Raw genomic sequence first — 71,922 nt, 5'->3', positions numbered from 1 at the left:
GCACATCAGGAGCCCCCTCCAAGCTGAGCTCAGTGCGTGCATGATGGCAATTGATGGGGCTGCTGTTTTGGGGGCTCAGCGTGTCGTTTTTGAGTCTGATTGCCTAACAATGATTAATGCTCTAAATGGGCGGGAGTATGATGCTGCAGAGCTGGGCGTCCTCTTCAGAGAAGCTAGAAGTTTATGCCGGCTTTCCTTTGAGTCTTATGATTTCAGGTTTTGTCGTAGGGGCTGTAATTTAATTGCGCACAATCTGGCGCAGTTTGGCCTAGGGGCTGTTGTTTCCCTATCTGTGTGGGATGTAGAAGCCCCAGACTTTGTTTCGGCTCTGGTTGGCACCGAGATGGTGAACCAGGTTTAAGTGGAATGCAAGTTATTCCTTCTCAAAAAAAAAAAAAAAAAAAAAACCTTATCTCTTCCAGGCAACCCGCGCTCTATACTGCTCCTTGTTCGTCAAAGTTGAGACAGATAGAGGATGCGGTAGGGGAGGCCGGGAAGGGTGCTGCTGGCCGCACGGCTCGTCCATGTGGCTGCTCGGCGACGTCGAGCGTGTGGCGGGGCTGGAGGAGTTGGGTGCTGGGCCTACCCTGTGATGAGCTTGATTCCTCGCCCGCGACCCCGTGTTCATGCCGTCGGTCGGAGGTCGAGCAGACCGCTTGAACGGCGCTGCTGCTGCTCGTTTGGAGTGCACGGGCCGTGTTGGCTTCTTCGAGAGGCTCTGGGACGCCGGTGGCGCAGGCGCCACGGGTCTCGCCGCGATGTTCGGGCAGCGGGCCCGGCTTCGGATGTGCACCGACGGTCAATTCAGGGCCGCGGAGAGGAGCGGCGGCAAGGTCAGCGCCGCGTCTCTGTCCAATCTCCCTCTTCTCTCCGTCGACAGGAACCGGAGAAAGGCGCCGCCATTGGCGACCATGGAGCTCAGTGCCCCGCCTTCCTCCACCTCGCCTCTGACCCCCTCTGCACCGGATCCACCTAGCCAAGACCTCTGTGGCTCTGTCGCGTCGTCCCCGAGGGCGCTGCTTGCAGGTAGCCCGCCAACAAGCTCCGGCACCAGCCCTCCTCGGTCACCTCCACGGTTGCCCTCACCGTCGTGGTGAAACCACAAGCGTCGTCAAGTTCTTTTGGCAACCGAGCGCAAGCTTTGATTCATGATCTCTTTGCCACAGTGTTTGGAATCCCTACTCGCATATCCCAGGAGACTGAAAAAAGTACTCTATATAAACTGTGCTAATTGAATGCAAGCGGCCAAGGTGGGACTATATTTAGTAGGAGTTGATATAACCGGCATTTAATTCTTCCGTGGACCGTTTTTGTTGGTGGCTTAGTTGGGCTACAGCCGTGCCTTCGTGATGGACGAACGAAATCAAAACGAATAGTGAAAACGTATTACGACGGTTTTTGACTTACGTGCAGGATATACAAATAAATTAGTACCACCTCGGATATCCATTAAAAAAACGAAAGCGCAAATTCACGGGAAGAAGCGTATTGTGACGGTGAACCCACGGAGTCAATCCGTGCTTTATTATTAGGGAAAGATGTATATATATATAAATTGAATATAATAATTATTTTCTTCTAAATATAAAAGGTGCACTACTATTTCTTTATTTTGGAGTGGGCCGGGTTGGGCTCGGGCTTTGGGTCTACAGCCCGGGCTAGCCCAGGGGGCTGTTTGAGCTTGGATGGAAATGCTCCAGGGCCCGAAACATAGGAAACCCAAAAGAAAGGCAACAAGACGGGCGAGCAGCAGTGTACCAGCAATAACAGAGGCGGCAGCCATAGCAGCGAGCTCCACCACCACCACCACCACCCTCTTGTCTCTTCCACTTCCACTCTCTGTCCTCGCTTTAGCCCCTCTGATCTCTGCCCCTCTTCTTTTCTTGCCTTTTTTTGGCGGAGAGCGAGAACTGCAGGTCCCCCCAAAAGAGGTCTGGATCCTTTGGTGTTTTCTCAACCTTCTTTACCTGTCCTCAAATGGCCGCCTCCTCCCCCTCCCCCTCCCCCTGCTCATCACATCCCCGCTAGTCCCCCCATCTCACTGCCTCCCCTGCTACCTCTGCCGCTTCTTGGTTCTTTGCTCCACGAGAGGAGCACGTGAGCAGCACGCGATGGAGGCCAGGGCGCCGTCGGCGGCGAGCGCGAGGGCCGTGGCGGCGCTCCTCGTCGCCGCCCTCCTGCTCGGCGCCCCCGTCTCCGCCTCGGCCGCGTCCTCGTACCCCGCAAGTGAGCGAGCTCGGTTCTTGGTTTCTTAAAGTTTTGACTTTGGTTTATTGCGGCTGATTGATTGGTGCCCGTCGGCGGCAGAGGTCCTGGGCGGGCTCTTGACCAGCACGGCGACGGCGGTGGCGAAGAAGCTCTGGTCTCTCAAATCGACCGCCAGGACGGGTAATCGGTGCGTTTCTTTCCCGGGGTTTCCGCGTTTCAATTTCCTGAACGGAATCTTTGCGTCGGCAGCGACGGCGGCGGCCTCCGGGAGGTCCATGGTGAAGTACGAGGGCGGGTACGCGGTGGAGACGGTGTTCGACGGCAGCAATCTGGGGATCGAGCCGCACTCCGTCGAGCTCACCCCCGCCGGCGACCTGCTCCTGCTCGACTCCATGAACAGCAACCTCTACAGGGTCCAGCTGCCCTTGTCCCGATGTGAGCATGCCCCCATACTTCCAACTGCTTCTTCATGTCCTTTTCAGGTTTTGCTGCTATCTTGGTAGTGCTCAGTCATCATTGGTTTCTGCTAAATATGCCTGTTATGTTAACTAAATGATGTGGGCGTGTTTGGGTGGTTGGTCAGGGGTGATGTGTGATTGTTGCATGCTAAATTTTGAGGGCATTGGTCAGGCATGTTTCTTGATTGCGATGTGTTTGGTACTCCCTCCGTCCGGGTGTATAAGTCATTCGCGTAGTTCTAGGTCATCGATTTAAGAAATTAAATATGTGTTATATGTCATGAAAAGTATACCACTAGATTTCCACACGGATGTAGTTTTTAAATATATATTTTTTGTCACATATAATACATATTTAGATAGTTAAATTATCGACCTAGAACTACGCGAATGACTTATACACCGGGACGGAGGTAGTAGTTTATACTAGTTTGCAACTATGAGTTCCTGATGAGATAGTGATGTGTTACGAGCCTGGTCACTTTCACTTCCCTTGTTTAGAAGTTGAAGACACACGGCAAGTATTTGCCTGAAAGTTTTGTAGCGAAATATAGTATGAATTGTTGGCCACAGTTATTAACAAAATCTTCCATGTCTGATGTGAAGATCTGTCGTTCCAACTTTGGTATGCACAAACGTCCTATGTATATTCTGTTCTAAAGTGATGAAGTCGTGTCTTTTCTCTATAGTAGCTACTGTTCAGCTTATATAATATTTCCCCTTGCATCTCTTAAAATGGTTCAAACCGTGCAGATAGCAGGCCAAAGCTTGTCGCTGGTTCGCTTGAAGGATTATCTGGTCATGTTGATGGTAGGCTCCGGGAGGCCAAGCTGAACCACCCTAAGGGATTTACAGTCGACGACAGGGGCAACATTTATGTTGCAGACGCTATGAACATGGCAATAAGAAAGATCAGTGATACAGGTAAACTAAAATGTCTTACTGTAGGGTCTGTTCACATTATATTTGCTCTTTGTTTTCGATTGAGCTTCTGCAGTGCTTTTTCTTAGCACTTGTGTCCAAAAGTTGCATTTGGGATATGGTAAGCTGTAATAGTGGATGCGGAGATCAAACACACAGGTTTAAATGTTATAACAAGTCATGTATCTAGAGTCTAATTATGGGTAATTGAATTACATAGTTACAATGTAGATTATAGATTATCCCATTCTTAAAATTCCATGATACCGAAAAGCTCTGGGAGAAATCAGTAGCCATGACATCATAATTGCTCATTCAGATTGTATGTGTTCAATTAAACCAAGGAGTTTCATGGGCAAAGCATCTATATATTTTATGGTAAATACCATATGGTGGTGATATGATTGCTTCGAGTTTGCCCAGCCATTTTAACTTCACAATTTGTACTTTTCAAATTGTTTTCATGTACAGATCTTTGGGCTTTATTCAGTTTGGCTGCAGATAAAAAAAAATTGTGTGTGGATCTTGAAGAAACATCTAGAATAAATGTCCTTGTCTCCTTATGAATTTGTAACTGGTAATGAGGAGATTCATGACAGGATGAGCAATAATGTGTAGGGGTCACAACCATTGCTGGGGGGAAATCAATGAGAGGTGGACACATGGATGGACCAAGCGACGATGCAAAATTTTCAACCGATTTTGAAATCCGCTATATCAGCAGTAGCTGCTCCCTCTTGGTCATTGACAGAGGAAACCAAGCAATTCGGGAGATCCCACTCCAGCCTGATGACTGTGAATATCAGGATGAAGCTGGTTTCCCTCTAGGTACATTCCATTAAACTTTCCAATAGTACTATCTCACCAATGAATACTATTCTTGTCTGAAGCCATATTATCATGAATTCGCTGCTCACAAGGAAGTTCCACTAAAACCACAATCACTAATTACTTCAGTTTAAATGCTTATTACAGGTGTTGCCTTGCTTTTTGCTGCTGGTTTCTTTGGTTACATGCTTGCGTTGCTCCAGCGCCGTGTTTTAGGAATGGTCTCAGCAACAGAGGTAATTTTGCCAAACTGTTTCTGTTACTCTGAAGAGAACATCATGCACACTTGCTGGCAGCATGGATTGGTAACTAGGGCAGGGTCTATACTGGACCATGCTTCTACATCAGCAGGCCAGCTCATGAATATGTTACAGTCAGCCTTTGGTCACGTAGATGTGGTGTCCGTCGTCCTTTTGCCCACAGCCTGTTCACCCATTCATCAGTGGTGCTATGAGTTCACTTTATTATCCTTCAAGAGCGAGCCTAGCTAGATCATTACTAAAGTAAAAGACGGAGTCCATGCATATTCTTCAGAACTACTTTATTTATGCAGCAAATTTACAGTGACCTTGTTGGCAACTGAAATTTCAACCATGCAGGAACCTCAGACGCCTCCAAGACCCAGCAATGCAAGCATCCCTCCATATCAACCATACCAACCATACCAGCAGCCATTCAAGCCTTCGTTTCGCCCGCCGCTGATCCCAAATGAAGACGAAGCTGGGAAACATGAAGCTGAAGAGGGATTCTTCACCTCGATGGGCAAGCTCATGGGAGGAGCAAAATCATCCGTGGCAGACATGTTCTCCCGAAAGAAGCGCCCCGCAAGACAGCACCATCAGCAGCACCAGCAGAGAAGGGCCAACCCTTGGCCAGTGCAAGAAAGCTACGCCATCCCGCACGAGGAAACGCCTCCGCCGCTGGACTCGAGAGGGCCAACCCCTCAGAAGAACTACGCCTTTGTGACGACGGAGCCTGAGAAGGCTCACCACGTCCGGCATGGGCAGCCCTATCTTGGCGGTTGGGATGCACGCGGCCCTCAACCGCCGCCGGAGCAGCAGCAAGTGTATCCCCACCACCAGCAGCAGCAGCTGCAGCAGCACAGACAGCAGTTGGAGCAGCAGGTGTACCGGCAGCAGCACAGGCAGCCGCCGGAGCAGCAGGCGTACCAGCTGCAGCAGCAGCACCAGCAGAGGCGGCAGCCGGAGCAGCAGATGTACCAGCTGCAGCAGCACAGGCAGTACTCCTCCGGGCCGCAGACCTTCTACGAGCAGAGCTGCGAGACGACGAACGAGGTGGTGTTCGGCGCGGTCCAGGAGGTGGACAGCAAGCGGCGCATGGTGGAGATCAAGGCGGTGAACTACGGCGACACCTTCTACGAGCAGTATGGGATGCGCTACCGCAACAACTACATCGGCTACAACAGCAACAACTACTGACTGACTGACTGACGATCGATCCTTCCATGGCATCATCCTTTTTCGTTTCTCTTGCTCTTTTGCTTCTTCAGTAGATTTACCGCTCCTTCTTATATCCCCTGTACATCAAGGGCTGGGCTCTCAAGGAAGGCGACGGGAGAAAAATGGAAGAAGGCGTGGTAGGAATTACTAGTAGTCTCGTGTCTCCTTTAGATTGTGCAATGGAATCGCTGGGGTTTTGGTAGTGTACCCTGATGAATGATGATCACAGATTGCTGGCCTTGTTTATGCATGTATAGACCTCCAGTCTCAGCTGCTTTGGTGAGTAGTGAGTACTTACATAGCATGGCTGGGTGACTACCAAGTAGTACCAGCTCCAGGCCACTTGACTCCATTCTGACTTGAAGACATGACGTGAATCCTGCATTTGGTGAATATGCACCACGCAGGCCGGTGCTGCCATGGCCGACGTTAATTGCGCACGCAGTTGGACAGGGGCCAACAATTTCTCTCTGAGGCCGGTGTTGCCATGGATGGAGTGAGGAAAGAAGGGGAGCTCCTACTCGCCGCTCTTTGCGGCAAAGCGACGCAGTTTCGCACAGGCGCTCCAAAGAATAAATACGACATCGCCTCCAAAGAATAAATACGACATCGCTAGAAATCGAACTAGCGATCTCTTCGTACAGAGCTCGAGCCGCGACAAGCTGACCTAGCGAGTTTATCCGCTTAGGCAGCAGCGTCAAGCATTAAAGAAACAATAGGCATCGCAGATCAGAATTATTTTCAGAATTTTGAAAGCAATTTTTGTAAAAAAAAACTGAGTGTCTTCTGAAACGCATACACTGTTCAAATTTGCTAATTGTTTTACAAAACTGACACATTTTTCTAAATCAAATTTTTCGGAATCATGAACGCTTTTTCTGAAATTGGGAACATTTTTCCAAATTCCAAATGAAAATTAAGCAAACAGAACCTTTTTTAAACTCTCGACCAAAAGTTGAAAACGCAAACTTTTTTTTCTGAAAATTTTGAACAATTTTTCAAAAAGACGAACATAAGGTATTTATTAGAAATTGTGAACATATTTTCAAAACTATAACATTTTTACATATTACTAGCAATTTTCTGAAATTGTAAACAAGAACATTTCAAAATTCCAGAATTGAAACACGAACATTTTTTCAAATTTTGAACATGAGAACATTTTTTAAAATTGAGAACAAATATTTGAAAATCTCAAACAAAAGAAACACGAAAAATAACAACAAAAAAGGAAAGAAAAATAAAAACGAAAAAGAAACAGAGAACATATTTTGAAAACGCGAACATTTTTCGAAATTACGTACATTTTTTCAAAACGAGAAATTTTATCAAATTCCCCGAACAATTTTCTTATCTACAAACAATTTTTTAAAACATGAACATTTTTGCATTTTTGAAAAAAGGAAAACAAGAACATTTTGAACAAATTTTCAAAAAGCTATAACGTTTTCAAAAACAGGATCATTGTTTGGAAATCATGAATATTTCTTGAAATGGGAACATATTTCCAAATTCCAAAACAAAATTTGGAGAAGCAAACATATTTCGAAACTCCTGAACAAAATTTGCAAACACGAACATTTTTTGAAACTTGTGAATAATTTATGAAACTGGGACATTCTTTGAAACTCCGGAGAAAATGAAAACATGAACATGTTTTGCAATTTGTGAACAATTTTTGAAAACAGGAATATAGTTTTAACGACTGAACATTTTTTTTAAAGTTGTGAAATTTTTAAACAATAGCTTTCGCAATATTTTAAAAAAACAAGAACATTATGAAAAATCCCGAACATTTTTTCAATTTGTGAAATTTTTTCAAAAACCACAATTATTTGAAATTTTGAACGTTTTTAAAAAGCAGGAACACTTTTCGAAAATTGAGAACAAAATCTCAATATGCATTTAGTTTAAAAAAGATAAAGTAACCTTGAAAAAAAAGAACTATAAAATGAAAACGAAAAAAAGAAAAGAAAGAAGAAAGTAGAAAAGGAAACAGAATAAAAAGAAATAGAAAACCGGTAAAAGAAAAAAAACGGTTCAGGGAACCTTCGACTGGCGTTGTAGGTGCTCTGGGCCGGCCTATCACGTCGCAGCTTGGTCGCTCGCCTGTGCGAAGCGCCGGCAGTTTGGGCATTTCCTATACGGCGCCCTCAGCGCCACTTACAGCCTAAATTTCAAAGCGGCGCACATCCCCTTCGGTGCTGGGCCGGCCCATTGTTATTTTATTCTTTCTGTGTCGAGCAGCAAAAAAAGATGTGCGCACACCAGGAATATAAACTCGCCACCCTCACGAATGACCCTGTTTATAACAACGCAAAAAACCGCAACGCGTGGCTGAGATTCGAACTGGTGATCTCGCCAGTAAATGCGCGCTGCCATAACCACTCCACCATCTCAACAGTTCACATTTTCTTACAGCTTTTTCATCCTTTTCTTCTATATTGTTTATGTTTTCTTTTTTCATGGAAAGGGTTTTGCTCGTTTTTTTCCTTTCTTTTTTCATTCTTCCTTTCTGCTAAGTGCGTGAACTTTTTTCCCCAAAATTGTGCACGTTTTTTTAACTTCGTGAAGTTTCTTTCAAATCGATGATTTTTTTTCAAAATAGATGAACTTTTTTTCAATTCGATGAACTTTTTTTCGAAATCGATGAACTTTTTCCAAATCGGTGTACTTTTTTTCATATTCGATGAACTTTTTTACAATTCCATGAAATTTCTTAAATTCGGTGAACTTATTTTTCAAATCGCTGAACTTATTTTCAAAATCCATGAACGTTTTTTGAATTTTGATGAACTTTTATTCAAATTCGGTGAACTATTTTTCGAATTTGATGAATTTTTCTAACTTTGATGAACTTTTTTTCAATTTTGATGAACTTTTTTTCATTTTTTTGAAAACTTTTTTCAAAATCGATGAAGTTTTTTCAAACTCATGAACTATTTTTTTTCAAATCGATGAACCTTTTTTGAATTTTGATGAACTTTTTTCCAACCAGAGAACTTTTTTCTCAAGATTTGTGAACTGTTTTTCAAACGGATGAACTTTTTTAAAAATCGATAGTCATTTTTCTCAAATCGTGAACTTTTTTCCAAAATCATTAAATGTTTTCAAAACAAATGATTTTTGTTTAATTCAAGAACATTTTCCAAAATGTTTAAAAAATAAAAATCAAAGCGCTACAGTAAATGTTACACGTGTAATAAATTACGCGGCTAGGAATGTACTGAAAATGTTGGCCCTGAAATTGTTCAAAAGCGGCAAACTAGATCAGTTGGTTGGGCATACTCGTTCGCTAGTCTCACGGCACGAGTTCTACCCTCGCTGAGAACCTATTTCCCTGGTGTTTTGTTCGCTTTTTTCACGCTATCCCTGTACTGATGGAATTTTGCTGGGCCGGCCTAGTCGCACCACCTTCGGGCGCCAGAGGAGGAACCGGCGCTCCCCAATTTGTCTAAAAAAGACGAGCTCCCCATTTTTTGTGCCTATTGACCTATTTGTATACTTTTATTCGTTTAATCTCGCCGAAAGCCCTGGTTTCCCAATACGTTTTTATCCACCGCGGGAAAGTTTCAGTTCGCAGAAAACCCGGTTTTCTGGACCAGCTTTGTTTGTTTTTTCTTTTTTAATATGTTTAACCTTTTTAAAATTTGATGAACTTTTTTTTTCAAATTTGATGCTTTTTTGAAATTGATGAACTTTCTTTCAAATCTGTGATCAAAATCGATGAACTTTTTAAAAGTCAATCATTCCTTTTCAAATTCCATAAACTCCTTTTTTTGAATTGATGAACTTTTATCAAATTGGATGAGCTTTTTCAAATTCATTAAACATTTTTTTAATCTATGAACTTTTTCAAATTCATTAAACTTTTTTCCAAATCTATGAACTTTTTTCAAATTTGAGGAACTTTTTTCAAAACTGATTAACTTTTTCAGATCAATGAACTTTTTTGAAAATCGAGGAACTCTTTTTCAAAACCGATGAACTTTTTTTCAAACTTGATGAACTATTTTTAAAAATTGAAGAACTTTTTTTGGAAACAGATGAACTTTTTTCATTTATTTGTTTTCTTGAGTGGAGAACGAGGCGTACGTTTTCTAGCGAAAGAACGAAGCATAAATTTTTTTTTGAGCGAAAAACCGAAGCGTACATTTTTCTATTGGGAAAGAACGAAGCGTACGAAGCATAAGCAGGCGCGAGCTGGCGAGCGATTCGTTGGTTGCCTCGTGATGGGCTGGTCCATACCAGGTGCCGTGTGAGCGCCAGAAACTCTAACCGGCGCTGAAGGCGCCGCTTAGGAGCTCTCGGCAGTTTGACGCAGTGTGCGTCCAATAGGATTTTCCGAAAGAAGTGGATCCGAATAAGGTCCGGGGTATGGGTCAAATAAATGGATCCGGAAAAGAATAGGACTTGTACTACTCAAAATCAAGAAACACAATCAGCACGGCATCTGTCCTCTACATCTTCAGGACCGCACCATCATCGGATTGACAGAATTTTTCAGAAAATGAAAGCAAACGGGAGCTGCAAACTGAACTGGGGACATTTTCGGATTCAGATAAGGAAATCTGACGCGTCCTCCATCGCCAAGTCCACCCAGCGTCTTTAAATATCAGCACAGACCACCTGCGCGTCCCACAACGCCTTCCCGATCTCGCAGACAAACCTCTCCCAAATCCCAGTCGCCCGCCCGCCCTTTCGTAGCTTGAACCCTAGCGGCAGATCGGGCAGCAGCCGGCCGGGATGGAGGGGCTCGACGTCGACGACGTCTTCCACCACTACCGGCTGAGCCCTACGGAAGTGGAGGCCGTCACATACTACCTGCCACGCCTCCTCTCCGGCGAGACGCTGCATGCCGTCGACAAGCTCATCAACCGCGTTGAAATCTCCGGCTGCGAGTCCAAGGATCTGGCCCGCCAGTTCGCGCCCGTGCCGCAGGCCGTGAGCAGCGGCGACCGGTTCTTCTTCACCACCTGCAAGAGCAAGAACGGGAGCAAGCTCCAGAGCGTGCGCGGCGCCGGCGGCGGCACCTGGAGCATCCAGAAGACCACGGAGATCATCCACGCGGGATGCAAGGTCGGCGAGGTCAAGAACCTGTCCTTCAAGAAGAAGGGCAAGTCCACCGGCTGGGTCATGGAGGAGTACCGGTGCCTGCTGCCAGAGGCCACCGTCTCCGACGGGGTGAAGGTGTTCTGCAAAATGCACTTGGCTCAGCATGCTCCTGACGCGGCCCGCCAGGAATCGGCCGCGTACAAGCATCGAGAAGCACAAACAGAGGCCGTGACCCCGAGCACGCACGCGCAGAAGAGGCCACCGCCCGCTGCCGCCGCCGATCCTCATCCGCCGCGCCCCAAGAAGAGGATGCGCGGTGCCGTCCCCGTCCCGGTCCCGGCATATGCCACGCCGTCCTTCTTGATGTATGATGAGGCAGCCAACTTCCCTGTTCAGTGTGCACAAGCATCATGCGAGTCCACTACAACATCCAGCCGCTCCGACGTTGCTCAAGCTCCTGAGATTTCCTCCCAGTCAGATGTGCTTGAGTCCACCCAATCAGTTGTGCTGGAGTCTGTCAAGCATTACAGCCAACAACAGATTGTTCCTGAGGCTGGCTCAAGCATTGCAAGGAGCTCATCTGAAGAGGATGTCTTTGAGCCATTGGAGCCTATTTCCAAATTGCCGGATGGGGACGAAGATGGTTTTGATCTTGAAGAACTAATGAGAATGATGGAAGACGACCCAATTGAAGTTGAGCCGGTCACTGGAGCCAACACTGGCGTGGAGATGGGCCAACAGGAACCTCTGTGCCTGGATGCCTTGGACCAAGGCGTGCTGGAGGGTATGCTGCAGTTCGATTACCCTTGCCCAATGACGAGTTCAGAGGATCCGGCCATGCACAACCCTGCCTTCCATGATGCTGACAAGGAGAAGAGGTACAATGCCGCGTCGGATCTTGACGCTCCATCGCAGGACCACTTGTTCAAACCGCGGCCGTGCTCCTTCGATCCATTTGAAGCAGCGTGGAAGGCCGAAGAGGCGCTCGAGAAGCCGCGGCCAATCTTCACGCTGGAGGGACAGAGCAACTTCTTCTCGCCTGCAAGTGTCTATTAGATCCGATGTTGAAGTTCTTTTCAAAGTGTATACGAGGATACTCACTGGCTGATGTATTAGTTCGTCCATGTACGATCGCCACGGATGTACCTCTGAGCTATTTGCTCCACTTGTTCATGCAAACCACTAAAACTGTTGTTGTTCATATTGCTCTTGTGATGGATTTTCTGAACCTTGCATTTTCTCCTGCCCTAGTACTTCTTCTGCTCTGTTTCCTGTGATGGACCATGTTAAAACTGCTCTTATCTTTTTGTATTATTAGTCTCAGATAAGCAAGCATGATACAGTTATGATCTGGGCAACCACACATAAGTAGTAGGAGTAACTAACTATGTTTGTAAATCAAAACTGTTTCACTGCTCTTGATAATCTGCAGAACAACTACAAGTTCATAAATTGCAGAGCAGATTCAAGTTGTGGCAAAAAAAATGTTCTGTCTATTTACAGTGTGGAGTAAACAGTTATTACAGTGTCAGTGTGGAGTAGTCATACTTTTCCTTGAAATATAAGTGCAATCTATCTGTCTTGTTGCTAACTGAATTTACAGTATCTAAGTGGTCTCCAAATTCTGCAGTATTTATGCTCATGACTTACTGATCTAAAATAGTTGTATTTTAGCTCCATAGTTCTGCGTAATTTGTGCCTTGATTTTCTGGCATCTCTGAATTTTGTTGTTCCTGTGCCTGCTACTCCTTAATTCACACATGTACAGGAAGAACATGAGACTAAATTGAACCTAACCCTCCAATGTTATATGTTTTGAACTCCTTTCTGAATTCCCTTTTGTTATTTTTATCTCAAACAAGTACCCAGGTTTATAAAGATCTAGTGAGCATTGCCAATGTTGGAGAGGGAGTGATCTGAACAGGTTTATGTGACTCATCTTTATTAACTTTTCTCTCTAACCTTTTTTACAGTACAACTGATAATAGTTTACATTGCCAATGTAGTAGTTGTCTTTTTAGTGCAAACTCTGTACTTGTCGATCATTTAAGTCTGAACTTTTCTGACAGTTCCGGACTTCCTTTTGTAGTTTCATTGACTATGCATGAATCCCATGATTTAGTTGTATTTTTTACTGGTATACGTAAAGGCGATACGAAATGCTTGACTTTGATCCAAAAGCTATACGCGAAGATCTTAAATAACCGCAATGGCAATGCCGACTTATAATCTGAAAGGCCTATGTGTAAGTGTGTCACGCCTACTGAAGCAGTGTAGCTTTCTTCAGTTAACTGTTGAAGATTCAGACAAAACGCACGAGTCGTCCGATCCCTACTGTAACGTTACCGCGTGTAACTGTTCCCTTTCACTCCGTTGCCGGGGACAGCACACCTACTTAACAGCCGGGTTGTGGCTGGCTATTCATTCATGCTTATTCTCCAAGTTTGCCTATCTGGCTATGAACACACATACACTATAGTTCCTCTTTTATAGTAATACATCCAGATTCAGGCCTGATTCCCTCCTTTGGTCTCTTGATTTGATCGATTGCTAGCGCCTCAACCCACTCGGACCTGACAAAGTAGCAAGGGGAGCAAGGTTTTCAGACAGGGATTCAGAAGTACAATCATAAAAAAGTACGTTTGGACACAAACAAAACCTTATTGTGTTTTAACATAACCCACATATTCAAATTTGAACTTGGATGGGCAAATTACGCCCTGCAGTTCAAAAGAGTGAAGGAACGTTGATATTTTGCACCATAATTAGTCTTTAATTTTCATCATTGAAATACCCACAAAAGAAAAACTTTCATCATTAACCTACTGAAGGGACTGTTTTGTGGATTTAAACAAACTGCCTGCAGTACATAAAAGTTATATCAGCTTACATACAAAAAAGGTTAAATCTCTATTTCATGAATAAAATTAATATTTTCCTCAAGCAAAAACCTAAATAACCAGTTCTAAGTTTAGCTGAAACTTTAATTTAGTTACTGAGTCGCTTGTTATTCTGTTCATAGCTTTTAAACCGCTTAACCTATTTCAGCAAATAAACACTTCTCAGATATCTACAGAGAATTCCATACAAATTTATGTAAGGTGACTGGGACTAAAACTGTCTCTAACTTGGTTGAGCGCAGGTAAATAACCTTCAATCATGTTTACTTAATAGGGCCTCATACATGTAAGTTGGTGTTTGTGCAGTCTGCTAATTTGTTGTCCCATTGTCAAATACTAATACTAGCTGGGAACTTTAATAGTTAGGTACTTTGCAATGTTTACTCCAAGAAAATGGAATGTGCAAGCTTCTTTCTTGATTAGTTACTTGTTTTGCCTTAAAGATAGTCCCCATCTACGTCCCATGTTTTCTTTTTGCATGAATTTCATATTCCCTGGAATATGAGAATACACCGTCCTGAACACCTGATAGGCCAGTGGACCAACACATTACCATGGGATTTTGATAAAATATATGTGAATTTGCATACATTTTCTAAATTTCTATCTTTTCTTATCCATGCCCCCGCGTAGATAAATAGTAGGCTCAACAGAAATGAATGTTCACTTGTGTTCAAATTTCAAGTGTGCTTCACACTTCTGTTTCTGCAATATGTTTTAAGAGTATATGATTTAATTTTCCACTTTCCCAATTTGTTGCCTTGCTGTCATGTGCCATCATAATGTTTACTCCAGGAAAATGGAATGTGCAAGCTTCTTTCTTGATTAGTTACTTGCTTTGCCTTAAAGACAGTCCCCATCTATGTCCCATGTTTTCTTTTTGTATGAATTTCATATTCCCTGAAATATGAGAATACACCATCCTGATAGACCAGTGGACCAACACATTTCCATGGGATTTTAGAAAAATATATGTGATTTTTTTTGAAAAGGAGGATAGACCCCCGGCCTCTGCATCTGGACGATGCATGCGGCCATTTTATTAATTATTCACAGAGACCATACAAAGTAATGCATCAGTCAGCCTGAAGCCACCATCTAGGCAACACCTGTTGCTACTCCTATCCCATTGATGAAGGTGTGCCAAATATCCGGGCCTAATACCAAACGGACATCGCACCAAACCCTAACATCTAAAGCCGGATGCCCCAGCCCAGCCACACACCGGGATGGGTCCCATACCAGACCGACGCACTCTCATAGGCTTCCGCCGTCATCTTCCACCAGTCCATCTCCAGAGCAGAAACTGGCCCATCGACCTTGCCTGGCCTGCCGTCGACGCCACCACGACGCCAAACAACTCCACCATCTTGCACGTATTCGTCCACACGCGCCCGTCGCCGAACCTCCATAGCACCATGCCACCAGGATCCACCGTCGGCCTTGCAGTGGATGAGACACCGCTCTTCCGCTTGTCCTGTCCAACCAGCACTTGCTCCAAAATGATGCCCTCAGGAGGGACAACAGCATCAAAGGTACCATCATCGTCCGATCCGGTAGATCCAGATCTAGGGTTTCCCCCAGTGCATCACGAGTGTGGGGCCACGACCTGCAACAACGGTGCCTCGAGAAGGGAACGACGTCATAGACGCCGCCATCGTCCACCATGACCGAAGTCGGCACCATTTTCATCGGAAGTCGCGTCCCCCAACCTCGCAGCTGGCTGGAACCGAACGGAACCTCGTAGTGGAGACGAGGGCCGCCATCGGCACGCCGGCAGGGAGCCTCCAGCTGCCCCTCACCGGTCCACCTCGCGCCACCGGCCGGCCAAGGCCGTACCGAGACGGATTTGGACAGGATGCCAGATCCGCAACCATCGGAGCCACCCATGCGCCCGCGGCCGCCATACCGTCGGTCATGTAGGTTCCCATCGCCGCCGTGCAGCAGGGGCGCCGCCCTAACTGCCGCCCCCGGCGTCCCCGCGTGAGACGCTGCCTCCGCCTCACGGGATCTGCCGCCACGACCACCCGCCCTGGATCTGCGGTGCAGGGCCGCCGCCACCGCGGCCCTTGCCGGAGGCAGCGGCGGCTGGGGATGGAGGAGTGGGGAGGGGCTGGCGGCGCGGGATCGGGGGCCCCTGGCGCCGCCCGAGGGGAGGCGATGCGAGGGGGAGGGGAGGGGAGGACTGGATATCCCTAATATATGTGAATTTGCATACATTTTCTAAATTTCTGTCTTTTCTTATCCATGCTCCCCCTTAGATATATAGTAGGTTCAACGGAAATGAATGTTCACTTGTGTTCAAATTTCAAGGAAGGATGCTTCACGCTTCTCTTTCTGCAATATGTGTCAGAGTTCTTCCCCTCCCAGAATTCGCGCCGGCCATGCGCGTTTCACCGGCCGTCGTGGCGCTGCCGCTGCTCGTCGTGGGGACGGCAGGTATCGCCTCCCAGAAGTATTACTCAAATTGAATCAAGAATCACAATCAGCACGGCATCTCTCCTCTACGTCTTCAGAGCATCTCCAACAGCCGCGCCAAACTAGCGCCGCGCCGCAAAAGTGGGCGTTTTAGCGCGCGCGCAACCGGTATAGTTGCTCCAGCGGGCACGCAAAAACAGCGCGCGCGACATATGTAGTTCAGCGCGCTGGCCGAAACACAATCGCGCGCCGCTTATTTGCTGCGCCCGCTCCCGCGCGCTGGACTCTCGCGCACTCGCTCTCCAACTTCCACCCCCCATCCAGCCGCGCCGCTGCCGCCGCCGCCCGCGCCCCCCAGCGACCGTTCCGGCGCTTCCCCGGCCTATCCCCGCGCCGCCGCGCTTCCGCCCCCCCTTCTAGTCCCGCCGGCCCTCGCGCGGGTCCGTCAGGAACAGCGCCCGAGCGCTCGCTGCCGCCCCACGCCCGCAAGGTGTTCGACAAAACGCCTACAAGGTATGTATTGCTCAAACTTCATGAATTTGGTGCATGTTTTATTTGTAGTTTTTATAGTATAGTACTCCCTCCCTTCCTAAATATTTGTCTTTCTAGAGATTTTAACAACTGACTACATTCGGAGCAAACTGAGTGAATCTACACTCTAAAATATGTCTACATACATCCGTATGGTAGTCCATTTCAAATCTCTAAAAGAACAAATATTTAGGAATGGAGGGAGTATTGAACATTGTAGATGAGTTCGTAAGCACGGTGGTTCGGTTATGGGTCGGCAGAAAATTTGGAGAGATAGGATTGATGCCCATAACAGATTGATGAGGCACTATTTCGTGAAGAATCCCTGTTGGGGAACGTTGCAGAAAACAAAAAAATTTCTACTCGTTTCACCAAGATCATCTAGGAGTTCATCTAGCAACGAGTGATTAGATGCATCTACATACCTTTGTAGATCGCGAGCGGAAGCGTTCAAAAGAACGGTGATGATGTAGTCGTACTCGACGTGATCCAAATCACCGATGACCAGCGCCGAACGGACGGCACCTCCGCGTTCAACACACGTACGGAACAGCCACGTCTCCTCCTTCTTGATCCAGCAAGGGAGGGAGGAGAGGTTGAGGGAGATGGCACCAGCAGCAGCACGACGGCGTGGTGTTGATGGAGCTGCAGTACTCCGGCAGAGCTTCGCTAAGCACTATGGAGGTGGAGGAGGTGTTGGGGAGGGAGAAGGAGGCAACCAAAGGCCAAGGCGTTCAGCTATGAAGTCCCTCCTCTCCCCCACTATATATAGGAGGGCCAAGGGGGGGTGGCCGGCCCTAGGAGATCCAATCTCCTAGGGGGTGCAGCGGCCAAGGGGGGTTTCCCTCCCCCCCAAGGCACCTAGGAGGTGCCTTCCCCTCCTAGGACTCTTCCCCCTTCAAACCCTAGGCGCATGGGCCTATGTGGGGCTGGTGCCCTTGGCCCATTAGGCCAAGGCGCACCCCCTACAGCCCATGTGGCCCCCCCGGGACAGGTGGACCCACCCGGTGGACCCCCGGGACCCTTCCGGTGGTCCCGGTACAATACCGATAACCCCGAAACTTGTCCCGATGCCCGAAACAGGACTTCCCATATATAAATCTTTACCTCCGGACCATTCCGGAACTCCTCGTGACGTCCGGGATCTCATCCGGGACTCCGAACAACATTCGGGTTACTGCATATACATATCCCTACAACCCTAGCGTAACTGAACCTTAAGTGTGTAGACCCTACGGGTTCGGGAGACAAGCAGACATGACCGAGACGACTCTCCGGTCAATAACCAACAGCGGGATCTGGATACCCATGTTGGCTCCCACATGCTCCACGATGATCTCATCGGATGAACCACGATGTCGAGGATTCTATCAACCCCGTACGCTATTCCCTTTGTCTATCGATATGTTACTTGCCCGAGATTCGATCGTCGGTATCCCAATACCTCGTTCAATCTCGTTACCGGCAAGTCACTTTACTCGTACCGTAATGCATGATCCCGTGACCAGACACTTGGTCACTCTGAGCTCATTATGATGATGCATTACCGAGTGGGCCCAGTGATACCTCTCCGTCATACGGAGTGACAAATCCCAGTCTTGATCCATGTCACCCAACAGACACTTTCGGAGATACCCGTAGTCTGCCTTTATAGTCACCCAGTTACGTTGTGACGTTTGGCATACCCAAAGCACTCCTACGGTATCCGGGAGTTACACGATCTCATGGTCTAAGGAAAAGATACTTGACATTGGAAAACTCTAGCAAACGAACTATACGATCTTGTGCTATGTTTAGGATTGGGTCTTGTCCATCACATCATTCTCCTAATGATGTGATCTCGTTATCAATGACATCCAGTGTCCATAGTCAGGAAACCATGACTATCTGTTGATCAACGAGCTAGTCAACTAGAGGCTCACTAGGGACATGTTGATGTCTGTTATTCACACATGTATTACGATTTCCGGATAACACAATTATAGCATGAATAAAGACAATTATCATGAACAAGGAAATATAATAATAATGCTTTTATTATTGCCTCTAGGGCATATTTCCAACAGTCTCCCACTTGCACTAGAGTCAATAATCTAGTTACATTGTGATGAATCGAACACCCATGGAATTCTGGTGTTGATCATGTTTTGCTCTAGGGAGAGGTTTAGTCAACGGATCTGCTACATTCAGGTCCGTATGTACTTTACAAATCTCTATGTCTCCATCTTGAACATTTTCACGGAATGGAGTTGAAGCGACGCTTGATGTGCCTTGTCCTTCTTGTGAAACCTGGGCTCCTTGGCAAGTGCAATAGCTCCAGTGTTGTCACAGAAGAGCTTGATCGGCCCCGACGCATTGGGTATGACTCCTAGGTCGGTGATGAACTCCTTCACCCATATTGCTTCATGTGCTGCCTCCGAGGCTGCCATGTACTCCGCTTCACATGTAGATCCCGCCACGACGCTTTGCTTGCAACTGCACCAGCTTACTGCCCCACCATTCAAAATATACACGTATCCGGTTTGTGACTTAGAGTCATCCAGATCTGTGTCGAAGCTAGCGTCGACGTAACCCTTTACGACGAGCTCTTCGTCACCTCCATAAACGAGAAACATTTCCTTAGTCCTTTTCAGGTACTTCAGGATATTCTTGACCGCTGTCCAGTGTTCCTTGCCGGGATTACTTTGGTACCTTCCTACCAAACTTACGGCAAGGTTTACATCAGGTCTGGTACACAGCATGGCATACATAATAGAACCTATGGCTGAGGCATAGGGGATGACGCTCATCTCTTCTATATCTTCTGCCGTGGTCGGACATTGAGCTGAGCTCAATTTCATACCTTGCAACACAGGCAAGAACCCCTTCTTGGATTGATCCATATTGAACTTCTTCAATATCTTATCAAGGTATGTGCTTTGTGAAAGACCTATGAGGCGTCTCGATCTATCTCTATAGATTTTGATGCCTAATATATAAGCAGCTTCTCCAAGGTCCTTCATTGAAAAACTTTTATTCAAGTAGGCCTTGATGCTGTCCAAGAGTTCTATATCATTTCCCATCAAAAGTATGTCATCTACATATAATATGAGAAATGCTACAGAGCTCCCACTCACTTTCTTGTAAACGCAGGCTTCTCCATAAGTCTGTGTAAACCCAAACGCTTTGATCATCTCATCAAAGCGAATGTTCCAACTCCGAGATGCTTGCACCAGCCCATAAATCGAGCGTTGGAGCTTGCACACTTTGTCAGCATTCTTAGGATCGACAAAACCTTCCGGCTGCATCATATACAATTCTTCCTTAAGGAAACCATTAAGGAATGCCGTTTTGACGTCCATTTGCCATATTTCGTAATCATAGAATGCGGCAATTGCTAACATGATTCGGACGGACTTCAGCTTCGCTACCGGTGAGAAAGTCTCATCGTAGTCAACCCCTTGAACTTGTCGATAACCCTTAGCGACAAGCCGAGCTTTATAGATGGTCACATTACCATCCGCGTCTGTCTTCCTCTTAAAGATCCATTTATTTTCTATGGCTCGCCGCTCAACGGGCAAGTCAGTTAAAGTCCATACTTTGTTTTCATACATGGATCCTATCTCGGATTTCATGGCTTCCAGCCATTTGTCGGAATCCGGGCCCGCCATCGCTTCTTCATAGTTCAAAGGTTCACCATTGTCTAACAGCATGATTTCCAAGACAGGGTTGCCGTACCACTCTGGTGCGGAACGTGTCCTTGTGGACCTTCGATTTTCAGTAGGGGCTTGATCAGAAGTATCTTGATCATTTTCATTAACTTCCTCTCTAGTCGGTGCAGGCACCTCAGGAACATTTTCTTGAGTTGCGCCATTTTCCGGTTCAAGAGGTAATACTTCATCAAGCTCTACTTTCCTCCCACTTACTTCTTTCGAGAGAAACTCTTTCTCCAGAAAGGACCCATTCTTGGCAACAAAGATCTTGCCTTCGGATCTGAGGTAGAAGGTGTACCCAATAGTTTTTTTTGGGTATCCTATGAAGACGCATTTTTCCGACTTGGGTTCGAGCTTTTCAGGTTGAAGTTTCTTGACATAAGCATCGCATCCCCAAACTTTTAGAAACGACAGCTTAGGTTTCTTCCCAAACCATAATTCATACGGTGTCGTCTCAACGGATTTCGACGGAGCCCTATTTAAAGTGAATGCGGCAGTCTCTAAAGCATAGCCCCAAAAAGAAAGCGGTAAATCGGTAAGAGACATCATAGATCGCACCATATCTAACAGAGTGCGATTACGACGTTCGGACACACCATTACGCTGAGGTGTTCCAGGCGGCGTGAGTTGTGAAACTATTCCACATTTTCTTAAGTGTGCCCCAAACTCGTGACTCAAGTATTCTCCTCCACGATCTGATCGTAGAAACTTGATTTTCCTGTCACGTTGATTTTCAACCTCACTCTAAAATTCCTTGAACTTTTCAAAGGTTTCAGACTTGTGTTTCATTAAGTAGATATACCCATACCTACTTAAATCATCAGTGAGAGTGAGAACATAACGATAGCCACCGCGAGCCTCTACACTCATCGGACAGCACACATCAGTATGTATGATTTCCAATAAGTCGGTTGCTCGCTCCATTGTTCCTGAGAACGGAGTCTTGGTCATTTTACCCATAAGGCATGGTTCGCACGTGTCAAATGATTCATAATCAAGAGACTCTAAAAGTCCATCAGCATGGAGCTTCTTCATGCGTTGGACACCTATGTGACCAAGGCGGCAGTGCCACAAGTATGTGGGACTATCATTATCAACCTTACTTCTTTTGGTACTCACATTATGAACATGTGTAGCATCACGTTCGAGATTCATAAAGAATAAACCATTCACCATAGGAGCATGACCATAAAACATATCTCTCATAAAAATGGAACAACCGTTATTCTCAAATTTAAAAGAGTAGCCATCTCGAATTAAACGAGATCCCGATACAATGTTCATGCTCAAAGCTGGCACTAAATAACAATTATTAAGGTTTAAAACTAATCCCGAAGGGAGATGCAGAGGTAGCGTGCCGACGGCGATCACATTGACCTTGGAACCATTCCCGACGCGCATCGTCACCTCGTCCTTTGCCAGTTTCCTTATTCCGCAGCCCCTGCTTTGAGTTACAAATGTGAGCAACTGCACCGGTATCAAATACCCAGGAGCCACTATGGGCACTAGTAAGGTACACATCAATTACATGTATATCACATATACCTTTTGTTTTGCCGGCCTTCTTATCCGCTAAGTACTTAGGGCAGTTCCGCTTCCAGTGACCGCTTCCCTTGCAATAAAAGCACTCAGTCTCGGGCTTGGGTCCATTCTTTGGCTTCTTCCCGGCAGCTTGCTTGCCGGGCGCGGCAACCTCCTTGCCGTCCTTCTTGAAGTTCTTTTTACCCTTGCCTTTCTTGAACTTAGTGGTTTTATTGACCATCAACACTTGATGTTCCTTCCTGACTTCTACCTCTGCTGATTTCAGCATAGCAAATACTTCAGGAATGGTCTTTTCCATCCCCTGCATATTGAAGTTCATCACAAAGCTCTTGTAGCTTGGTGGAAGTGACTGGAGGATTCTGTCAATGACCGCATCATCTGGGAGATTAACTCCCAGCTGAGTCAAGCGGTTATGCAACCCAGACATAGTGAGTATGTGCTCATTGACAGAACTGTTTTCCTCCATCTTACAGCTGAAGAATTTTTCGGAGACTTCATATCTCTCGATCCGGGCATGAGCTTGGAAAAACCATTTTCAGCTCTTCGAACATCTCATATGCTCCATGTCTCTCAAAACGCTTTTGGAGCCCCGGCTCTAGGCTGTAAAGCATGCCGCACTGAACGAGGGAGTAGTCATCGAAACGTGCCTGCCAAGCGTTCATAACATCTTGTTCTGCAGGGAGAACGGGTGCGTCACCAAGCGGTGCTTGTAGGACATAATCTTTCTTGGCAGCTATGAGGATGATCCTCAGGTTCCGGACCCAGTCCGTATAGTTGCTGCCATCGTCTTTCAGCTTAGTTTTCTCTAGGAACGCGTTGAAGTTGAGGACTACGTTGGCCATTTGATCTACAAGACATATTGCAAAGATTTTAGACTAAGTTCATGATAATTAAGTTCAACTAATCAAATTATTAGTGAACTCCCACTTAGATTAGACATCCCTCTAGTCATCTAAGTATTACATGATCCGAGTTAAACTAGACCGTGTCCGATCATCACGTGAGACGGACTAGTCAACATCGGTGAACATCTTCATGTTGATCGTATCTTCTATACGACTCATGCTCGACCTTTCGGTCTTCTGTGTTCCGAGGCCATGTCTGTACATGCTAGGCTCGTCAAGTCAACCTAAGTGTTTGCATGTGTAAATCTGTCTTACACCCGTTGTATGTGAACGTCTGAATAAAACACCCGATCATCACGTGGTGTTTTGAAACAGCGAACTGTCGCAACAGTGCACAGTTAGGGGGAACACTTCTTGAATTTATTGTAAGGGATCATCTTATTTACTACCGTCGTTCTAAGTAAACAAGATGCAAAACATGATAAACATCACATGCAATCAAATAATAAACATGACATGATATGGCCAATATCACATAGCTCCTTTGATCTCCATCTTGGGGCTCCATGATCATCTTGTCACCGGCTTGACACCATGATCTCCATCATCGTGTCTCCATGAAGTTGCTTGCCAACTATTACTTCTACTACTATGGCTAACGCGTTTAGCAATAAAGTAAAGTAATTTACATGGCGTTTCTCGATGACACGCAGGTCATTAAAAGAATAAAGACAACTCCTATGGCTCCTGCCGGTTGTCATACTCATCGACATGCAAGTCGTGAATCCTATTACAATAGCATGAACATCTCATACATCACATATAGATCATTCATCATTCATCACAACTTTGGCCATATCATATCACAAACCACTTGCTGCAAAAACAAGTTAGACGTCCTCTAATTGTTGTTGCAAGTTTTACGTGGCTGAATTAGGGTTCTAGCAAGAACGTCTTCTTACCTACGTTAAAGCCACAACGTGATTTGTCAACTTCTATTTACCCTTCATAAGGACCCTGTTCATCGATTCCGCTCCAACTAAAGTAGGAGAGACAGACACCCGCCAGCCACCTTATGCAACTAGTGCATGTTAGTCGGTGGAACCGGTCTCACGTAAGCGTACGTGTAAGGTTGGTCCGGGCCGCTTCATCCCACAATACCGCTGAAGCAAGAAAGGACTAGTAACGGCAAGAAAGTTGACAAATCTACGCCCACAACAAATTGTGTTCTACTCGCGCAAGAAGAACTACGCATAGACCTAGCTCATGATGCCACTGTTGGGGAACGTTGCAGAAAACAAAAAATTTCCTACTCGTTTCACCAAGATCATCTAGGAGTTCATCTAGCAACGAGTGATTAGATGCATCTACATACCTTCGTAGATCGCGAGCGGAAGCGTTCAAAATAACGGTGATGATGTAGTCGTACTCGACGTGATCCAAATCACCGATGACCAGCGCCGAACGGACGGCACCTCCGCGTTCAACACACGTACGGAACAGCCACGTCTCCTCCTTCTTGATCCAGCAAGGGAGGGAGGAGAGGTTGAGGGAGATGGCACCAGCAGCAGCACGACGGCGTGGTGTTGATGGAGCTGCAGTACTCCGGCAGAGCTTCGCTAAGCACTATGGAGGTGGAGAGGTGTTGGGGAGGGAGAAGGAGGCAACCAAAGGCCAAGGCGTTCAGCTATGAAGTCCCTCCTCTCCCCCACTATATATAGGAGGGCCAAGGGGGGGTGGCCGGCCCTAGGAGATCCAATCTCCTAGGGGGTGCGGCGGCCAAGGGGGGTTTCCCTCCCCCCAAGGCACCTAGGAGGTGCCTTCCCCTCCTAGGACTCTTCCCCCTTCAAACCCTAGGCGCATGGGCCTATGTGGGGCTGGTGCCCTTGGCCCATTAGGCCAAGGCGCACCCCCTACAGCCCATGTGGCCCCCCCGGGACAGGTGGACCCACCCGGTGGACCCCCGGGACCCTTCCGGTGGTCCCGGTACAATACCGATAACCCCGAAACTTGTCCCGATGCCCGAAACAGGACTTCCCATATATAAATCTTTACCTCCGGACCATTCCGGAACTCCTCGTGACGTCCGGGATCTCATCCGGGACTCCGAACAACATTCGGGTTACTGCATATACATATCCCTACAACCCTAGCGTAACTGAACCTTAAGTGTGTAGACCCTACGGGTTCGGGAGACAAGCAGACATGACCGAGACGACTCTCCGGTCAATAACCAACAGCGGGATCTGGATACCCATGTTGGCTCCCACATGCTCCACGATGATCTCATCGGATGAACCACGATGTCGAGGATTCTATCAACCCCGTACGCTATTCCCTTTGTCTATCGATATGTTACTTGCCCGAGATTCGATCGTCGGTATCCCAATACCTCGTTCAATCTCGTTACCGGCAAGTCACTTTACTCGTACCGTAATGCATGATCCCGTGACCAGACACTTGGTCACTCTGAGCTCATTATGATGATGCATTACCGAGTGGGCCCAGTGATACCTCTCCGTCATACGGAGTGACAAATCCCAGTCTTGATCCATGTCACCCAACAGACACTTTCGGAGATACCCGTAGTCTGCCTTTATAGTCACCCAGTTACGTTGTGACGTTTGGCATACCCAAAGCACTCCTACGGTATCCGGGAGTTACACGATCTCATGGTCTAAGGAAAAGATACTTGACATTGGAAAACTCTAGCAAACGAACTATACGATCTTGTGCTATGTTTAGGATTGGGTCTTGTCCATCACATCATTCTCCTAATGATGTGATCTCGTTATCAATGACATCCAGTGTCCATAGTCAGGAAACCATGACTATCTGTTGATCAACGAGCTAGTCAACTAGAGGCTCACTAGGGACATGTTGATGTCTATTATTCACACATGTATTATGATTTCCGGATAACACAATTATAGCATGAATAAAGACAATTATCATGAACAAGGAAATATAATAATAATGCTTTTATTATTGCCTCTAGGGCATATTTCCAACAATCCCACATACCCGGAGTCGTATTTTCGACGCCGGTTTAGGATGAGCACCGACTTGTTCAGGCGCATTGCAGAGAAACTAGCGAGCCATGACTGGTTTTTTCAGCAAAGGAGGAATACCGCCGGAGAGCTCGGGCATAGCACCTTTCAGAAGGTGACAACCGCTTTGCGTATGTTGGCATACGGTATCCCGGCTGATCTAGTTGATGATCACTTGGCTATGGGTGAGAGCCAAGCCATCATGTGTGTCAAGCGCTTTGCAGTGGGAATTGTGCAAGTGTTTGGCGAGGAGTATTTGAGATCTCCCAATGCTGAAGACGTCGCAAGGCTATTGGCGATGAACAAAGCTTGCGGCTTTCCTAGCTCAATAGATTGCATGCATTGGAGTTGGAAGAATTGTCCAAAGGCATGGCATGGGCAATTCCACGGCTAAAAATAGGGTTCCACTATAATCCTTGAAGCGGTGGCCGATCAGGAGACTTGGATTTGGCATGCATTCTTTGGAATGCCTGGATCTTTGAATGACATCAATGTTGTCAACCGGTCACCACTGATGAATAAGATTGCAAATGGTGAGTTGCCACCGGTGCAGCTTGTAGCAAATGGCCGTACGTACAACCATGGCCATTATCTAGCGGATGACATCTATCCAAAGTGGCAAACCTTCGTGAAGCCGTTGAAAAAGCCGGAAGGTAAGAAAAATCTTGATTTCCACAATGCTCAGGCGGCGGTTAGAAAAGATGTGGAGAGAGCTTTTGGGATTTTGCAAGCCCAATTTGCTATTGTGAGAGGAACGGCTAGATTTTGGGATCAAAAAATGCTTTGGTACATCATGCACGCTTGTGTGATCATGCACAACATGATCATCGAGAATGAGCGTGGCCAAGATTTAGACTACTCACAGTATGAGCTCTTGGGACATCCCGTACGAGTGCGACGGAGGGCTGAAAGGGTAGCCCGTTTTGTTGCCTCCTACCATGCCATTCGGCGTCCCGCAACGCACAATGATCTTCAGAAGGATCTGATTGAAGAGTGGTGGGCATGGCATGGACGACAAAGAGCATGATTTCCGCGTTCGACATTGTATTGTTCATGAACTATTTGTTGTGTTATTGCAGTATTTGTTGTACTGAACGATAAACTATTTGTTTGGGTTGTAACGATAACGAAATTAAATTATTTATTGTTGATTTATTTTGTTTAGTTTGATCATTTTTGCTTTTATTTGAAATGTATATGTGTTTTGTGCGTGCCCCGCGCGCGCTGTATTTTTGCGCGCTGCTGGAACGGCGCGCGCGCTGCATTTTGGCGCGGCTGCTGGAGCCCGCGCTGGTGGCCGCGCTAAACCAGCCGAAGCGCGCACGGCATACTAGTTTTTAGTGCGCGGCGCGAAGCGCGGCTGTTGGAGATGCTCTCAGGACTGTATCATGACCGGATTGAAATTTTCAGAAAATGAACTGGGGACATAGCCCAGTTCTTTTGGCCGATTCTTCCAGAATCTTGAGAATCGGGCATCCCCGAGCTTCTCCCAGAATCTTGAACACATATTTTTTTTACAATCCTAGCTAGTTATGATGTAAACAACTAGGATTGTCAAAAAAATACGGGTTCAAGATTCCGGGAGAAGCTGGGTGGAAGGTCGATTCTCAAGATTCTGAGAGAATCGACCAAAAAAACTGGGCCATAGTCGGATTCAGAAAAAGGAAATCTGACGCGTTCTCCCTCGCCTGTCCAGCGTCTTTAAATATCAGCACAGAGCACCTTCGCGTCCCGCAACACCTTCCGATCCCCCAGACAAACCTCGCCAAAATCCCAATCGCCCGCCCTTTCCTAGCTGCAGTAGAACCCTAGCAGCAGATCGGGCAGCCGCCGGCGGGGATGGAGGGGCTCGACGTCGACGACATCTTCCACCACTACCGGCTGAACCCTACGGAAGTGGAGGCCGTCACCTACTACCTGCCACGCCTCCTCTCCGGCGAGACGCTGCACGGCGCCGACAAGCTCATCCACAGCGTCGAAATCTCCGGCTGCGAGCCCAAGGATCTGGCCGCCCGATACGCGCCCGCGCCGCAGGCCGTGAGCAGCGGCGACCGGTTCTTCTTCACCACGTGCAAGAGCAAGAACGGGAGCAAGCTCCAGAGCGTGCGCGGCGCCGGCGGCGGCACCTGGAGCATCCAGAAGACCACCGAGATTTGCCACGCGGGATGCAAGGTCGGGGAGGTCAAGAACCTGTCCTTCAAGAAGCAGGGCAAGTCGACAGGCTGGGTCATGGAGGAATACCGGTGCCTGCTGCCGGAGGCCATCGTCTCCGACGGGGTGAAGGTGTTCTGCAAGATGCACTTGGCTCAGCATGCCCCTGACGCGGCCCGCCAGGAATCGCAGGCGTACAAGCTTCAGCAACAGCAACCAGAGGCCGTGACCCCGAGCGCACACGCGCAGAAGAGGCCAGCGCCCGCTGCCGCCGCCGATCCTCATCCGCCGCGCCCCAAGAAGAGGATGCGCGGTGCCGTCCCGGTCCCGGCGGCACTTGCCACATCGTCGTTCACCGCTGCAGCACCGGTTTTCTTGCCGGACGAGTCCGTACCTGAAGCTGACGACGACATGGTCCGGTTCTGTTGCACAATCGATGAGCTTATTGGGTCACAAGTGGAGGAAAATCTCCCGGTCGGAGCTACTAACAACATCGAACAGAATTTCTACTTGGAACCAGAGGGGCCGCAAAAGCTTTTCGCTGACGCTGGAGAAGAAATCGTCCCGCTCGAAGCTGACGAGCTGGAGTTCCTTAGGGCTATACTCGATGAAGAAGCAGAAGAGCAGGAGCGGGAGGCTGTCTCGACGAACGACAAGTCATCCATTGTCCAAGACGTGGCGACTTACAAGCCGCCGCCGATCATCTTCCGTGGTCCATCTGAAGCAGAGTGGCAGGATGACGAGGGGCTGGAGAAGGAGAAGAGGAACAATGCCGCGCCGGATCTTGACGCTCCATCGCTTCAGGGACAGGACCACTTGTCCAAACCGCAGCCGTGCTCCTTTGATCCATTTGAAGAAGCGTGGAAGGCCGAAGAGGCGCTCGAGAATGAGAAGAGGTGCAATGCCGCGGCCAATCTTCATGCTGGAGGGCACAGCAACTTCTTCTCGCCTGCAAGTGTCTATTAAATCCGATGTTGAAATTCTGTTCAAAGTGTATAAGAGGATACTCACTGGCTGATGTATTAGTTCGTCCATGTACGATCGCCACGGATGTACCTCTGAGCAATTTGCTCCACTTGTTCATGCAAGCTACTCCAGTAAAACTGTTGTTGTTCTTCTTGCTCCTGTGATGGATTTCTGAACCTTGCATTCGTTCCTGCACTAGTACTTCTTCTCATCTTCTGCTCTGTTTCCTGTGTGGACCATGTTAAAACTGCTCTTACCTTTTTGTAGTAGGCTCAGATAAGCAAGCATGATGCAGTTATGATCTGGGAAACCGCAGATAAGAAGTAGGAGTAACTATGTTTATAAATCAAAACTGTTTCACCTGCTCTTGATAATCTGCAGAACAACTGCAAGTTCATAAGTTGCAGAGCAGATTCATGTAGTGGCAAAAAATAAAATGTTCTTTATATTTACAGTGTGGAGTAAACAGTTATTACAGTGTCAATTTTCATGATTTACGGGTGTGAAGTAGTCATATTTTTCCTTGAAATCTAAGTGCAATCTGTCTGTCTTGTTGCTAACTGAATTTACAGTATCTAAGTGGTCTCCAAATTCTGCAGTATTTATGTTCATGACTTACTGAACTATGTTGTCTTTTTTAACAATGCCTTGATCTAAATAGTTGTATTTTAGGTCCATAATTCTGTGTAATTTGTTCCTTAATTTTCTGTCATCTCTGAATGTTGTTGTTCCTGTGCTTGCTACTCCTTAATTCACACATGTACAGGAGGTACAAGAGGTTAAACTGAATCTAACCCTCCAATGTTATATGTTTTGATCTCCTTTCTGAAATCCCTTTTGTTATTTTTATCTCAAACAAGTACCCAGGTTTACAAAGATGTAGTGAGCATTAATTCGTCCTTTCTGAAATCCCTTTTTAAATCCGATGCTGAAGTTCTTTTCATAGTGTATAAGAGGATACTCACTGGCTGATGTATTAGTTCGTCCATGTACGATCGCCACAAATGTACCTCTGAGCAATGTGCTCCACTTGTTCATGCAAGCTAGTAAAACTGTTGTTGTTGTTGTTCCTGCTCTGTTATCGATGTTCTGAACCTTGCATTTGCTCCTGCACTAGTACTTCTGCTTTGTTTCCTGTGATGGACCATGTTAAAACTGCTCTTATCTTTTTTTCATGTACGATCGCCACGGATGTACCTCTGAGAAATTTGCTCCACTTGTTCATGCAAGCTACTAAAACTGGTGTTGTTATTCTTGCTCCTGTGATGGATTTTCTGAACCTTGTGTTGACAATTATGCATCCTGCAGCTCATATATATTTTGCTTATTTTCTCTCAGCCCCAAACGTCTTAGTTAGTAGAACTTCTCATGATTCTGGTCAATTTAAATTGATGGTCAACTACTAAGCTTTGGTTCAGTTGTTTCTCTCACATTTGGTTCTTTATGAATCAACTCTGAAGTCTCGTTTTTAGCGAGGTTTTCTCTGTTCTATCGTTTGAGCAAACTTAAGCAAGTACTCTCACTGCAGCATGCTCTATCAGTTCAAAACACAAGATCTTTTCATGCAACCTTAAACCTTTACTACCAGCAACAACTGGTCAACCCATCTCAGACCTTGTGTTGAGAGGATGCGGCCTGAAGTAAAAGAGAACCAGGTAAATACAGGTAGCTTGTCTCCTGCCTAAACCTCCGTCAGCTAAGCTTAAGGGTTTACAGAACCAGTTCTTGTGCTGCTTCCCGAAGCAAGTCCCGGGATATCATGATGCAGAGCACCAAAAAGCTCGGGGTCAGTGCGAAAGAGAACCAGTTCTGCCAAGCAAAGATGTTGTCTTCCGCTATGGAGTTGCTTCTTCATACCTTGCGGCCATGGTTCCACTCCGGAGTCCTTTTTTTTTTCAAACTGAAACTTGCCACTGCGGGGTCAGTGCGGCTCAGACTAAGTTTTACAAGTCTGACTGAACTGTACTAAGAATTTTTCCATTGAAATTCAGTACTGTGAAATCTAAAGAAAATTTCAATGACAAGTACGTAGCTTGTTGTCTCTTAATAAGAAATCTGAAGAAAATTGTACTGTGAAAGCATGGAAATATTGTTTGATGCTTCTCTGCAATGACAAGTAGAGTAGCTTTTGAATTGTACTGATGGAAATTGACATGCACAGGGTGTTTTTTTTTTTGAAAAGGAGATATACCCCCGGCCTCTGCATCTGGGCGATGCATGCAGCTATTTTATTAGTTATTCACAATAACCTTACAAAGTAATACATCTGGTCAACTACTAAGCTTTGGTTCAGTTCTTTCGCTCACATTTAGTTCTATATGAATCAACTCTGAAGACTCGTTTTTAGTGAGGTTCTCTCTCTACCATCGTTTGAGCAAACTTAAGCAAGTACTCTAACTGCAGTATGCTCTAGCAGTTCAGAACACAAGACCTTTTCACTTAAGACTTGAAAAAATAATGGTAGCTAGCCATGCGACCTTAAACCTTTACTACCAGCAACGACTGGTCAACCCATCTCAGACCTTCAGTTGAGAGGATAGGTTCTGAAGTAAAAGAGAACCAGGTAAATACAGGCAGTAAAGGTTCTGAAGTCTCAACTATCACTGCAGTATGCTCTAGCAGTTTTTTTTTTAACTGAAACTTTCCACTCCGTAGTCAGGACGTACAACTAGTGCAGCTTAGATTAAGTTTTACAAGTCTGATTAACTTCTGGATGTGCTTTTGAGAACAGATGTACAATCCGCGGTTCATGAGTTGTCAAGTCTGAATTTGTAAATCTTGTTTAACAGTCACACATAACCATGAGGAACTCTCTCTGAACATTTCACACTTATTTGGTTGGAGAAAGCTTATTTCAGATTAGTTTGACTAGACACCTCGACAGATTTTTCACACGGAACAAGTAGAAATGGGATGTTATTGAGGAATTGCTTGTCATCGCTGCAAGATTGTGGAAGATGAAAACAAGACCTGTCCTGTCTCTTCATGGATGTAGCTAAAGGAGGTCTCTCGGTAATTCCTCTATCAAGAGGTCAGGGAAGGGGGGAGGTAGTTTCTGTCACCCGTAGTTTAAAAACTGAACCGAACAGGCGGTTGGATCGGAAAAAATCCGGAAAGGGCGATCCCGATGTTTTTTTAAGCACATCAGACCGTTCGAGCAAGCGAACCAGAAAAACCGGTTGAACCGGCCGTTTTTTTCCAAAAACCGGTGAACCGGGCGGTTCACAGAAAACTGGCCGGTTCGATGTTGTTTTCAGAAATACCCCTCAATTGACTCGTTTTCGTGCGAACAAGGTGGGGCTAGAATTGAAAAAGGAAAAAAAAAACTCTTTTGGTAGGGTTTCTGCCGAATTGGGAGCATTTCTCTCGATTTTGTCCATAGACAAACACTATGGGCGCCACCGCTCCTGAATGCACAAGTGCTCCCTGGGTGATTTTGGTAATTAATGTCAACATATCTCTTGTTGGACTAATACTCTTACCTAGTATGTTTCAGATAAGTTCAACAATGGAGTGGCATGGACTAGAGGAGGTGGAACCCCTTCAAGATGCTAAGGACAAATGATTGACTCAAGCTCAAAGCACAAGACTCTACATTTTACTTTTAGTGATCCAAGATCACATTGAGTCCATAGGAAAGCCAATACTATTAATAGGGGATGAGGTGTTGCTTAATGGCTTGCTTGCTCAAAGTGTTTAGTGATATGCTCCAAAGCCCTCAACCACTTTCTCACATCCACATATGTCCCAAACCAAAAGTCAAACTCGGCCCTACCGAATCTTTCTATCTGGCGCCACCGAGTTCAGATGACATAGCCACTGCCAGAAACCCTAATCAAGTCGGTCTCACCGATGGGATCTCGGTCTCACCGAGATGGGCTTGCAAGTCTCCGTTGCCTATTGCAATAATTTCGGTCTCACCGACATATGCAATCGGTCCCACCGAGTTTGCCTGGCCAACTCTCTGTTTCGCTTATTACCCAAATCGGTCCCACCGAGTCTATGTAATCGGTCAAACCGAGTTGAGGCTTTACCCTAACCCTAGCACATCGGTCCTACCGAGTTGACCATATCGGCCCCACCGAAATTCCTAACGGTCACATTATGAACTAAATCGGTCTGACCGAGTTGCACGATTCGGTCCCACCGAGTTTGGTAAGTTGTGTGTAACGGTTAGATTTTTGTGTGGAGGCTATATATGCCCCTCCACCCACTCTTCATTCGTGGAGAGAGCCATCAGAACATGCCTACACTTCCAACATACATTTTCTAAGAGAGAACCACCTACACTTATGTTGAGGTCAAGATATTCCATTCCTACCACATAAATCTTGATCTCTAGCCTTCCCCAACTTGCTTTCCACTCAAATCTTCTTTGCACCAAATCCAAATCCTATGAGAGAGAGCTGAGTGTTGGGGAGACTATCATTTGAAGCACAAGAGCAAGGACTTCATCATCAACACACCATTTGTTACCTCTTGGAGAGTGGTGTCTCCTAGATTGGTTAGGTGTCACTTGGGAGCCTCCGTCAAGATTGTGGAGTTGAACCAAGGAGTTTGTAAGGGCAAGGAGATCGCCTACTTCGTGAAGATCTACCTGAGTGAGGCAAGTCCTTCGTGGGCGACGGCCATGGTGGGATAGACAAGGTTGCTTCTTCGTGGACCCTTCGTGGGTGGAGCCCTCCGTGGACTCTGTCGGATATCGGGTTCCGGCTAAACCCTTAAGGTTCGAACTCTGGGGTGCGCGCGAAGATCTTCCCCCTACCGATCCACGCCCGAACGCCTCTGTACGAATCTAGACTACTCGATGAACAACACAAGGGACACGAGGTTTATACTAGTTCTGGCCACCGTTGTGGTGTAATAACCTACTCTAGTTTTTGGTGTGGTGGATTGCCTCTGAGGCTGATGATGAACAGTACAAGGGGAGAACAGCCTCGCGAGGGGTGTTCTTGTGTTGGTGTTCTGCTTGGGGAGGGTTCGATCGGTTGATCATTAGATGCCCTCCTACTGTGGTGGCTAGCCCTATTTATAGAGGCCCTGGTCCTGTTCCCAAATATTGAGCGGGAAGGGAGCCAACAACGACCATTTTAAAGGGGAACATATAGTACAAGTTATCCTGACTAAAGTTGATCTTCGACTACCAAAGGCACTGGCGATGACGCCGTCTTGGGCTCCACAGTGACCTCCGTCCTGCCGCTCTGCTGGTCTTGGTCTTGTTGCACCGAAACGGTAACATTTGCCTGATGCCTCGGTACTCCGAGCCTGTGCTTGCCCCCTTTGCACCAAAGAGGAAACGAGGACACTGGACAGGCCGGCGCCCGCCTGGCGCCCGCCTGGCCTCGATCGTCATGGCTTGTGTCACAAGTACCTCACGAGGTACCCCTGCCTTGATCTCTCCGCCTCCTCGCGAGCCTGCCTGGCGAGGCCGCTTTTGAGGAAGCCTTGCATCATCCGCCCCGCGAGGCTTGGCCCCTCGCGAGGGTCTTGTTCTTGAGTTGATGAAGATGGGCCGTACCGGGCCACTCCTCGAGCCACGCCATAGGCCGCAGGCAGGAAAGTCTAGGGACCCCCGTTCCCAGAACGCCGACAGTAGCCCCCGGGCCCAAGGCGCGCTCGGACTTGGCTTAGCGGCGAAGCGAAAGGGCAAGTGCAAAGCGTCGCGGGCCCCAACAGCCTACGACCTTGGTCGCCGCGTGGCGGTTGATTGGACGTGGGCGTTTCCGCTTCCCCATGCTGCCTCGAGAACTTCCAGATAGACAAAAGGCTGGCCCGGACTAGACTTACCCTCGTTGCTCTCATCCACCTTGCTCCAGATCCCCTCTCTTGCTCCTGCTCCCCCGCTCCCGAATTCCCAGATCCACCTCATCTTCTTCTCCCCCAGCGAGCAATGGCGCCTCGCAAGAACGCGGCTGAGGCCCCATCGACCTGGTACTCACCGGCTCTGGATGGTGTTGGCACCGGCGCTTGGTGGCCCACTGTTGATGATGGCGTCGTCCGCGGAGGCACATGTAGTTAGGGCTCCTTTGGATTTGCGTGTTTTGTTTCCTACAAGGAATCAAGGAAGTACCCCGTGGGGGCATGTAAAGCGTCTGTTGCGTCTTTTGTTGATATTTATCCTTATCATGAAGTGGTGCAAGGTGCTTGTCCTGTCTCGGCTCGGTTCCCCCTTTCTAACCCCGCGAGGACTTGGTGCTCTACGCTGACAGGTCCCGGTCCCCATGCAGGCTTCAGCCGTCGCTGGTATGCCAGGTCGCGATGCCGTGGTCAAGGACAGGAGGTGAGCGGCCCGAGGTCCAGTAAGAGCCCCTGAGGCGCGATGCTTAGGAGGTCCCCTTTAGCGCCCAAGCAGCCACCGAAAAGCGAGAAAGGAAAGCAACGTCGCCGCCACAGAGCTGCACTGAGTGGAGGGTTTGGTGTCGCATCAATTAGCTATTCATGGGTTGAGACTTATCTTGAGAGCATGGAGTCGTTCCTTCGCGAGGTGCCGGACTTGCGCGTCGGTAGCTGGGATGTCGCTGGGTCAGGCCCTCGTGAGCTTATCCTCCCTTCCCCGCGCTCTCCTTCGTGCTCTACGTCCTCAGGTCCCGGCCCTCGAGTGAGCTCAGCAGCCGTTGGTATGCCAGGTCGTGATGCCGTGGACAAGGCCAGGGGTGAGGGCTGGAGAGCCATTAAGAGCCCCTGAGTCGTGATGCTCAGGCGCCCCCCTTTTAACGTGCAAGCAATTTACATGAGGGAGAAAAGGCCTGTGGTAGGCGGCAGACGATAATCATACGCAGGTCAAGTATGCAAGGCGAATCAGCTTAGATAAAAGCGGGAGAGATACATGCCACTGGGTCAGGCCTGAGCGGCTTGGGGATGATGCAGCCCGAGGGCGCCCCCAGCAAGGTAAACTAAAGACATAAGCAAAAGGGATACATATGCCGCACGGACTGGCCTGCGCGACCTGGGAATAATGCAGCCCTGGGGGCGCTCCCAGCTGAATTGAGACTCGAAAGATGTCACCTGATATCATTGTAGAGCGGGTGTTGGAGCAGCTGACGATGCGCGATGAAGAAGCCGATCCTCACGAGCCATCGAAGCCCTGAGCCTCGGGAGGCTCTTGGGGTCCGGGCGGCTCCTCAAGGTCCGTCTCCATCTCTGCTAGGAAGGCGCGGTGCCTGACCTCCTGAGCTTCCAGAATGCTCCGCATAAGACGCTGGTGGGCCGCAGCTGCGTTCGGCAGGCCGAAGGGCATGCAAACGTAGTTGTGCGGTGGACCCTCGCAACCTCCCACGCGCGAAGGCCAGAAATGCTCCTGAGGCGCGACTCAGGTGAGCCCTGGGTAGTCGATGCAGACGCACAGCCTGCCATCCTCGCCTAGATGGGGGGCCACGTCGGGCAGGCGGCGATCGCCACGCATGAGTCTCGATTCCTGCAACTCCTGAGTGACCTTGGTGACGAACTCCTGAGGGTTGGACCTTCCTTGCCCCATGCCTTCCTGAGGGAAACGCGCCATGAAGCGCGCCTCCAAGTGGTGCCCGAGCGCCTCCCTCATGACCTTGGCAAGGTCTGAGGCCCTCCAGGAGAGAGCCCCCGAGCCTTGCCCGAGGAGGGCGCCGAGCGCGCCTTCCTATGCGATGGAGGGAGGCGCCCCTGGCACGAGCGCAGATCCTGACGTGGCGCCTCCGGAGACGCCTGCCTCCTGAGGCCTTGAGCTGGGCAATGTCTTCTTCTTCTTAGGAACTTCCTCGGGAAGGTTCCCACTCTTGCTGTCTGGGTCCTCAACTAATGCAGCTTGGAAGGCGCGCTCGAGAGAGCACACCGCGTCTTTCTCTTTGCAGGGGACTGTAATGACTCCGCCGCTTCCCGACATCTTGAGGACATTGTAACCATGGTGGGTCACTGCCATGAAGTTGGCCAGGGCCGGATACCCGAGGATGGCGTTGTATGGCAGGCGAATGTGGGCAACGTCGAAGTCGATGAGCTCGGTATGGTAGTTCTTGCGCTGCCCAAGGGTGACAAGGGAGGAGAACCTGCCCTATCGGGGTGGTGGAACCGTCAGTGACTCCTGAGAAAGGCTTGGTTGGCTGAAGCTGATCATACGGCACTTGGAGATTGTTGAACGTCTCGATGGACAGAATGTTGAGCCCTGCGCCGCCATCGATGAAGGTCCTGGTGAATTGCACATTGCTGATGACTGGGGAGCAAAGCATTGGGAGGACACCGGCCGTAGCCGCACACTTGAGCTGGTCTGCTGAGCTGGACGTGATGGCGTACATGGACCACCTGAGAGGGCGCGTGGCCTCAAGCTTGGGGAGGACTGCGTTCACCTCGCGAGCGAACTGCTTGAAGATGCGCTGAGAGGCTGGGGCCTGCGCACTGCCCAGGATGCAAGCGATAGCGTGCGGCTCTTGGAAGCCCCCAACCCCCTCGTCCTGATGATGGTCGTCATTCCTTCTTGGCGGTGGTGGCAGGAAGGAAGGCCCGCGTTGCCCTGCGGGCGATCCTCGCAAGGCTAATCCCTCCAAGCCCCCTCGCGAGCCTGGTCCTGCCAGCGGTCCTCGCGAGGGCGGCCACGCCACTCCTGGCGAGGGCCTCAATCGTCCCATCGTCCTCCACCTCTTCCTCCTCCTCGGTCGTAGCCCCGATCGTTGTGCTCGGGGTGTCGACCGATGCGTCCTTCTCGCACGGCCCTGAACTCTTGGCATTCGTTTGTGTTGTGGGTGTGGAGGTCGTGGTACACATAGTACCGGCTACCCTTGGACGACTCCGGCTGGTCCCTGCCGCGCTTCGTGTCTGGCTCTGCTGCGAGCACGGCCGCTCCTTTGCGCTTCACGTCCTTGGCCTTGGCTTTCTTCTCTTCTGGGTCAGCAGCTGGGAGCTCGAGAAGGGAGAGGCGCCCTTCCTCAGCCCTTGCGCACTTGGTCGCCAGGTTGAACATCTCTAGGGAGGTGCATAGATCCTCATGGATCGCTAGCTCCTCCTTCATCTTGACATCATGGACGCCATCGAAGAATGCCGAGATGATGGCCTCCTCGGTCAGCTTGGGAATCTTGAGGCGTGTGCTATTGAAGCGCTGCATGTACTTCTGCAGGGTCTCTCCAGGTTGTTGTTTGATGCAGCACAGGTCACTCACGACCGAAGGACAGTCGCGAGTGCCCTAAAAGTTGGCGATGAAGCGGGTGCGCATCTCGTCCCAAGAAGAGATCGTGCCAGGGGGTAGGTTCAGGAGCCAGGTGCAGGCACCATCTTTGAGCACCATGGGAAACCAATTCACCATGACCTTTTCGTCTTCGTTGGCCACTTCGATGACCAGCTCGTAGAGCTGCAGGAACTCTGCGGGGTCGGCGGTGCCGTCATAGCGAGGAGGCAAATCCGGCTTGAACTTGCCCGGCCAGGCGACACTGCGAAGCTCGGTGGTGAAGGCGCGGCAGCCGACGGTAGCCACCGGAGCCTTTTCCTGACGCGGGGCTTGCTCCTGGGGATTCCCGTGCATCACTGCCAGGCACAACGCGGGGTCTTGATGTGCTGGCGCAGGGATGCGGCCTTGGCGTGCCGGTGCAGGGAGCACGCGAGCACCTTCTTGGGGACGAGGGATTTCTTGGCAGCTCCCTTCTTGCCGCGCGGGCGCCGGACGTGGCGGGTCTCATCCAGGGGTTGCACGCCTTGGAGCCAGGGCACCTTCTTGGGGAGGAGGTGGCGGAGGCACCTCCTGAGGTGTGTCGCCTACGCAGGACAGAGGGCGAGGCGGCGAGAGGGATGGTGCAGGAGAGCCCCCTGCGACGCTGACGAGCCCAGTGATGCGGGCGAGCCATTTGTCTTAGAGGTCGTCGACTGGGCGGTAGTGCAGGAGCTCGTGTGCCAGGAGCAGCGCGGCCTACGCGTCCGTGGGAGCGCGACGAGGGTGCAATGACGAACCAGCTGGGGTCAGTGACGGAGTGGCGGTGCGGCCGTCCCGCCGCACCGAGGGGTGCAACGACGACACCTGTTGCTCGTACCTACCGGGCCGGTGGCGGCGTTGGCGGTAGGCGACGGAGAACAACGGGGAGGCCCACCGACGGGAGCCGTCTGGGCGACGCGGGCGGCGAGAGCAGCCCGACGCTCGGCACGAACTCGGCGAGCGTCAACCATGGATGCGACGATCGATCGAATGCGGAACAGCGGAAGAAAGATTCCGGCGCACCCCTACCTGGTGCGCCAAATGTCGGATATCGGGTTCTGGCTAAACCCTTAAGGTTTGAACTCTGGGGTGCGTGCGAAGATCTTCCCCCTGCCGATCCACGCCCGAACGCCTCGCTACGAATCTAGACTACTCGATGAACAACACAAGGGACACGAGGTTTATACTAGTTTGGGCCACCGTTGTGGTGTAATACCCTACTCTAGTTTGTGGTGTGGTCGATTGCCTCTGAGGCTGATGATGAATAGTAAAAGGGGAGAACAACCTTGCGAGGGGTGTTCTTGTGTTGGTGTTCTGCTTGGGGAGGGTTCGATCGGTTAATCATTAGATGCCCTCCTACTATGGTGGCTAGCCCTATTTACAGAGGCCCTGGTCCTCTTCCCAAATATTGAGCGGGAAGGGAGCCAACAACGGCCATTTTAAAGGGGAACATATAGTACAAGTTATCCTGACTAAAGTTGGTCTTCGACTGCCAAAGGCACTGGCGATGACGCCGTCTTGGGATCCACAGTGACCTCCGTCCTGCCGCTCTGCTGGTCTTGGTCTTGTTGCACCGAAACGGTAACCTTTGCCTGATGCCTCGGTACTCCGTGCCTGTGCTTGCCCCCTTTGCACCAAAGAGGAAACAAGGACACTGGACAGGCCGGCGCCCGCCTAGCGCCCGCCTGGCCTCGACCGTCATGGCTTGCGTCACGAGTACCTCACGAGGTACCCCTGCCTTGATCTCTCTGCCTCCTCGTGAGCCTGCCTGGCAAGGCCGCTCCTGAGGAAGCCTTGCGTCATCCGCCCCGCGAGGCTTGGCCCCTCGCGAAGGTCTTGAGCTTGACTTGATGAAGATGGGCCGTACTGGGCCACTCCTCGAGCCACGCCACAGGCGGCAGGCAGGCAAGTCTGCGAACCCCCATTCCCAGAACGCGACATACTCGCGCAACCATTACCCTTCGTGGGTTAAAGTCTCCATCAACGTGGATGTATGATAGCACCGCCGATCGGAACCACGAATAAAAAATCTACGTGTCTCCAAATTGCATTTGCACACTCCAATCCCATCCCTTTACATTCTTGCAATTTGCATGCTTTACTTTCTGCTGCTCATATACTCTTGTCATGCTTGCTTGATATGTATTGTGAATGTTAAAACTTGTGCCAAAACTCCACTTCAACTTAAAGAGATTAAAAACTGCACCTTTTCTTACCTAGAGTCTATTCACCCCCCCTCTAGACACCTCTTCTCGATCCTTTCAATTGGTATCAGAGCTTTGGTCTCCATTGCTTTGGTTTAAACACCATTGGAGGAAGATGGATGAGTCTACTTTGGGGAGTCTTAGACATAGAGTGCCTATACTTGATGGATAGTATTTTCATGAGTGAAAAAATGAGATGCTTGTGATTTTCAATGAATATCATTTGAACAAGTACATTACTAGCCCTTGTGCACCTCATGTTGATCCTATGCATCCTACCCTTGATGAGTCACAATCTTAGAACTGTTGATCTTATCACTAGAGGTTTGCCTAGAAACTTGATAGGTTGCTTGCCTACTCTTAAGTGTGCCTACACCAGATGGAAATTTCTTGAGGAACGTTTTCCAAACTATTCCTTGCAAAATCTAGATGAAATTCTCCATAAGTCTATTGCCTTGAGTAAGATGAATTCCAATGATCCTAAGTTTGGTGATTGTCTATTTGAGCTTACAAATCTTATGCGTGCCAAAGGAGATGTTGGAATTATTAGCAATATTATTTCCGAAGCTATTAGAATTCATAAAGAAGATCATTCTAAAACTCATTCTAATGAATCACCCTCTCTAGGAATTGATCCATCACATGACGATGTTAAACATGGATACTATGATGAGGATGATGATAGTGACTTTGATCTTGATGATGCAATGAGACACTTTGGTCTTATGGCAAATCTTCGGGGATACATGGCAGGAGGAAAGGAATGGGTTCTTGATAGTGGATGTACCGATCACATGACCGGAGATAAAGATATGTTTCGTGAGCTTGCTGAAAACGACGACCCTCAAAAGTATGTCACTTTTGGTGATAACTCAAAGAGTAAGGTGGTTGGCCTCGGTAAGGTGGCCATCTCACATGATAGCTCCATACAAAATGTCATGCTCGTTGAATGTCTTGGGTACAATTTACTTTTAGTATCTAGACTTGCTGATTTCGGTTTCAATGTCCTATTTACTGAAGTAGATTGCCAAGCGTTTCGAAGAGACAATCATAAAATTGTCTTTATCGGTATACGTAGAGGTGATCTTTACATTGTTGATTTCACTAAAAAGGCTCAACCTAGAACTTGCTTAATTGCTAAATCTTCTAAAGGTTGGTTGTGGCATAGACGGTTAGGTCATGTGGGCATGCAAAACTTTGACAAGCTTATTAAAGGTAATCATATCCTCAGCGTTAACGATGTCATATTTGATAAGGATAGACTTTTGCAGTGCTTGTCAAGCAGGTAAACAGTTTGGAGGAAGGAATCCCGTGAAGAACATCATGACGACAAGGAGGCCGCTCGAGCTACTTCACATGGATCTTTTCGGTCCCAACGCTTACAAAAGTCTCGGTGGAAATTCTTTTGGTCTAGTCATAGTTGATGATTTTTCAAGATTTAAGTGGGTGTTCTTTCTTGATGATAAATCGCAGGTCCAAAAGATCTTCAAAACCTTCGCTAGGAAGGCCTAAAATCAATTTGAAGTGAAGATCAAGAAGGTTCGTAGCAACAACGGAATGGAGTTCAAGAATGCAAATGTGGACACCTTTCTTGATGAAGAAGGGATTTCAAATGAGCTCTTGGCTACGTACACACCTCAACAAAATGGAGTTGTTGAAAGGAAGAACCGGATGCTCATCGAAATGGCGAGAACGATGCTTGATGAGTACAAGACGCCGAAGAACTTTTGGGCGGAAGCGGTTGAGACAGCTTGTCATGCAACAAATCGCTTGTATCTTCACAAGCTACTCGGCAAAACGGCATAAGAGCTCCTCACCGGTAACAAACCCCAAGTTGGATACTTTCGAGTATTCGGCTCAAAGTGCTACATTCTTGATAAGCATCATCGTTCTAAATTTGCTCCTAAATCTCATGAAGGTTTCCTGCTTGGTTATGGCTCAAACTCTCACACTTACCATGTCTACAATAATTTCACCCGAAAGGTTGAAGAGACGGTAGATGTGAAGTTTGATGAATCTAACGGCTCGCAAGTAGAGCAATTGCCAATTGATGTAGGAGACAAAGACCCTTCGGAAGCAATCCAAGACTTGTCTATTTGCAAGATTCGTCCAACGGAGGTGAAGGAGAGTACCTCATCCGTCCAAGTGGAAGCTTCCACCTCATGACAAGGTGAACCAAGAGTTGATATGGAAGCATCCACAAGTGGGACACACCAAGACAAAGAAAACAAGGAAGTACACCAAGATGAACATTAATAACCTCCTTCTCCACCATGGCAAGAGAACAACAACGTCAACAATGAATAAGTCCAAGAAGAAGAACAAGATGAAGAAGATGTTCCACCAAGATCCAAGCAAAAGCTTCCACGAGTTCGAGCAAGAGTCGCCAAAGACCATCCCGTCGAGCAAATCTACAATGATATCCAAACCGGAAGAATCACTTGCTCTAAATCTCGTTTGGCTAACTTTTGTGAACATTATTCATTCATCTCTAGCATTGAACCTATGAAGGTTGAAGAAGCATTGGAAGATACAGATTGGATAAACGCCATGCATGAAGAGCTACAAAACTTTGAGAGAAATCAAGTTTGGACATTGGTTGAGAAGCCCGACAACAACCACAACATCATTGGTACCAAATGGGTGTTTCACAACAAGCAAGATGAAGCTGGACAAGTAGTTTGCAACAAAGCACGTCTCGTTGCCCAAGGCTACACTCAAGTCGATAGGTAATGTGGGACTAAACGTAGACAAAAAGGAAGACGAAAGAGATAGGAAAACAAAGAAAAGAAACGCCGCCGCATGGGCCTTCGGGCGACATGCGTAGAGTTTTTTTTAGAAAAAGAAATATTTCTGAAAATAATATTTTTTCTCTCCAAGCATAACCGAAAAATAAATAAAAACAGTTACAGGCCTGTCTAGACTATGTTGCACACGTGGCCGACGGATAGTTATAGGCCGCACATGCAGTTTGTTGTTTTTTAAATAGAAACAGAAGAAAAACTGAATAACGAAAAATGAAAATAAAACTTTATATAGGCATATTATATATCAAAATTTTCATAAAAATATTTTCTACAACCTGAACATTTTCCTAGAGTCAAATAAATTCTCCAAAAATACAAATAAAGCAAACAGTGCGACCGTTGCAATAAAACCTCATAAAAATCATTTTAAAAATACTAAAATGATTTCAAATTTATTTCTCTCCATTTTTCTAATGTAGGGTATCATTTTACCCTAATTTCCATATATTTTATTTGTGGATAAAAATAATTTGAATAAAAACCAAATAACTCCAAATTGAAAATAATTTCAAACGTACTTTAAATTTGATTTCTTTGAAACTTCCATCTCATATTTCATATGTTTTGAAGAAGTCATTTTATCTTCCCTCATGAAAATCATTGAGTTGCATAAAGTTTCTGAATTTGAAACATTTCCAAATGATATTCAAATATTTTCAGAACCCTTTTCATTTCAAATGGAAGAAGTCATGGCATCTTCTCTCTAGTGTTTTGTATCTGAAAAGAATTTGAATTCATGGAGATCAGAAAGCAAATGTGAAAGTTTGGGAAAGTCATTTTATTCCCTCTCATTTAACTTTCAAAAAGTTTCAAATTTCACTCAATTTTATACAAGCAACCACGCCATAATCAAACAATCAATGAAACTTTTTATTTATTATAACATTCCAAAATTTAGAATTTTGGGATGTTACAAACGGGTTACCGTGTGATGCTTTCTATGGAATGCCACCCAGGCTCAAAGGGACCATAAGATTATTCATGCTAGAAACTTCCGTGTGCAGCCACAAGCCATTATGGGCTCTGACATAGTTGAGTAAGTTGTGTGAGCTCTTGAAGAGGTGGACTAGCAGATGTAGGGGGATGTAGGTGGTAGTGTCTACTCGGAGTAAAGATTTAATGCTTTTGAAAGACTGTGCCTCGGTCATCCGTTTCTCAAACATTATGTAGTGCGAGAAATTCAACGGAGGAGATCGAGTCTTGTGGGGAAAAGTGTGCAAACCTCTGCAGAGTGTATAAAATAAACATGATTAGCCATGTCCCCAGTTATGGACATCTTGAGTATCTGGTACTTGAATTATTTGATTGATCTCATCACTTTACTTAATAAATTTGTTGGGTTGTCCATGTTAATTTGGGATTGAGTTGGGGTTACCTTCTAAATATTTTTCAACAAACTTTGTAGTTAAATAAAATATATTCCTTTGTTGTAGGGAAAAATTGGCTTTATGCAAAAATTAAACTTAGAGTCTCCACCAGCCAAATAAGCATGTAGTGATAGTTATTATTCATCATTGTCCTATGGTGTGAATTTGCCAGTACAATCAATGTACTGACCTATATGGCTGCAACGTCTCATGTTACAAGAATCTTACGACGAGTAAGTGATACGTTAGGGTTACGATTTCTACAATCAAATTTGCCGTTGGTGTTGATGGGAGTCCACAGCCTTGTTGTTTCTTCCGCTTTATGGATTGAGGTAATAGTATTTATGTTACTTTATATATGTGATTTACCTCTGTTATAAATCCTCGAGTATTGTGTGTGTCAGCATACCGATCCAGGGATGACACTTAAGCACATGACTTGATCCATTCGGGTAGGGTCACTACAAGATGATATCAGAGCACATGTTGACTGTAGGACGTGACCCCTAGAAACTGGCAAGCCCATAGGAAAGATTTTCTCTACAACTTCATTTTCAAAAAGATCTTTTTTCTCTCTTCTTTTCTGGCAGAGACATGAGCATAAGTTACAACTATCTGTGATGATATTGCCCACTTGTGCTATCGTCACCATGCTGGGTTAAGCATACATTCTTTGGAAGGATTGGATGGTAGAAGGCTGATGGAGCACCTGTCAGCAAAAGATGAAGGTTTAACCTTAGATGGTGTATCACCAGGATCTGGAGTATTACATCAGGAAGTTTAGGGTGGAACTTTAGGAAGCCGTATTTGACAAGGGAGCATTTCGTGAAGAACTAGGGACCCAAAAGCTGAAAGTAGCCAAGCTGGAGGAGCAAAACCTCGAGATACCAGAGATTCGTCAGGAACTAAAGGACAGTAGGACCATGGTTACGCCAAGGATTTTGAAACCCAAAAGTTTGGAACGCAACTCCAGAATATTAAAGGACGTCATGAGAGACTTCACGTCAACATAGATGGTCTGGCAAAAGAACCTGAGAAGGACAAGCACGATCGGAAGAAGCCATCGGAGACATGAACGAGAAGAGTTTGGCAACTTTGAAGATTTATTGACCTTTAGAAGACCAAACCCCTGTTATATACCTACGTTAGATGCGATGGTTGTGAGCTGTCATTTGTTCGATGTTTTTCCGACAGCCACAAATAAAATCTGTCTTTCAAAACTATTGTTTGTATTGCATGTATCCCTCTATATCTCTCTTATCTCACCCCAAAACCCTTGAAACAAATAGAGGATGAATGGAGATGAACTAACATATCCGGGACCAAGAACTCAATTGGAGACGGACCGATGGATTCAGAACATGGAAGGTCACATGAAGAATGACACTATAGCCGAAAAGGATATGGTCCAGCATGCTCTTCATTGCTTTGAAAGAGGTGCTGCTACTAGGTGGAGGATGTACCAAAACATCAATGGGTGGCACGGAGTAACCACTTGGAAGGAATTTAAGTTGACTTTGCTAAAGTCTCGTCTTGTGTCCCCGAATTTGAAGCCTTATGGAAATGATATGAAGAAACTCTGTGCATGCAAGCTTTATGGAGAAATAGGACACAACCATAAAGAACACGAGGATGAATGCCCTAATTGTGAAGGAAGTCACCCAGCTGAAGAATGCCCAACTAAGCAGATTACATGTTTCTTGTGTGAAGGAACTACCCACTACCCTGCTCAGTGTCACATTTACCCCATGGTACAAAGAACCATCCAGCAGAAGAAAGAAGCAATGAAAGGAGCCCTCATGGAAATTTTAGAAGAACCTGTGATGAAGGAAGAGGTGGAGGACACACCCGAAGAAGACCCAATTAAACCCTGCACCAAGTCATGCTATTCATGTGGAGAAGAAGGACACATCTCCCAAAATTGTCTGAATATGCATCTAGTAGAATTTCTGATAGAGAAAGTAGATTATGACCCAAAGGAAATAGAAGCCCTGATTGGAACGGAAAAGTCCAGGAAGAGAAGTAGATTGGATACCAAGAAGGACCTGAGTCATATCACCTATTTCAGGTGCAAGGAGTCAGGGCACTACTTCAGCAATTGGCCAAAAAGGAAGCTGAGGACCCAAGGAGGCTATGTAATCACGAGGAAACCTCGAGACTTGTAATAAGTAATGTGTTTCTGCTGTAATGAAGCAGGGCACTTTGCCAGGGATTGTCCCAAAGAGAAGGAGGCTTGTGCGAAATAGTTGAGTTTGCGACAAAAGAAATGTAGTAGTAGTAGTGAGAGCATTTCTTCTATATTGAGATGTTGAGTTGAGGCAAGTAATGGAAATGCAGGAGATTGTAATAATTTGAGAATCAATGAAGTTAGCAGTGATTTGGATTTTATGAGTTTTTACTCTATGAAGAAAGATTTTGACCATTTTCGAGGATATGAGAAATATCGTCTATGGATGAATTTGTGCATTTCAAGGGTGGTAGTACCGGTGAGGACCCTTGACCCCTGGATAAGATAATGATATTCCACGGAGTGGACCTTGGACAAAATAAGTACGAGTTTTATCTCAATATGTGGGATACCCCAAGAGTATGGAGAGATGAAGTACTGTTGGATATAAAGGAGGTATAATGTTGGTAATAAGGAGCAATTGTAACTCTATGACGAGTCGGAGTAATCACGTTTTAGTTTGGTACCAACAAGAGGAAGGGAGATAGTACAATTGGATGGATTTAAGAATGCTAGGACGCTGGATGGAATAATGATCGGTTGCCCCAAGGATGATTTCAAGGTTTGCAAGTGATGAGATAGGCCATAACCCATAGGCCCCAGGACCTGCCAAGAAGCAAGCACACTCTTGCTGAAGGAAAAACCCTAGAAGAGGATATGCTTTTATCAACAGACGATCTTATAGGAGTTTACGAAAACCTGAGAGTTGTGAAGGAACGCTAGTTGTTTTTTTGGCTTGCAGAATCCATGGATTTATCCGAACTTAGTTCGTTGACAAGAGAAATTCTGCAATGCTGCTGAGGATGACTGAGTGTTAGAATGCAAGATTCGCTAAACCATATACAAGGTAATGATTTGGGTGCGGGATGGATGGATCACCATACCGACTTACTCTTATTATTCGCCTCGCTATATGGGATGGCAAATCTGAGTGACTTACCTATAGTAGAGAGACGGCGATATTAAGCCAAATTGAACCCTAGAATGGTATGACGATCCCTTGTACAAGGCAGCTGTTGCCAATCGTAGGATATACGGTGAGGTTCAACCCAGACCCATTCCTTGTAGGAGAAACCATAAATTGTTGACCGCCATGAGATATCGATAATTGTTTAGTATTGGCGCCAGACCTGTCAGCTAAGAAGACCCAGTCACAGAAGAACCTTACCAAGATAAAAGAACAGAAGAATTGAGGAAAAAGGTTATGCCACTATCGGAAGAGCCCAGAGGAGGAATTATCCTGAAGATCTGAGAAGATCGACACTGTCAACATTAAAGATGGAGAATATGAGTTTTGATGGAACCGTAACGATGCTTCTAAGGGTGGTAGCACCCCAGACCCGCTGTGACGATCGATGGAATTTGAGAAGACCCCCAAACCTAACCCATTTCTTTCTAGCCTCTCTGAATCTCGAGGGTGAGATTCATTTTTAAGGGTGGTAGGTTTGTAACATCCCAAAATTCTAAATTTTGGAATGTTATAATAAATAAATAGTTTGATTGATTGTTTGATTGTGGTGTGGTTGCTTGTGTGAAATTGAGTGAAATTTGAAACTTTTTGAAAGTTAAATGAGAGGCAATGAAATGACTTCCCCAAACTTTCACCTTTGCTTTCCGATCTCCATGAATTCGAATTCTTTTCATATACAAAACCCTAGAGAGAAGATGACATGACTTCTTCCATTTGAAATGAAAAGGGTTCTAAAAATATTTGAATATCATTTGGAAATGTTTCAAATTCAGAAACTTTATGAAACTCGATGATTTTCATGAGGGAAGATAAAAGGACTTCTTCAAAACATATGAAATATGAGTTGGAAGTTTCAAGGAATTCAAATTTAAAGTTTGTTTGAAAATATTTTCAATTTGGAGTTATTTGGTTTTTATTCAAATTATTTTTCTCCATAAATAAAATATATGGAAATTAGGGTAAAATGATTCCCTACATTAGAAAAATGAAGAGAAATAAATTTGAAATCATTTAAGTATTTTTAAAATGATTTTTATGTGGTTTTATTGCAACAGTCGCACTATTTGCTTTATTTGATTTTTTGTGGAATTTATTTGACCTAGGAAAATGTTCAGATTGTAGAAAATCTTTTTCTAAAATTTTTGATATATAATATGCCTATATAAAGTTTTGTTCTTATTTCCGTTATTCAGTTTTTCCTTTCTATTTCTATCTAAAAACAACAAACTACGTGTGCGGCCTATAACTATCTGTCACCCACGTGCGCAGCATAGTCAGTAGACAGGCCCGTAACTGTTTTTATTTATTTTTTGGTTATGCTCGGAGAGAAAAAATATTATTTTTAGAAATATTTCTTTTTCTTAAAGAAAAGAAAAACTCTACAGACGCACACATGCGCGCACACCCGCAGGCCGGCCGAAGGCCCATGCAGCGGTGTTTCTTTTCTTTGTTTTCCTATCTCTTCCGTCTCCCTTTTTGTCTATGTTTAGTCTCACATTGCTTAGACCCATAGAGCCTCAAAAATCATCTGATTTGGGTTAAATCAATATTTTGGTTTGACTAGATTCATTAAAGAAAAATATTTTTCTCCTCTCCGACGAGACTTCTGGAAGTTGACTTCTCTCTCTGAAGTCGTCTTTTCTCTACCGTATAAAGGTATCTTTCTTCGTATTTTTTTATATACTCCCGTAGCTTATTATGTAGATATTTTTCTTCCGTAAAACAACTTGGCCCTAATTTTTCAAATAGTCATAACTTTTTACTCATTCATCCAAATTAGATGAAACCAGCGTCTATAGTTTCATCTTGTTTTCACCTATCGAGTGAACCTGTCACATCAACTTTTTGAAATTTTCAAATTTCAAAATTTGTTCAGATTCATATTCAAACTTCTTTTGATCATAACTTGAGTTTCGTAACTCCGATTTGGTTGATTCTTTTTGCAGACCGAAGCTCTTGACCTAAACTTTCTGATAAGACAAAATCCAACCAATTTTGGTACTGTTAGAAATTGTTTTCTATTGCAAGAGTTAATTGGTTCTTTTCGAAGTTTTCTGAGATCTTTTATTCGGATTTTATGCTTGAGTGCTTATGTATGCAATTGCTTGCTCGCGATAGATTGAACGGAGTGTGACGAGTAGAACTATCAGGAATTATGAGTGTGAAGGATCTTCATCAACAGTACAAGTCAAGTTCACACTTTGATCATATTTTCCTATACCCAGTTTTTATGCATTAGTTTTACCCTCAAACATTGCATGAGTAGGGCTTGATAACATGTGGGTATTTGGAAGTAGTTGATAAGGTAGGAACCTATTGTCTTATATTCAAACCTTGGGAGTTACTACGTTATGCTTATACTACTATGCTATGCTCCTAGACGTGGTTTGGTTTGAGAGAATTCATGAAAGATGAGAGAGATATTGTTAATTAAGGGTTAACTTAAGGTGGCTACTTTAATTCACATCTGGGTGGAATGGTTTGGGGCACCCTGGGGATACCAGTGGCTTGCCCGGACACTTGAGGAATCCAATGTTGTCCTAGGAGATCCCGGGGTTACCATGTGATTCTTCCTATGGAATGCCACCCAGACTCAAAGGGATCATAAGATTATTCATGCTAGAAACTTCCATGTGCAGCCACAAGCCATTATGGGCTCTGGCATAGTTGAGTAAGTTGTGTGAGCTCTTGCATAGGGGGATGTAGGTGGTACTGTCTACCCGGAGTAAAGAGCTAATGCTTCTGAAAGACTGTGTCTCAGTCATCCGTTTCTCAAACATCATGTAGTGCGAGAAATTCAACGAAGGAGATCGAGTCCTGTGGGGAAAAGTGTGCAAACCTCTACAGAGTGTATAAACTAATCATTATTAGTCGTGTCCCGGTTATGGACATCTTGAGTATCTGGTACTTGAATTATTTGATTGATCTCATCACTTTACTTAATATATTTGTTGGGTTGTCCATGTTAATTTGGGATTGAGTTGGGGTTACCTTCTCAATATTTTCAACAAACTTTGTAGTTAAATAAAATATATTCCTTTGTTGTAGGAAAAAATTGGCTTTATGCAAAAATTAAACTTAGAGTCTCCACCAGCCAAATATGCATGTAGTGATAGTTATTATTCATCATTGTCCTATGGTGTGAATTTGCTAGTACATTGAATGTACTGACCTATACGGCTGCAACATCTCATGTTGCAGGAATCTTACGATGAGTAAGTGATACGTTTGGGTTATGATTTCTACACTCAACTTTGCCGTTGGTGTTGATGGGAGTCCACAACCTTGTTATTTCTTCCGCTTTATGGATTGAGGTAATAGTATTTACGTTGCTTTATACATGTGATTTACCTCTGCTATAAATCCTCGAGTATTGTGTGTGTCGGCATACCGATCCAGGGATGACACTTAAGCATAGAGACTTGATCCATTTGGGTCGGGTCGCTACATGGGGCCTCGAGATTTGACTTGCCGTTGTCATTTTAACTGCGGCGCTACGACCGGTGTGAGTCTCCCGATTCCTGACCACCTCCATACAGGTGCCTCTCCCAATGCTCCATCATGTAGAGGATGGCTCTTGCATGAGAGCCCACTCCTCCACTTTTTCCTTGCCTCTTTCCTCCACATATGCGAAAATACCATGTAAAGCGGGCTTATAGCCCTCTGTTGTACTTACTTGCTCCTAAAAGTGCTAAGCCTGCCACATATGCATAAAGTCTGATGTGGGAAGTTAATTAAGAAGAGAGAGACTAGTTTGGTGACCCAAGGAAGAAACGGTGCTAAGCACGTGTACCTAGGTGAAAAGACAATTTTGAGTCTATAGCTAATTAAATGAAGCAAACTTAGCAACAAAAAACTAAGCACCTATGCATTTGGGACTTGATTGCTAAGCCATTTAATGCCCTTAGCACCTCATCTAAGCACCATTTCATTGGAAGAGGTCACTCCTTGGCAAATGCAATAAATACTACGAAGAAAGAGATAGAGAGAAGTAAAAAAAAATACTCTTATAGCCAACCATATAGCTAACCTTGTTGTAGTATGAGTGACTAAGTGATGACTATGTATGACATGCCAACATCAGATAGCCTAACGCACCGTGTTAAATCTCCAAGGGCACGATCGCGTGAGCGAGGCGACAGTCGTGGTAGGCGCGACCATGATACGGGCTGTTGCCATCCCTTGGATCTGAGATCAAACGGTCGCATGCTAAGTTGCTGAAAATTTGCAGAATAACCCTCCATGATAGGATATTCACCCATAGGTCTAGAATCACGCCATGCAACCGTTCAATTTCAGATCCAAAGGCTCTCGGAAGCCCGTATGATGGGAGAATGTAAAGCTTCGTATCACATGTAATTTTCCCGACGCTTGACATGACATCGAAAGCCATTTAATTGGTCGTCGAGTAGACATGACATCTAATTGGGCCCCCATAGTATTGTGCATGAATCCATTTATCCACCAGGCAAGCCACTACCCTGTCGTTCGCACGCCCCACTCAACATTTTTACAATAAAAAAAACCGTTGGCAGTTCGCTCCTATTCGTCCCCGGACGTCCTTCAACATTATGGCAGTTCACTCCTAGTCGTCCCGTCCTTTCATATTACGATAGTTCCACTAATCCTAACCCTCCTCCCAAATCCATGGCGTCCCAAATCTCCATTATCAGCGGTGAGTACAAGGTTAGAACCATCACCGGCGACGAGTTCGACGTCATCTACACCTGTTCTTCCGTGATGGTGAAAGGATGCCTTGCTCGCTTTAGACGCATGTTCGAAAACTCAAATAATGAGTGGGTCGCTGGGCTAGATGTTGAGTACACCACAACCCTGGACAAAGAGAAGAATCTAAAGGAGGAAGAGAAGATGATGCCCGCCGTGATCCAGGTTTGTCATGCATGACTTATGCTTGGTCTACCACATATGCCATGCCGACGTTGAGTGCAAGGAATTTAAGAACTTCCTCAAGGGTGGCCTAGTCAAATTTGTTACTGTAGACTTTACGAACAACAGAACAGTCCTTGGTCAGATAGGCCTCGTTGTAGGCAACCCCTTCGACCTCCAGAAGAATGGGCTGCTGCCCTCCCGTGACCAGCCTTCAATGCTGACCCTGGCAGGAGCCATCGTTCATCCTTCGTACGGTAAACTGAAGAAACCTCCACACACGTTTCATCGAGCATGTTAGTGGAATGTACTAGATATAGACCACATCCACTACACTGCAATGGACGGCTACCTTTGTTTCAATATCTACAAGGGTTGGATGAAGAGGAAGAGCCAAATGTGTGGTTCAAGCAAAGAAGTATCGACCAAGAGGAAGAGGGACAAGGACGAAGTCGAGGACGTGGATGAGGACTCCGAGTAAGGTGGCAGTGTCGTTGCTCATGGTGGTTCTAATGAAGTGTCTACCGGATTAGTTGCTTATTTTAATTTCAGGTGTGTTTAGTTTTATTTGAGGGGTGTGTTGTGCTGAGCCCCTAGCAGAACTATGTTATGTTTCTTCTCGTTACTTTAACTCTTCAGTACGTACATACTAGTATTTCTTACAGTTCATCTTTTAGTTGGTATAGTACTACCACTCGTTTCTCCACATTATATACGTACAATATATGTGGCCAACATCATATAGCCAGCAGTTTAGTTGTCAAAGAATTTCAGGGTGCTTAGTTTTGTCAAAGAATTTCAGGGTGCTTAGTTCTATTTGAGGGGTGTGTTGTGCTGGACACCATTATTGTGACTTAAATCTCTTTTTCCATGTTATAATGACATAAATACCGATGGACCAACATGCTAGCTCTCCCTCTATCTCACTAAAGTAAAATAAAGTGTGGGGCCTACTTGATCCCAACAACGTTCTTATTTTCCTGTAAAATTATTTGCTTGGTTACTCCTGACAAGCGTGGCCACACTTATCATTGTGAGAATCGGCTTATTTTTCTCATGTAACATGGTCAACGGGTTTGACGTGAATATAACAATGTCTAATGGCATTTTTGAGCAAACATCTAACTTAACCGTGGCATTTTTGAGATATCTAATTGCATTTTTGAGCAGGCATCTCACGGATCGATGGCATTTTTGAGTAGTTGTAACTTCTAATGGCAAAACTGAGTAGGGCTACACAACTAGTGGCATAAATAATAAGAACCCAAGAATTAAATAGGTATGCTAATTTCTTTAATAGAATTTAGCACCCCATTTAAGCATGTCCTAGCTTTTTTAATGGTACTATATGCATAATTTGGCGACGAGCGCTTTCTATATGTACCACCTTTTTTCTTTAATTTCATCTTGTTAGTTTTGCTCCATGTTGCAATCCATCGATACTACTACTGTACAAAAGTATACATTTTTAAAAGGCTAGAGGGCGGGGCAATCTAGCTTGGTCGGTTTCACGAGAGGCGAGGGCCTTTGTGATTTGACGGCACATTACTGCTGGAAGGCGGGGCCTTGTGATTTGACTGCGCGTATAAATGTGCCGATGACCTGAGGAGGAGCAAAGAACCGTGCGGTATACTCAAGTTTTCCACTAGAGTAGTAGTACGACGGAGGAGCACGAAACACGGCAGCCCAGTGCCATATGGCGATAAAAAGTGATCTAATTTGCTACTCATCTCATTGTTAGCATTGTTCTATTCATGCCTCGCAGAGAACGTGACACGTGAGGCAAAACACCCGAAGCAAAAGAAGAAACACAAGAGCAAAAGAAGAAGGAAGATTATCACCCCCCAAAAAAGAAGGAAGATGCACACCCAAGTCTGGGGCGCTGCTCTCACTACTTGAAGGGTTGCTGGCCGCGGAGTTGTAATTGCTTCTTCATCGCCTCCACGACCTCCATCTCCTTGCACGTCTCCTCCGCCATCTTCTTCATTCTGTCCATGACGCGGAATTTCTCGATGTGAGCCTTCATCGTTTGTTCCACGGCCGCATTACGTACCTTGACAGCAGCCGGGTGCTTGATGCGGAGCTTCGCCAACTCCTCCTTCTGTTCCATGACGAGGGCCTGCAGCATCTTCATCGAGGAAATACTATTCTCATGCAGCTTCTTCCTGCCAGTGTTCTTCTCCTTCAGAAGATCGAGCTCGTGGCAGAGCTTCGCCTTGTCCTCCTGAAGTTGCAGGATTTTGCCGGTCGCTTTCTTCTCTGAGGCAATGCTCTTCTTCAGTAGCATCACCAAGACGGTAGTCAACTCCCCCTGCTCATTGAGCTCAACGGGCATGTCGTCAAGGCTCTCCTTCAGTAGCTCCACCAAGCTATGGATGAACTCCTTCTGCTTATTGAGGTGCTTATTGAGCTGATTGGGCATGCCGTCGAGGGATAACGACTCCAACGCCGCCAGCTCGGCATGTTCGCCTCCGCGGCTAGGGCGCTCCTGGGAGCCATCTCCTGCCCGTGAGAGATCTTTCGAGGTCTCTGCATGGCGGTGAACCCTCTCCTTTTTTCCATAGCCTTGGTTGCCGCTCCCTTTATATGAAAACCTCTTTTTCTTTATTACTTCCTATTAATTGCAACGATGACCAAAACTATGTTTGTCAACTCTCAACAACTTTTATTCATCATACTCTTTATATGTGAAGTCATTACTTTCCATAAGATCAATATGATCTTTTTATTTCTTTTTATTCTTTCTTTAATTCCCTCAAGATCATAGCAATATAGAAAAGCCCTCAACTCAAAACTACTCTTTATTATATATAACTCACGGACTCGATTACATAGATAGAGATCAAAACAAAACTCAAAGCTAGATCGTACTAAAACTTTATTCTACTGGATCAAGATATAACCAAAAGGATCGAACTAAGAAAAACGAGAAAATTAGAAGTGTGATAGTGATACGATACCGAGGCACCTCCCCCAAGCTTGGCAGTTGCCAAGGGGAGTGACCATACCCATGTATTTATGTCCCTTTCTTCGGAAGTGGTGATGTCATATTCTTGGCGATGATGCCCCTTAGGATATGATTCTCTTCCTCGAGCTTATTAACTTGCTGCTTAAGATCCATTGTTTCCTTATGGAGTTTACCTGTGACGGCTAAAGCTCCATTCACCCATGGATGTTTCATAGATGCAAGAGAAAAGGCAACACTCTTTTTCATATTTTCATAAGAAAGAAATCTAGTATTGGGAGGGATGACCGAATTGGGAATTATTGAGCTCTGAAGTTCCTCCAGCAGGAATCTGGCTTGAAGACGAGAAGTAACTTGATCCTCCTCCATGGCATCCACCCATTTCAAGTTGGCCTCCATCTCTTCCTCCGTTGATGGCCCAAAGTGGTCAGCTTCGCTGTTCGCTCTTGGCCCCGGTGTCAGGTGAGATACCCGACTCTCACCGACTGACTCTTGAGAAGACATCTTGCTCTAAATCTGCTGCAGAAATAGCTCAAAACAAAAATAGAGGATTTTTTCGTGGTACGGTGGTCAAAACCTTTGGGAGATTATATAATGAATTTTTACCGACCAAAAAATATTGTGCAAGAAAATAGAGTACGGAGGTCACACGAGGTGGCCATGAGGTAGGGGGCACGCCCAGGGGGGTAGGGCGCGCCCTCCACCCGCGTGGTTGCCTCGTGTCTCTTTCAGACTACATTTAAATTTTCCAAATTTTTAAATAATGGAGAGAAATTTCTATTAGAACAGTTTTGGAGTCGGTTTACTTACCGTAGCACATACCTATTCCTTTTCGGAGTCTGAAATGTTTTGGAAAGTGTCCCTTATGTACTCCTCCAGGGTTATGGTGTTAATAACATTGGTTTCAACAATTATGGGATTACCTGAGATATAATGTTTGATTCTTTGACCGTTTACCACCTTCGGATTTGTGCCTTCGGCGTTGTTGATTTTGATGGCACCGGAATGATAGACCTCCTCGACAATGTAAGCACCTTCCCATTTAGAGAGAAGTTTTCCTACAAAAAATCTTAAAGGAGAGTTGTATAGAAAAACATAATCACCTACATTAAACTCTCGCTTTTGTATCCTTTTGTCATGCCATCTTTTAACTTTTTCTTTAAACAACTCGGCATTCTCATAGGCTTGGGTTCTCCATTCGTCAAGCGAGCTAATGTCAAATAACCTCTTCTCACCGGCGAATTTGAAATCATAATTGAGCTCTTTAATAGCCCATTATGTCATGTGTTCTAGTTCGAGAGGTAACTGACATGCCTTTCCATAAACCATTTTATACGGAGACATACCCATAGGATTTTTATAAGCAGTTCTATAAGCCCATAATGCATCATCAAGTTTCTTGGACCAATTCTTTCTATATCTATTAACAGTCTTTTGCAAAATCAATTTAATGTCTCTATTACTCAATTCTACTTGACCACTAGACTGAGGATAATATGGAGATGCAATTCTATGATTAACATCATACTTAGCAAGCATTTTATGAAAAGCACCATGAATAAAATGTGAACCACCATCAGTCATTAAATATCTAGGGACTCCAAACCTTGGAAAAATAACTTATTTAAGCATCTTAATAGAAGTGTGATGATCAGCACTACTAGTTAGAATAGCTTCTACCCACTTAGTAACATAATCAACATCAACTAAAATATGTGTATACCCATTGGTGGAAGGAAAAAGTCCCATATAATCAAAGCCCCAAACATCAAATGGTTCAATAACAAGTGAATAATTCATAGACATTTCCTGATGTCTACTAATATTACCAATTCTTTGGCATTCATCACAAGACAAGAAAAACTTACGAGCATCTTTGAAAAGAGTAGCCCAATAAAAACCGGATTGCAATACCTTATGTGCAGTTCTATCTCCAACATGGTGTCCTCCATAAGCCGCGGAGTGACACTTGTGTAGGAGTTGTTCCTGTTCATGCTGAGGTACACAACGTATAATAACACAATCTACTCCTTTATAAAGGCGTGGATCATCACAAAAGTAATGTCTTAAATCATAGAAAACCTTTTTCTTTTGCTGGTATGTGAAACTAGGTGGTATAAACTTAGCAGCAATGTAATTAGCATAATCAGCATACCATGGAGCAGTATGAGAAGCATTTATGACAACCAATTGTTCATCAAGAAAGCTATCATCAATAGGCAGTGGGTCATCAAGAATATTTTCTAACCTAGACAAGTTGTCTGCAATAGGGTTCTCAACTACCTTTCTATCAATAATATGCAAATCAAATTCTTGTAGCAAGAGAACCCATCTAATAAGTCTAGGTTTAGCATCTTTATTTTCCATAAGAAATTTAATAGGAGCATGATCAGTGTGAACAGTTACTTTGGAATCAACAATATAAGGTCTGAACATATCACAAGCAAATACAACTGCTAAGAATTCTTTTTCAGTGGTAGCATAACTTCTCTGGGCATTGTCTAGAGTTTTACTAGCATATTGGATAACATTTAATTTCTTATCAACACTTTGTCCTAGAACAGCACCAACAACATAATCACTAGCATCACACATAATTTCAAAGGGTAAATTCCAATCAGGTGGCTGAATAATAGGTGCAGAAATCAAGGCTTTCTTAAGTATTTCAAATGCTTCTACACAATCATCATAAAAAACAAAAGGAACATATTTTTGCAAGAGATTAGTGAGAGGCCTAGAAATTTTAGAGAAGTCTTTAATAAACCTCCTATAGAAACCAGCATGACCAAGGAAACTTCTTATACCTTTGATAACTTTAGGACACATCATCTTTTCAATAGCATCTACTTTAGCTTTATCAACTTCAATACCTCTTTCAGAAATTTTATGCCCCAAGGCAATACCTTCATTAACAATAAAGTGGCACATCTCCCAATTCAAGACAAGATTAGTTTCTTCGCATCTCTGCAAAACTGGATCAAGGTTTCTTAAGAAATCATCAAAAGAAGTTTCGTAAACAGAGAAATCATCCATGAAAACCTCAACAATCTTTTCACAAAAGTCAAAGAATATAGTAGTCATACATCTTTGAAAGGTAGCTGGTTCATTGCATAAACCAAAAGGCACACGTCTATAAGAAAAGGTGCCGGAAGGACAAGTAAACACTACAAAAAAAAGACACATCTGTGACATTTTGGGCCGAACAATTTTTTTCTTCTGTCATACATATGACACTTCTATGACGATAATTGTGACACAACCCGGTATCATCATAGATGTGGTGGGCTCCTACTTCTATGACGAAAAATCATGACAGAAAATGGGCTTTTCATCCTGGGCGGGCCGGAGACGCAGCTGCATGACATTCTTTGGGCCGTCCATGACGGAAAAAACCATGGTAGAAGCGAGGGCGAGGAAAATTTCGGGGAGTTCCCGGTTACGGTGGGTGGTCGGGGGACGAGCGATGCGCGTTTCTCTCGTACACGCACACATGTGTGTGCGAGGCGTTGGCTCTAACTGAACCCGAGCGAGGCGTTGGGCTCTAACTGAAACCGAGCGATTGCACTGCAGGCTACGCGTTACTGAACCCGAGCGATCGATCGATGGCTGTTAACTGAACCCGATCGAGCGATTCCTTTGCTACTGCCGCTAACTGAAGTCGATCGATGCTGCCTCTTTGGATGAACAGTGAGTGTTGCGGGGGGGGGGGGGGTGGATGAACAGTGAGTGGTGGGAGTGGATGAACAGGACCCGTGGCATTGCCTCTGGATGAACAGGACCCTGATCGATCGAGCCGGTTGGGGCTGGATGAACAGGACCCTGTGGAGGGATGGATGAACAGGACGCCCTCGTGGAGGGCTGGATGAACAGTAGACGGTGGAGGGATGGATGAACAGTAGCCCGTGGAGGGGTGGTTGAATAGTAGCCCGTGGAGAGGGGTGGTTGAACAGTAGCCGGTGGAGTAGCGCGCGGTGGAGGCTGGATGAACAGGAGCCCGTGGATGAACAGTCGCAAGTGGAGGCTGGAGGAGGTCGACGGTGGATGAACAATAGCCCGTGGAGGCTGGAGGAGGTCGACGCTGGAGATGAACAGTATCCCGTGGAGTCCCGTTTGCGGTACGCCACACCCCTCCCGATGAACAGGACCCCCGTTTCGACCGTAGGGCTCCAACACAAGTCCGTTTTGTCCGTTTTGCGGTACGCCACACCCCTCCCGATCAACAGGACCCCCGTTTCGACCGTAGGAGGTCCGTTTCGTCCGTTTTGCGGTACGCCACACCCCTCCCGATCAACAGGACCCCCGTTTCGACCGTAGGAGGTCAGTTTCCTCCGTTTTGCTGTACGCCAGACCCCTCCCGATGAACAGGATCCCGTTTTGAACGTGGCCGGTCGAACACAAGGCTGTTTCCTCCGTTCTTCGGTACGCCAGGCCTCGTTTCCATCGCGTGTTCCGTCCAAGCCCTCTTGATGAACACGACGACGCATTCCGTTCCAACCTAGCCGGTTGGCTCCCCATGAACACGACGACGATGTTGTTTCTCCGTTCTGACCCAACCATGTACACGATCCCTGGCCGTACGTATGCGCGAGTAGGCGTTCGAGATCCTGCCCATATGTACATACGTGGCCGTATTTTCTTTCTTGCACCATGGCCGTTGTACGTACGTGTACATGCTACGTGCGCGCCTCTACTACGACAAGTGCACGCCTCTACATCCACCAATATGTACGTACACATTGCGACCAGAATGACAACGCTACGTATGCTTCGACCAGGTGGGTCCCGACTGTTTAGGCACTTCCTTGCGTGCAAAGATGTAGCTAGTGGGTCCCAACAGTCAGGGGGGTGAATGGTTTTTTTTCGGACGCACTTCCTTGCATGCGAAGATGTAGTTGGTGGGTCCCAGCAGTCAGGGGGGCGAATCGTTTTTTTTGCCCTGACACACTTCCTTGCGTGCTAAGATGTAGCTGGTGGGTCCCAACAGTCAGGGGGAAACGTTTTTTCGCCAAATATGGTGGCCCGTCCGGTGGGTCCCCTTTGTCAGGTGGAGGAATAATTATTTTGCGCGTAATAAGGAGGCACTTCCTTGCTGCGGCCGTGGACCTAGCTGTCAGCCTCTCCACGTATAGTCCATGTCCGATGGAAGCTGTTCCTTGGCCACGTTGACCACGCCACGCCGAGAGCACCAGGGCGGTGGACGACGGTGAGGCCTAGGAAGGGGACGACGCAGAGCCGGGGAAGATACGATAGTGGATGCCCACGCGTAGATGAGTACGAGGGTTCACTGGTTCGGCTGTGGTGTGAGGCTGCCGTCGCCGCAGGGCCTGGCCAGCGGTGGGAATAGTAGGGGGCGGTGAGGCCTCCGCGGCAGCACAGCCATCCACGGGAGGCAGGAGCATGCGGCACGACCGGCGCTGCTTTGGACGGCTGGAGCAAGAAGACCAGAGGTTGAAGAAGCACTACGGCCGTTGGATGGACATCATACGGTCACTGGAGCTAGAATCATTCATATTGACTAAAGTTGACAAAGGCTATCGGTGTACAAAAGTAGGGGCCTAACTTTTGACCCCTTTACTTGTGCACGGACATTCTGAAAGATTGTGGATGTCGCCTAGAGGGGGGTGAATAGGCGTTTTAAAATAATTACGGTTTAGGCTTGAACAAATGCGGAATAAACCTAGTGGTTAATTTGTCAAGCACAAAACCTAAAACAACTAGGCTCACCTATGTGCACCAACAACTTAGGCTAAGCAATATAAGCAACTATGTGATAGCAAGATATATGACAAAGAACAATATGGCTATCACAAAGTAAAGTGCATAAGTAAAGGGCTCGGGTAAGAGATAACCGAGGCATGCGGAGACGACGATGTATCCCGAAGTTCACACCCTTGCGGATGCTAATCTCCGTTTGGAGTGGTGTGGAGGCACAATGCTCCCCAAGAAGCCACTAGTGCCACCGTAATCTCCTCACGTCCTCGCACAATGCAAGATGCCGTGATTCCACTAAGGGACCCTTGAGGGCGGTCACCGAACTCGTACAAATGGCAACCCTTGGGGGCGGTCACCGAACCCGTACACTTTGGCAACCCTTGGGGGCGGTCACCGGTACCCGTCAAATTGCTCGGGGCAATCTCCACAACCTAATTGGAGACCCCGATGCTTGCCCGGAGCTTTACACCACAATGATTGAGCTCCGAACACCACCAACCGTCTAGGGCGCCCAAGCACCCAAGAGGAACAAGCTCAAGGGTACCAAGCACCCAAGAGTAAAAAGCTTCTCAACTTGTAACTTCCACGTATCACCGTGGAGAACTCAAACCGATGCACAAATGCAATGGCAAGGGCACACAGAGTACCCAAGTCCTTCTCTCTCAAATCCCACCAAAGCAACTAATGCTAGGGAGGAAAGTAAGAGGAAGAACAAGAAGGAGAACACAAAGAACTCCAAGATCTAGATCCAAGGGGTTCCCCTCACTTAGAGGAGAAAGTGATTGGTGGAAACGTGGATCTAGATCTCCTCTCTCTTTTCCCTCAAAAACTAGCAAGAATCCATGGAGGGATTGAGAGTTAGCAAGCTCGAAGAAGGTCAACAATGGGGGAAGAACACAAGCTCAAAGGATAAGGTTCATTGGGGAAGAAGACCCCTTTATATAGTGGGGGAACCAATCCAACCGTTACCCCACTGAACAGCCACGCACAGAGCGGTACTACCGCTTGGGCAGGGCGGTACTACCGCTGAGGGCGAAACTACCGCTCTCACCCAGCGGTACTGCCGCGCTGACGAGGAGGTCAGGGCCCTGGCCCCAGAGCGGTACTACCATGGGAGTAGGCGCGGTACTACCGCTTGGAGCGGTACTACCGCCACTACTACCGCACTTAGTACCATAAAACCCGACATGAAAAACAACGGTCTCAAATCGAGGCGGTAGTAGCCCGGAACCACTGCGGTACTACGGCCGAAGACCACAAGTGGTACTACCGCTTGGGGAGCGGTACTACCGCTCTGGGAGCGGTACTACCGCTTGAGTGCTTCGGCGATACTACCGCTGTGGACCGCGGTACTACCGCTGTGGACCGCGGTACTACCGCTGGCGCCATCCTTAAGCCACTACAGCGAAAACAAAGAAAGTCCAAGGAAACCATAACTGCCATAACTTCTGCAAATGAGCTCCGAATTGAGCAAACTCAAGCTTGTTTGAAACAAGACAACAAGTAGCATCAAAACAAAGGAGTGACACCTCCAACAGAGAAGAACAGGCATACCCTCCAACATCGAAAACATCATAGAAGATGCATGTGAACTCCGTTTTCAATGAACTTGAGCTTGTCATGAAAATGACCAAAAGCTCCAAATCTCACAAGGAGAAGAACCAAACAAGAACCAATAAAGATGATGCAAGGATGAAATGGTTTGAGCTCTCTACGAACGATACGATCAAGCAACTCATCGAGAGCCCCCCTTGATAGTACGGCAAACGATCCTATAACCCGGTCTCCCACAACTACCATGAGACCGGTAAAATACAAAACCTATCAAGGGCAAACGTTTGCCTTGAACATGGTCCACTTGAGCTAGATGATGATGATCTTGACTCCCTCAAGTTGGACCACCTTTCTTGATTGTGTTGGCTCGATGAAGACTAGTTGATTGCTCCCCCATACTCCACTGTGGGTGAGCCTCTCTTCCGCACATCTTCACAAGTCCATTGTCACCACAATGGACGGCAAGCTTCAAGCATTTGATCTCTTAGTGATGCTTCACTTGAACTTGCACACCACAACCTAACCCCACAAAGAACTCTCACAAAGATCATGGGTTAGTACACAAAGCGTAATTGACAGTGCTTACCATACCATGGGGTCGCTTGATCCCTCTCGGTACATATTCTACGCTTTGTGTGTTGATCAACTTGATTTACTCTTTGACTTAGTCTTGATCAACCTTGAATCTTTCCAACTCTCTTCATTTGGATGATGTCTTGAAGGTAAACATGAATGATCAAACAATCTTCTTCTTCAAGACATGCTTGCAATAAGCTCAGCACTCACATGACCATTCTTTGGATAATTCCTTAATAGTACCTTGGTCAACTCATAAACTCCTTGAAACCACACATGGACTTCAAGAAAAGCCTATGGACAAATCCTTCAAATATAACTCAAGACAACCATTTGTCCATAGAGATTGTCACCAATTACCAAAACCAAACATGGGGGCACCGCATGTTCTTTCACAGTCAGAGCCACCTGCCACGACCACACAGAGAAAGGCAAGAGAGGGAAGCCGGAGGAAAGCCAAAGCCATAGAGACAAGCAAAGCAAACAACAAAGGACCAAGGCCACAAAGGTCGCAAGGGCAATACAGGTTGCCCCGGCAAGGATCCTTGCCGGGGGCAGCCTCAGCAGCCCTGGCAAGACCCTTGCCGGGGCAGCTCGTCCTCACCCGCCGAGCGAGCCACCTTCAAGCCCACCAACGCTGAGCAGTCACGTTGGGACAGGGTTCGGGAGGCACCTCCGCGGTGGCATGCAGATCTTTGTGAAGACAAAGAGTAATCAAGGTCAAAAGAGGATAGGAAGGCAACCATCCTCACCAAAGAAACCCCCAGGGATCCCCGGCAAGATCCTTGCCGGGGAAGCCAGCGCGCCGCAACAAGACCCTTGCCGGGCCACCCAGCAAGACCATCGCCCAGTGCACCGGCAAGGCCACTGCCAGGCCCGCACCAGCCAAGTTCCCGGTGCCTTTCATATGCAGCCGCCGACCCAACCAGCTGGGCAGGCACCTGCGTGGCAGCATGCAAGCCTTCGTGGAGACTCCACCTCCGTGCCACCTCAGCTGCCTGCCTGCCTACATGGCACTGCATGCCTTGCTGGCCGGGGCACGTGTCGAAGCCAGGAGGGACGGCGATAGACGGGACGGGCCTCACCCCCGTTCCCCAATAAAGCGAAGGACACCTAAGCCCCGCATTTAATGCACCTTGTCCTGTAATACTAGCGATAACCACGCAGCGCTGTAGTGCTTTCCACCTCCTGTGTGCTACTGTGGCAGCCCCTTTCGCCTATAAAAGGAGGCCCATGGCATACTGAGGGGGGATTCAGCTATTTTGAACCTCCCAGCACCCGAAGCTAGTTCAAGAGCTCAAGAACCCTAATACAACCACCAAAGCAGGATCGTAGGGTTTTATGCATCTTTGCGGCCCGAACCTGGGTAAATCCCCTTTGTGCCATCCTCTAGTCCCGCTCTTCTCACGATTCCGCACCTCGCAACCGTAGAAGGGATTCCAGTGATCCCATAGGTGTCGTTTCCCACCGACATCTTTGGCGCGTCAGGTAGGGGGCGCAAATTGTGAGAATCTGGCCTAGGGGTAGGCCTAGTTGTTCATCATTGCCATGGCTCCTAAGAAGAAGACGACCACGACAATTGGCTCATCCAGAACCAGACTGCCGTCGCCGGTACGGGACAGTAGCGGGCCAGTCGTGGAGAGGACCCGCGGCGCGGTCCGCGAACACCCGCATCACCCTGGCGGTCCGGGCCCGGTGGGCGACGCCGCTGGTGCGACGGGCGACGATCCGCGCGACGCCGGCCCAAGAAATGACGTCGGACCCCCCGCAGGCGGCACGGGGCCCTCCAGGGGCGTTGTCGTGCCGCCCACCGATGGAGCGGCGACTTCCAAGACACCAACGCCAGCACCTACGGCGCGCTCCTCTCAAATCATACATGATCAGCAGCACCGCCCCACTGGTGACCCAGGGCGTCGCCCTGGGAAAAGCCCTATGCATCCTTCGCAGGATGAGGAAGGCCGGCGTGCATGCCGAGGCACCGATGAAGGTGGCGGGCGGTTGCGCAGCCGTGATGGGGCTCCTTCTAACGTGGTTAGGAGTCGAAGCGCATCGCGGTCCACCCAACTCTCGCCGCCACCCACGCCGGCGGAAGCCCTGGCGCGCGTGCAGCTCCTCCTTGACTTTCCCCCCACGGCGGAAAAGCTTGATGAATGGAGGGCCACCGTACAGAGCCTCGTTGGCATTGCCAACAACGACGAGCTGCGACCGGCAAAACCCGTGGGCCGTCGCTCCGTCGTGCCACCCCCTGCTAGTAGGGGCCAAGCCGAAGGCGATGCGGCTATGGTGTATTCCCCTCCTCAGCACCGGCCGCCGCGGGCGACAACCCGTCGTGACCCACGAACCAACTGTGACCAGCGCTAAGTCCTTCGGGAGAAGGCTCACGAGGACGCTCGGACCACTATCAAGCGCCAACGTGATGCACGCCACCAGTCGGACAGGCGGGCAGGGCCCACTACGGTTCACCCGACACCGGGGGGCTACGGCGGCCTACCCTACGAGGTGGGTTGTCCGGGTTTCACCCATGAGCTGCGGCGGTTCCAGTAGCCCTCCCACCACACTTTCAAGCCTGACGTTGGTGAGAAGTACAACAACAAGACTCACCCGTCAGAATTCCTCAGCATCTACACCATCATGATGCAAGCTGCTGGGGCCCGCGACGATAAGGTGCTCGCCAATTACTTCCCGCTGGCACTCAAGCCTAATGTCATGTCATGGTTGATGCACTTGCCGATGGATTCCATCTCTTCTTGGGCGGATCTGTGCCACGAGTTTGTTGGCGCCTTCACCGGAGGCCGCCAGGCTCATGGTGTAACACCCCAGTTGTATCATGTCCCAGTTTGGCAACATATCAACTTGACCTTCATCCAATTCTTGTGGGTTTTATCATGTTTGGCCTCATCTTGTTTGGTTATGTGTTTTATTCTTGTCATTGTCATGCTCACCTTACCATATTGCACTTGTGCCTCTTGTTATTTTGCATTCATCCTCATCATGTGCATGTTGTGATCTCATACATATTATGTTGTTGCATGCTCAATGCATAAATGTTGCATCATCACCATTCCTCCTTCTCCTTTCTTTCTTTCTTTTTGCAAGTGCCCTTTTACCTTCTCCTTAAATGTTCATATTCTCCCTATAAATCCTGCTCCATGCCCTAAACCTCTCTGCCAAATATCTCCTTATTTGAAGTTGTTTTGGTCAGGTTCAAAAATGACACAAGTTTGAATTATATTCAAACTTGTCTTATTTTTCTACCTCTAAAAAAATGCTCAATGCAATTTATTCAAATAGTGGATAATTCCAGGAGCTTGAGAATATTTTCTTTATACTCAAACTCCTCTCCTTTTACCCTGTGCTTTTCTGTTTCTATTTCTGTTTGAACAAATAGAAATAGAGCAGCAGCTTGCAGCCAGCGCAGCAGCCCCCCCTGGGCCTCGGCCTCCCAGGACGGCCCAGCTCGCTAACCGCGTCAGCTGGCCCATCGCGCCAGCCGGCCCGCTCAGTCCTCTCCTCCGTGCCTTTTCTCACCTTCGCAAGCGGGCACCCCCGCTAGACCCTCACCACGTGGCTAGTTTGGTCCCACTCGTCAGCGCCTCCCCTGTTCCCCGCACCCACCTTTTCCCTCTCCTCTCGCCGTCGCCATGGGGACCGCGAGCACGAGCGCGTGAGCTCGTGCCACTCACCCTAGCCCTTTCAAGCCCCAATCCTTTGTCCCCTGCTTCACCTAGGGTTTCCCTCGTCCGCCGCCGCCGTTTCCTGGTAGGTTTAGCCACCAGATCGATCGCGTCATCGCCGTCCTGAACGCATCGGGTAGTGCGTCCTCGTCGCCGGCGTGTTCTCCTTTGGCATCTACCCCGCCTAGCGTGTCCCTCTTCTTCCCCGTCGTCCACTACGTCCCTGTCATCGACTACGTGGAGCCGGAGCCCCTGCAACGACCTCTTCTTCGTCGTCTTCAAACCCGGCCGTCGAACGAGTTCGTCCATCGCCTTCGCCGTCTTCGTCCACCTCCCGCCAAGCCAAGCACACCATCGTGCTTGTGGTGAGCACGCACAGCTTCCTGCCCCCTTTTCCCCCTCGTTTGCTTGCTCTAACCGCGGCCGCCGCTGGCGCCCGATCTCGCCGCCGTCGGACCTCGTCTCCGGCGAGTGCTCCGACCTCCTTAGCATCTCTGCGCATGTCCATAGGCATCGTCGTATCATTTAGAGTAGACCCGCGCTCTCTGTCGCTTGTTTAACCCAGCGGCTCGTCGTGGTTTAGTTTGTCGCCGCCCGCTCGGGACCTTGTCGCCGGCAGCGTTTCCGTCGCCATTGGGCATCGTGCGTTCCAAGCGCGAGTGCGGGATCCTCTTGCGATCCCGTAGCACACATCCGCCGCTCCGTTAGGGTGCCAGAGCTGCTCCGGTGATCCCTCCGCCGCCTCGGGTTGCGCCGTTGCTGTCCTCTGTTTTCCTCCATTTGGATAGACGCGGTAGCAGTAGATAAGAGTAGCAGAACCCCCTCCTCTGTCAGCCATCGATGCCTAGCCCAGTGGCTCGAGCCACTTGGTTACACCCCAGCAACCCGGGTTCGATCCCCCGCGGGTGCATAAATCTTTCCCCCCTCTTTTTCTGGTTATTTTCAACCTTGTGTGTGTATGACAGGGTGGCCCCACCCGTCGTCCTCCCTTAGCCCCTGTGTTTTTTTATTTTGTTCCCAGCGAATATTCCATTTCTGGCATATGGAATCTATCCATTTCGGGCAAGTCCATTTCTGGACGTTTCCAAATATGGAAAATGCCATTTCTGTCATATTCCATTTAGGGCAGGTTTTATCTTAGTGCATTTGTGATGATTTTTCTAAAGCAACCCTAACATATTATATATGTTTTTGGGGTAGTAAAATCCCACCAATCCAGTGGTGGCATTAGTTTCTGCATTTGAGCAAGTTCATGAACATGTCATCTCAATCTATGTTGCTGTTTTGTCCTTTATGTGTTTGTTCATGCAAATATGCTAGGTGGTTGTTTTGCACATGAGTAGCTTCATTTTCATGCCTACTTCATGCTAGTACTTGTTCCATGCCATGACATGCCTGGTAGTGAGTTAATCAAGCTTGTAGAGATGCCATGTTGAATCTGTTTTCTGCTATGTCTATCATTTTCACTAAGTGTGTAGAAACTGTTATCTTGTGCATTATTGCCATGCTATTTTAGTCATGCTCCAGTGGTTTATAGATTGAGCTTAGTGTTCATGTTTTGTAGAGCATCTGTTGTACATCACTGCTATGCATTCTGTTCATATGTTTGGGTGAGATAGCTTATTTATACTTTGCATCCAAGTGGCCATGTTGCTGTTTTAAGCAGTTTGCATCATATCTTGTCGTGCTTGTCATTTGCAAACCGTGCACCCGAATCCGGTGATCTTTATATCGATTTCAACCGAAATCATCTCATCTTTCCAGCGGCATACTTGGTTTGCCGAGTTGATGCCTTGTTCATCCTTTTTCCTCCCGAAGCATGCATATGCATTGCATATCACATCTCGCATAACATGACATGTATTGCATCATGTTGCTTGTGCATTGTACCGGGATTTATTGTGGTTCCTTTGCTTGTGTTCTTGCTTTGGGTAGAGCCGGGAGACGAGTACGTGCACGAGGAACCTGTTGAGAACGCTTACGAGGATCAAGCCTTCGACAACTCTGAGAACCTTGCAGGCAAGATGACCATACCTTCGATATCACTTCTATCTTTGCTTGCTAGTACTCGCTCTATCGCTATGTTAGCTCTACCTGCCATTGTTTACCATGCCTCCCTACTGCCATGTCAAACCTCTAACCGCCCTGTCCTAGCAAACCGTTGTTTGGCCATGTCACCGCTTTTGCTCAGCCCCTCTTATAGCGTTGTTAGTTGCAGGTGAAGATGAAGTTTGTTCCTGGTCGGAACATGGATATTTTGGGATATCACAATATCTCTTGTTTAATTAATGCACCTTATATACTTGGTAAAGGGTGGAAGGCTCGGCCTTATGCCTGGTGACTTGTTCCACTCTTGCCGCCCTAGTTTCCGTTATACCGGTGTTATGTTCCTTGATTTTGCGTTCCTTACACGGCTGGGTGATTTATGGGACTCCCTTGACAGTTCGCTTTGAATAAAACTCCTCCAGCAAGGCCCAAACTTGGTTTTACCATTTGCCACCTAAGCCTTTTTCCCTTGGGTTTTCGTGAGCCCGAGGGTCATCTTTATTTACCCCCCCGGGCCAGTGCTCCTTCGAGTGTTGGTCCAACCTGAGCGATGTCCGGCGCCCCTTGGGCAACCAGGGTCTATGCCAACCCGACGTCTGGCTCATCCGGTGTGCCCTGAGAACGAGATATGTGCAGTTCCTATCGGGATTTGTCGGCACTTCGGTTGGCTTTGCTGGTCTTGTTTTACCATTGTCGAAATGTCTTGCGAACCGGGATTCCGAGACTGATCGGGTCTTCCCGGGAGAAGGTTTATCCTTCGTTGACCGTGAGAGCTTATGATGGGCTAAGTTGGGACACCCGTGCAGGGTATATTATCTTTCGAAAGCCGTGCCCGCGGTTATGAGGCAGATGGGAATTTGTTAATGTCCGATTGTATATAACTTGACACTTGGCTTCTTTAAAATGCATCGACTGTGTGTGTAGCCGTGATGGTCTCTTCTCGGCGGAGTCCAGGAAGTGAACACGGTTTGAGTTATGCTTGACGTAAGTAGTTTCAGGATCACTTCTTGATCACTTCTAGCTTCTCGACCGACGCGTTGCTTCTCTTCTCGCTCTCACTTGCGTATGTTAGCCACCATATATGCTTAGTGCTTGCTGCAGCTCCACCATATTACCCCTTGTCCTACCTATGAGCTTAAATAGTCTTGATCTCGCGGGTGTGAGATTGCTGAGTCCCCGTGGCTCACAGATTCTACCAAAACAGATGCAGGTGCCGAGGATACCAGCGCAGATGGCGCAACTGAGCTGAAGTAGGAATTTGATCAGGTCCTTGGTCGTTACTATGTATCATTTCCAGATGATCAGTAGTGGAGCCCAGTCGGGGCAATCGGGGATCTAGCATTTGGGGTCGTCTTCTTTTCATTTGAACTTGACCGTAGCTGGTCTATGAGTGTATTTTGAATGATGTATGATCTTAATTTATGTATTGTGTGAAGTGGCGATTGTAAGCCAACTCTCTTTATCCCATTCTTGTTCATTACATGGGATTGTGTGAAGATGACCCTTCTTGCGACAAAACCACTATGCGGTTATGCCTCTAAGTCGTGCTTCGACACGTGGGAGATATAGCCGCATCGTGGGTGTTACAAGTTGGTAATCAGAGCCATCCCCGACTTAGGAGCCCCCTGCTTGATTGTTTGCTGGCGATGTTGAGTCTAGAACAAAAATGTTTTGAGTCTTAGGAGTATATATATCGGAGAGTAGGATTCTTTTTACTCCTCAGTTCCTTCGTCGCTCTGGTGAGGTCTCCTGACGTAGATGTTTTGACTGTCCTCTTCTCAAATTTCACTAAATTTTTTTAGGATCACGCGGGTATCTTGGAATCGTTCCGATGGTTTTGTGACGAGAACATTGTTCTTGGTGCCTCCTGACATTTAGGGGTTGTGGCAGTGTCCCGGGGAGTTGAGCTCCGAGGTGTTGTCGTTACAATTTTATCGTTGCAGTTCTGGAATACCTGAGTTTTGCCGACATCGAAAATCTCTTTTATGTAGTTGTTGGTGAGATAACCTCGACGTCACCTAGTACTGGGGAGTTCGGGAGTATTGCCATAACTCGTATAACGGATGCTTTTCGAAGGTTGAGGTACACGATTTCCGAAGGTTTCTTGGTTATGTGTTGACGGATGGATACAGCTGGATGTAGGGATTGTTAGTTTGGGTGAGATATATTGCTTCCCCTGTATCCCCAACACCTGATTGCATAACCAGAAAGTTTCGGGAGTTTATAGGTGGGATTCAAGTAGCTCTAGCATTTCTTCCCGCAGATATTTGGTTTGTGATTGGGTAATCCTTACCACGTATTTGTTCCAGTTGCACCTTGGTTATTTCATTCATCAATCTCTTATCAAGTGGCTTCTCACCTTATTGGACGTGTGATGTTTACTTTGGAATTCATTCGTTCATCCTTGTTCGAATGTTTATTGTGAAGACTATATGTTGCAATTTCTATCTGTTGATTCAACTTGTCTATCTGTCTATCAAGATGCTAACGGATGTCACCCTCTTCAGAATGGCTCCGGCAAGGCGTCAGAATCCGGAACGCAATGATGGGAGTCAGGCGAACCCTCCACCTCCACCCTCCGCCTCCGGAGGCATGGCAAGCTTTGATGGCAGCCTCAAACGCCCATGCCCAGGTGATGATTCAGCTCATGCAAGAGCGCAACCAAGGCCAAGGCAACCAAGGGAATCAAGGTCAAGGGCAGTTCAATCATCAGCCTCTATTTCCTACCCTCAACCAATTCCTTGCAAATCAGCCAAAGTCTTTCAG

At 47.0% G+C, this 71,922-nt stretch overlaps 3 protein-coding genes across 3 annotated transcripts; all 3 read left to right on the top strand.

The window, feature by feature from the left end:
* Positions 1-1,258: 1,258 nt before the first annotated feature.
* LOC123156753 (uncharacterized) lies at positions 1,259-6,121 on the top strand. Its single transcript, XM_044574929.1, has 7 exons — positions 1,259-2,226; positions 2,308-2,388; positions 2,458-2,643; positions 3,420-3,590; positions 4,206-4,415; positions 4,563-4,651; positions 5,015-6,121. The coding sequence occupies exons 1-7, from the start codon at positions 1,686-1,688 to the stop codon at positions 5,852-5,854; spliced, it is 2,118 nt and encodes a 705-aa protein (XP_044430864.1). The 5' UTR covers positions 1,259-1,685; the 3' UTR covers positions 5,855-6,121.
* Positions 6,122-10,532: 4,411 nt separating this feature from the next.
* Positions 10,533-12,124, top strand: LOC123161458 (uncharacterized). The gene has a single exon (XM_044579287.1). It carries the CDS (start codon positions 10,622-10,624, stop codon positions 11,984-11,986), a length of 1,365 nt encoding a protein of 454 aa, XP_044435222.1. The 5' UTR covers positions 10,533-10,621; the 3' UTR covers positions 11,987-12,124.
* A 15,532-nt stretch (positions 12,125-27,656) lies between these two features.
* Positions 27,657-29,325, top strand: LOC123160613 (uncharacterized). The gene has a single exon (XM_044578427.1). The coding sequence runs from the start codon at positions 27,748-27,750 to the stop codon at positions 29,023-29,025; it is 1,278 nt and encodes a 425-aa protein (XP_044434362.1). The 5' UTR covers positions 27,657-27,747; the 3' UTR covers positions 29,026-29,325.
* Positions 29,326-71,922: the final 42,597 nt, after the last annotated feature.

This window comes from Triticum aestivum, chromosome 7B, assembly GCF_018294505.1.
Source record: "Triticum aestivum cultivar Chinese Spring chromosome 7B, IWGSC CS RefSeq v2.1, whole genome shotgun sequence".
NCBI lineage: Eukaryota > Viridiplantae > Streptophyta > Magnoliopsida > Poales > Poaceae > Triticum > Triticum aestivum.
This window is presented reverse-complemented; position numbering and strand designations above follow the sequence as displayed.

Bases quoted from the DNA above. Each gene is read 5' to 3' on its own strand.
- LOC123156753 (XM_044574929.1), top strand. From the start codon at position 1,686: ATGGAAATGCTCCAGGGCCCGAAACATAGGAAACCCAAAAGAAAGGCA. The intron at 2,644-3,419 runs GTGAGCATGCCC...CAAACCGTGCAG, and splicing joins CCAGCTGCCCTTGTCCCGAT to ATAGCAGGCCAAAGCTTGTC. The intron at 4,416-4,562 runs GTACATTCCATT...TGCTTATTACAG, and splicing joins TGAAGCTGGTTTCCCTCTAG to GTGTTGCCTTGCTTTTTGCT.
- LOC123161458 (XM_044579287.1), top strand. From the start codon at position 10,622: ATGGAGGGGCTCGACGTCGACGACGTCTTCCACCACTACCGGCTGAGC.
- LOC123160613 (XM_044578427.1), top strand. From the start codon at position 27,748: ATGGAGGGGCTCGACGTCGACGACATCTTCCACCACTACCGGCTGAAC.